General features: G+C 36.6%; 4 protein-coding genes and 1 long non-coding RNA gene across 5 annotated transcripts; 4 read left to right on the top strand and 1 right to left on the bottom strand.

Annotated features, from left to right (window-relative positions):
* Nucleotides 1–21215: 21215 nt before the first annotated feature.
* LOC112771632 (vacuolar protein sorting-associated protein 29) lies at nucleotides 21216–24556 on the top strand. The gene is made up of 5 exons (XM_025816416.3): nucleotides 21216–21719; nucleotides 22131–22228; nucleotides 22325–22525; nucleotides 23544–23681; nucleotides 24039–24556. Exons 3-5 carry the CDS (start codon nucleotides 22394–22396, stop codon nucleotides 24339–24341), a joined length of 573 nt encoding a protein of 190 aa, XP_025672201.1. The 5' UTR covers nucleotides 21216–21719; nucleotides 22131–22228; nucleotides 22325–22393; the 3' UTR covers nucleotides 24342–24556.
* A 5318-nt stretch (nucleotides 24557–29874) lies between these two features.
* Nucleotides 29875–35235, bottom strand: LOC112769316 (proteasome subunit alpha type-3). The gene is made up of 10 exons (XM_025813793.2): nucleotides 34826–35235; nucleotides 34470–34509; nucleotides 34294–34377; nucleotides 33617–33690; nucleotides 32784–32870; nucleotides 32612–32696; nucleotides 32439–32485; nucleotides 31307–31372; nucleotides 30592–30682; nucleotides 29875–30129 (listed from the first exon to the last, which is right to left on the bottom strand). Exons 1-10 carry the CDS (start codon nucleotides 34927–34929, stop codon nucleotides 30058–30060), a joined length of 750 nt encoding a protein of 249 aa, XP_025669578.1. The 5' UTR covers nucleotides 34930–35235; the 3' UTR covers nucleotides 29875–30057.
* A 1823-nt stretch (nucleotides 35236–37058) lies between these two features.
* LOC140181425 (uncharacterized) lies at nucleotides 37059–38297 on the top strand. The gene is made up of 2 exons (XM_072224985.1): nucleotides 37059–37560; nucleotides 37657–38297. Exons 1-2 carry the CDS (start codon nucleotides 37059–37061, stop codon nucleotides 38295–38297), a joined length of 1143 nt encoding a protein of 380 aa, XP_072081086.1.
* A 1405-nt stretch (nucleotides 38298–39702) lies between these two features.
* Nucleotides 39703–43572, top strand: LOC112769315 (uncharacterized). The gene is made up of 3 exons (XR_003186452.3): nucleotides 39703–40491; nucleotides 40563–40869; nucleotides 43372–43572. It is a non-coding gene; the product is annotated as an uncharacterized lncRNA (long non-coding RNA).
* Nucleotides 43573–43899: 327 nt separating this feature from the next.
* Nucleotides 43900–44304, top strand: LOC140181424 (uncharacterized). Its single transcript, XM_072224984.1, has one exon. The coding sequence runs from the start codon at nucleotides 43900–43902 to the stop codon at nucleotides 44302–44304; it is 405 nt and encodes a 134-aa protein (XP_072081085.1).
* Nucleotides 44305–72089: the final 27785 nt, after the last annotated feature.

The raw sequence follows: 72089 nt of genomic DNA, 5'->3' as shown, positions 1-72089 counted from the left end.
TGACTGTTAAAGTTTGATTGAAAAAGTTTATACCCTTCATCTGTCGGTGAGGGTAAAATTTCTTGGATTGGTCCAAAGAAGTCCCACCATTGGTAGAACCACTTTGGAAAAACATAATTGGTTTTTCTTTTAAAGTAAATTAACCATGAATGTCTGAACTGAGTATTTTGAAACCAAAATACTTTAGTCCAGGCTTCCATGTAGTCCCAATAATTAAAACCTATTGGGTCATAATTTTGAGAAAATTTTTGAATTTTGTTTAGGTTGTTCCCAAATTGCTTTGGGGACAAAATTTTGAGAATTTGGATGGTTGAATGGGTTATAAATTCAGGATTGGTTTTATCTTTGTAATGTTTAATAGATACTGAGTCAGTATCTATTAAGATGAATTCGTAAAATTGGCGAGTTTTGTTAGCTGCTAAGGGTCTGAAGTGGAATCCAGTAGGGAAAATTTTTTGGATGACTTTGTTTGGGGAGCTATCCCAGAATTCAGGCTCTATGTGGATAATATTTGCGGTTTTGTTTGTAAATACGTAATTGGTTTGGGTTTTTTGAATTTTGGTAGTGGTTGAGGATGTTGGGGGTGTCGAGACGACAGACTTTTCTTTTCCTGTTTGGATGACTGTTTTACGATTGGCTACTTGAGATATCAATTGAGATAGGTCAATTTCTTCATCTGACTCACTGCAAAGGTCAGCCCAAGATTTTTTGTTGAGTTTAGTGAGACCTTGGTCCTGTAAGGCCAGGAGGGTTTCGATTGGGATGGCATAGTCTGCTTTGGATTGTTTGGCTTGATTGTTTTTTGGTTCAAAAGATTTTTGGGTGGGTTGTTGGGTAGATGACCCAGATTGTTGAGTGAGTTGTTGGGTAGATGACTCCGTTGGGGTGCTAGACCCAGATCTTCTGGTTGACCCTGGTAGGGCTAGGCGAATGCCTCTGCCTCTTGCTGAGGCTAAGGTTGCCTTTTTAGGCATCATCTTTCTGCTTATCTCTCTGCAAATATTCACGTGTGAGAAAGTCAGGGAGAGAGTTTGAGTTGCCCTTGATGTACTCAATATCAAAATCAAAGACACTTAAAATAGCTTGCCACCTGGCAAACACTTGTTTTGATGCAAGATTTTTATCATCATTTTGTAAAACATCTTTAGCCGATTTACAATCAACTCGGACTAAAAATTTTTGATTGAGTAAGTCAGATTGAAATTTTGTGATGCATAAAACAATGGCCAAAATTTCTTTTTTGATAGTGGAATATTTTTGTTGAGTACTATTCCAATGTTTGGATGTAAATGCAATGATACATTCTTTATCATGCAATTTTTGTTTCCACTATTTTGAATGCATGAGGAACAGGTAAGTAAAGACAAGGAAGATTGCGGACTTTGGTTTTAAGGAACCTGATAATATCAGAATGTTTTTCTGTCCAAGGTGGAGGATTTTTCTTAAGCCTATCATGGAGAGGCTTAATGAGTTTATTAAGGTTTGGGATGAACTCCGAAACATAATTGAGACATCCTAGGAACCTCTGGAGCTGAGGTTTATCAAGGATATAATCTGGAAACTTTTCTGCAAACAAAATTGATCTTTCAATTGGAGTTATAGTGCCTTGGAAGATTATATGACCAAGGAATCGGATTTTTGTTTGGAAGAGAACAATTTTTGACTTAGAGACAGCAAGACCGTTTTTTTGGATGATGTACATAAAAGTTTTAACATGCTTGAAGTGTTCATGTAAAGATTGGGAAAAGATTAAAACATCATCAATGTAAACGATTGCAAAGTTTGAATATGGATTGAAAATATCGTTCATAATTTTTTGAAATTCGGATTGGGCGTTTTTCAGACCAAAGGGCATTACATTCCATTCGTATTGTCCAAATGGAACTGTAAATGCTGTTTTGTATCGGTCTGATTCGGTGATTTGGATCTGCCAAAAACCAGATTTCATATCAAATTTTGAAAAAATGTTTGCAGAGTTTAATCTATTAAGCAAATCTTTTTTGTTTGGAATAGGATAACGGATCCATTGTAAGGCTTCGTTCAAAGGTTTGTAATTGATAACAAGCCTAGGAGTTCCTCGTTCTATCTCAGCTTGCTTATTAACATAAAAAGCAGAGCAAGACCAAGGACTCTTGCTAGGACGAATTAAACCTTTATCCAAAAGATCTTTTATTTCTTTTTGACAATGCTGCAAAAGCTGCTCATTCATTTGAATGGGGCGGGCTTTTGTAGGGATTTTTGATTCTTTAAAATTTTTTTCATAGGGAAGATCAACAACGTGTTCTTTCCTATTCCAGAAAGCATGAGGCAAATCTGAACAAATAGACTTCTCAATTTGATTCAAAAGATTCTTAATTTTGTCCTGAATCTTTGGTTGGGAGAGTTGGGATTCAAGGGTTTTAAAAGAAATTTCTTCTTTTAAGAAACAAATCTGTCTTGTCTTGGATTCAATAAGGTTTAAAGATTTTTGTTTTGGTGAATCCAGAAACTCAAAGAAAGTTACTTGTCCTCCTACAAAAGAGGTAAGTCCCGGAAAGTCTGCTAGATAAGGAAACAAAAGGATTATGAAAGGTGTCCCCAAGACCACATCATTTTTGATATCTTTTGCAATAATAAATTCGGTGGGAATTCTGATATTACCCTTTTCAACAAAAGCATCTGTTAGTTTAAAATTGACACTTAGCCTTTCGCCCGTTATTGAGCTAAGGCGCTCAGTAGATTTTTCGAAATATTTTGTGGGGATCAGACCTTCCCTAATACAGTTTGAATCTGCTCCTGAGTCAAAGAGTGCAATGGTGTCGAAAACAAAATCTTTGACGACAATACGGACATGAACACGATGTTTCATAAAAGAAAATACATTGATAATTCTCAAAATTTCTTTTCCCTCATTGTCATCAGAAATTTTATTTTCTTGTTCCTTAGAACACTCTGTTTGATTTAAAAGGAGATCAAGTTCTTCATCACCAGATTCTTCCTCTTGCATTAATTGAGAGAGAATAAGTTGATGATTGTCTTGGTTTCTCTTGATTTCCTTAATTTCTCTTTTGAGGTTGTTGACCTCAGACTGGAGATCTTGAATAGTTATGGGACGAATAACTTGTTTTTCTAATTTTTTGAAAATGGGTTTAACATCATATTTATTGCTAAGGACCAAATTTTTGGGTTTTTTCTCCTTTTGTAAAAATTTTTTTAGTTTCAAAAGGAAGTCTTTCTTTTGTTCAGGATTGTCAATAGCCTCAATAGCATCAAACAGGAGATCTTGATCTTTGGATAAAACACCAATTTGCTTGACATCTGAATCTGAGGATGATTCAATGTCATCGATTTCAATGTTATTGATATCATCCGAAGATTCTCGGTCAGAATCATTTTCTGAACTTTCTAACATCAGATTATTAATCTGTTCCTCAATCAGAGGATCAAGGTTTAGATTATTAATCTTTCTTTTTATCCGGCAGTATTTGCTAATATGTCCAGGTTTCTTACATGTATAGCAAATAATGGGGTTCTTTTGTGGGTAATTTTGGAAATTCTTTTGGAAACTCTTTTCATTTTTAGGGTTTTGAAAACCTTTTCTAGATCTTCTGAAATTCTTTTCAGGATTAGGTTTAATAAAAACTTTTCGATTGGATGGTCTTTTGGATTTCCTTGGATGACAAGCAGGAAGACCGAATTGTTCGCAGAAGGTTCCCAGATCAATACGGTTTTGGTTTTTCTCTCGAGCAAGTTGCCTTTGGATTTTGTCATCTTGACAAATCTTTAGAGCAACCTTCTGGATAAAAGAAACCAGTTGACCATAACTTAACTCGTCATAGGGTATTATCCCATCCGGGGTTAAGCTACGTATTTTGTCCCTTACTTTATCTCCTAGGGATTTTGGGAGACCAACAAGGAACTTTTCTTTCCAAAAAGGTTGTTGACTGTCTTCTCTGGTGTAAACCCTAGTAAGAAAGGTGTCTTTATACCACCGGAAATCAGACAAAGTTTTGCATCTGAGATTGGAAAGTAGTTCAGCTGAACGATCTTTCCAAAGAGATGGATCACCAATGAAATGGCTTGCTATGGTAAAGATCAGGGTATTAACAGCATCGGGGATGGGTTCTCCGTCATCACCAATGATAGGTTCATTCTGATCATTGACTTTTATGGCAGAGAAGATTGATTGTTTTTGGTTATCTGAAAGGTAGTTATCCCACCATCCTTTGAGTTGGCCACTGAAACCGGAAACAATAACATTGGCTATTGCTTCCTCAGAAGTCTCATGGGCCGCTTGATAGGCTGTGCCTACCATAGTCATATGCTGAAGCATACTCATGATGTTATATTCAGTTTTACCATCTATGTTCCATTCATAGACATTATTGGCATTGAAGCTGACAAAACCTAGTTCCCTTTCTTCGAGAGCTAGGTCGGGAGCGGATACACGATTATAACCATACGCAGAGGGTTTGGTTAAACCCTTCCACTTGGTTAGGGAGTTTGTCAGAATAGGGCTGATCTTGAGGGATGATTTGTGGGAATCATCACTTTGTTCGGAGGAGGAGTCATTGGACTCATGACAAAGGGCATTAACAGCTTTGGATGAGCGTGTTTGAATACGAGAAGTAGACTCACCAGAGTTAGGAGTTTCAGGGACAGTAGAGAAACGGTTTAAAAGTTGGTCAATTTTTTGAATAACTTCTGAATCACCAGATTGTTGTTTTAAAATGGAAGTTTTAAGACTTTGCTTTGCCTTACTACTAATTTTAAAAGGTTTAAAAAGGGGTTTCTCAATACTTTTAGAAGTAGAGGCTTCAGAAACATTTTTCAAAGAAAAAGTAGATCCCGAAGATGAAAGGTTGTCACTTAGACATTGTAAAAATCTATTGGTGTAATTTGATTGTTCAATAAGATTTTTAATATCTTTTGGGGCGACAGCTTCATCAATATTTTTTTATTTAAAAGGAGAGGCCATAACAGGGTTATGTCCTTCCGTGTTTGAAATTACAAAGGGTCCTTTTGGAGGAAACTCAGATCTAACTAAATTCCCATCTTTAACCTTCCAAGTTGAAATAACATTTGCTGAAAGCAAGTTTTCTTTGTTTTTGAAAGGATAAACAAGATTGTTTTTGATGGAATAAGCATGAAACCATTCAAAGAAGGGAATATGCATCTTAACTTCTTTTAGAAAATTGTAATATTTTTCTTTGAATGATGCAATTTGAGCAGCTGTATGCGTACGTAAATACCATTCTCTGTGGAGGTCATATTCCTCAGAATCAAGGTTTTTACGTAAAGCTTCTCTATCTATGATGAATTATGTGCTACTCATTAGGCATTATTCACAGAAGAATATTGAGCACCCTGCATAGATGAGTATGTTGGAGATTGAATGGAAGATTCTATCTCAATATCATCATCTGAATGCTTATCATCGGTTTGATAAACTGGTTGAGAAATGTTTGAATTATTTTGAAATCCCGAAATATTGATTTCAGAATGTACTGGTTTTGAGAATTTTGAAAACTGAGATTGAGAAGTTACGGAAAAAGACCTTCTTGCTGAAGCAAAATCATTAGATGTCCCTGCTTCAGACCTGGAGGAAAAAGAATTTCGTCTGTCGAAGAAAATTTCTACTTTCTCTGATTCATCCTATTTTATTTCTCGTAAGAGAGGTGCTTGTCTAGGTTGTGTAGGGATAGCTCTGTCAATAGACTATGATTGGGGGAGATCAATTTCATCCCACCTTATGAGCCTTGGAATCATGACGTTGGCTTTTGTCATGTCAGTGACAAACAAAGTAGTTTCACGATCTTGGGATTTAAGAAGGACCCTAGAATTACAAGTATTCATAACCTTGTATTGAATCCTATAGATTAAAGCGGCTGGAATGGATCCTTCCTTCATGTTAAGACCATGAATTCGGATGTTCAGGAAGAGAGAGTCAAGGATGTTGGTGTCTAATAAGCTGACCGTTTTGTTAGGAAAACAGTTAAAATAAACTGGACCATGTCCAAGACTTGTTTCAACTGTTCCGATAAGGGAGTCTTGGAAATCATTGTGTCTAATATCTCTCAGACACATGAGGATGGAAGCATTCAAGCCTTCTCGGATGAGAGACTTGACTGCAACTTGAACACACCCTATGTGAAGATATCTGTAGTGGCGGGCATGTTCTCTGACAGATTGTTTGGTTAAGAGATGGAATTCTTCACCGGAATCTGGTCCCAGAGGAATATTATTTTCAGCGGTTTTGATGATATAGTCTGATTTTCTTTTGTTGTCGTCAGGGACATAAAGCTCATCTTGGGGTATTTTGGGTATCTCCCAATTATCGATGGCTTGATTGATATCTTCGAAGCAAACTTCTTCTTCAAAGATATTGTGTTTGGGAGAAAGTTCGTCAGGTCTAGCCACTTTCTCCGTAAGAGGATTGGAGGAAGAATGGATTGGAGATGTGGAGGAGGAAGAATGAGAGGAAAAAGAAAGGCGTCTAGAAAGAGAGCGGAAGAGTTTAGACATATTTCCATAAAATCTGATATCATTGCCCTCCTTTGGTTCAGAAAGAATATAAATATTATCACTAAACTATCACTCAAATTTTTGGATCTGGGGTTTTAACTCTTTTTTTTTTTATATCCACCAGGAGTTCTTACGTTTGGATCTTATCACTTTCAAGAACATCGTCAAATTAGTCTTACTGCCCATCAACAAGGGTCTTACTGCTACAGTTCCTTTAAGTGATAAAATTAAACAGCCTGTGCTTTTCAGATTTAAAGAGCAGTTGTTCTGATATATACAGGAAAAACCATGACTAGTAAAAATAAGAACATGAACAGTAAAAAGAATTTCCAGATCCATGAACATATATATATATATATATATATATATATATATATATATATAATTCAAGCAAGTTCAGTGAAAAGTTTTCACTCAAATCAATTGGAATGTCAATGCCCTATAGATAATTTTCTTGAAAAATTTCATTATTTTGACTAAGCTTATTATGTATACATATGAAAAATTAAGAAAATGAAACTAAAAATCCAAAGAGACCTAAAAATGAAATGCACAAGTGTTGGAATTAGAAACTTGTCACCCAAAAGTGCCGATTTGGTCGGACGACCTCCCCACACTTAAAAGTTTGCACCGTACTCGGTGCATGCTAAAAATGAGTAGGGGCTACGGCGACTCTCCGAATTGCTATCTTCAGCTGGTAGGTCAACCGGTTGCTGTGTGTTCTCTCTTCTGCTTCCATTTTTACTTGTGGTGCATCATTCATGAAAAATAGAAAGTAACACCGTAAGATGAGAAAGTACAAAAGCAAGGAAGCATACATTGTTGGTATGAGGTAAATCACTAGAATTGAGTGAGTGAATTAGTGTGACATTAATGACAAATAGGTGTGTGAATTCTAAATTACGCGTGGTTTAGAACACACACTAGCATAAAAAGTGATGTCACAAAAGAAGCATGCACTTCACTCATCCTAATGTGCTTGAGATGCTCTAAACTTGTGGGTTAAAACAACCAAACAAGCAGTAAAGAAGCATGAAAGCATTCAAGCCAAAAACAACATATGGATGCATATGATTATGAACACAATGCATTAAGATAAATGCAGAACATCCATCAAGAAATTGCCTAATCAAGAAAAGGACTCAAATCACATGGTAGCCAAATCATGTGATTCAACAAGATTTAGAAGCTTGAAGGCAAAGTCATATGTGCTTGGTGTTCTCAAAGGTTGAACATGAAAAATTCAAAACCAAGTAATAAATTACAACCTCAACAAAGGATCCAACTATGACAATTAACACAAGGATGTTAAACTAACATCCCATTAAGTACTCAGTAGCAATACACAGTAAACAAGATGAATAATCCAACACTTATAAGGAAAAACAAAAATTAAAATGAAAAATAAACTAACTAAACAACTAACTAATTATCTAACTAAAAGAAATGGTTATGGATGGTGTTTGGTAGTGTTGGATGAGGGGTAAGAGAATGGAAGAAGAAAGAAGAAGGAAAGGAATGGGAAGAGGATGAGAAAAGAAGATGATAGGAGAAGGCCATCCATGCGTACGCGTCTGTGACGCGTGTGCGTGGATTGAGGTGAAATGGACTTGATGCGTACGCGTGGGTCACGTGTACGCGTGCATGGCAAACCAGAGAGACGACGCGTACGTGTAAGGCACGCGTACGCATGGGTGATTTTGTGCCTCAGGCACAATGTTCGCGCAGTGTGGGCACAACTCTCGGGAAAATGGCTTGGAGGTGAAATTTTTGCATCCACGCGTACGCGTGGGTGACGCGTGCGCGTGGATGGTCGAAAATGCTTGTCTCACGCGTACGCGTACGCGTGGGTTGATGCTCTGTTTTTCAAATTTTTTCATATTTTTGCACCAAACCAAGCATTTCAAACCTCCAAACAGCTACCAAAATACCTTAAAACCTTATTCAACATACTAAACTACCAAATAAACTCAACAAACTAATCAAACATGAAATTAAACTAATTCTACCAATATTTACAAAAGAGAAAAATGAAAAGAGTTTACCACGGTGGGGTGTCTCCCACCTAGCACTTTTGTTTATTGTCCTTAATTTGGACTTATGGGGAGCTCCTCTCAAGGTGGCTTGTGCTTAAATTCTTCTTGGAACTCCCACCAATGCTTGGTTCTCCATTATGCCCCAAGATTTCTCATGAGTTGCACCAAGTCTTGGTGGAGTTCTTCACAAGCTTGGGGCTACCAAAGTCGATCCTCTTCTTGTAATCCGGGATCCCACACTTTATTTTCACACCCGTCTTGAAGTTGGTCATTATTATTCTATCCGGGTGGCAAGCAAGATGAATTCTCAATGAAATGCCCAACAATCCTCCTAGACCCATCTAGTTGAGCACTATTCCAACCTTTATATTTCATGTTTGATGTATCAACCATAATGAGCCTTGATTTACAACGCCAATCACGAAACATCTTTCTCTTACGCTTCATCCTACAAAGCATCCTAAGTTGACCATCCGTTTCAAGCAAGCCATACTCAAGTGGGACAATAAAGCTAATAGAAATGAACGGATGTTGTTGCCATGAAGATTGATCAATGAGCAAGTGAGTGTCCAATCCATGATGTCGACAAGATTCCAACACCCTCTTAAATCGAACCCAATACTCAAAGAGTATCTCTTGGTCTTTTTGCATTATACCGGAAATTTCCTTCCGGATGTAGTCGGTCTTCTCCGGCAGAAAGAACTTATCTAAGAACTCTCGTCTCAACAAATCCCATTTGGTCACCACTTCATCCGGTTGGGAGTAGAACCACTCTTTTGCTTGCACGTCAAGAGAGAATGGGAAGGCAAAAACCATGATAACAATCTCATCGGCTCCATGCCCTCGAGCTGTAGAACAAGCACTTGAAAATCTCTCAGATGTCTAATGAGGTCTTGGCCCGGAAGTCCATGATACTTGGGAAGCAAATTAATCAAACTATTCTTCAACTCAAAGTTCGGATCAAGATTTGGATACCTAGCTTGCAATGGTTGAAGAATAAGATCCATAGCCCCTTGTTCGTGCAAGGTAATCCGTTGTAGCTCTGCCATGAAATTTTCACCTGTAGGATGCAAAGATGTATCAGTGGTGTCAACAGAAGAATAGGAAGTTGTGGACTCCAAGTCGCTCTCAGTTCCATCTAGTGGTTCGGAAGGTCCCTTAAGAGAGGCCGAAGCACTAGTCATGTAGCTCAACCACCGTCTAACTTGCTGAGTGTGTAACAAAGTTCTTTCAATCTCAAGATCAAGCTCGACTAAGCTAGAGTTCGGTTGAGACCGACTCATTAAACTTGGGAGTCATAACTCATGCATTAAAAAAAATCTAAACTACAAACAAAATAATGAAAGCAAGTGAAGTATTTACATTATTCATATATTTACATAACCAATATCAAGGCATACGTTGCAACCATTTCCCGGTAACGGTGCCAAAATTTTGATGCGAAGATTATCGTTGGTAAAGAATTTCAGAAAAATAGTTACGTTGCAAGTATAGTTCTAAACCAACAATGGATCCTCAAATCAAATTTTAATATGGTTGTCACAAAGTTCAACCCCAATAAAGTAACCAAAGTATTCAAACCTCGGGTCGTCTCACAAAGAATGGGCAAACATGTGCATCAATATTGGTTAGAATTCTGGGGTTGGGAGTCATAAACAAGAATTTAAACTACTAAACTTAACATGCAGGAAATCTTAAAGGGTAAGAAACTAAACCAAACTAAAACAAGAATTAAGCAATTGGGATTTTTGGGATTTCAAATATGTATAACAAAAGAAACTCTTGGCTAGGCATGGGAATTGGGGTCACCATCCTTGTCTAATAACCATATCTTGACAATTATGAAGAACCAAGCTCATTAAGTCCACCTCTATGCTTGAAGTACGTACAATATCTACTTCAAGATTGAAGTACGTCAAATGACTTGATCAATTTCAACTCATAAGCCTCAATCCAACTACTAATTGACTTATTAGTAGATTGGTGTCAATGGGTATCAGTTTGACCACAAAGGTTCTCAAATCACCAAATCAATTAGACCCAATGACTCAAGTTCACCCAATCCCCTTAGCATAGGCCAAGAGTACAGAAAACTACTCTATAATCAAAGAAAATATTTCATCAAACACATGGTATGCATTAATAAAAGACATATTTAAATTACAATTTAATTAGAAATCACAGATACCCTCTAACAATTATCAATAGAAAACAACTCAAATAACACTAGCAATCATAGAAAACATCAATACACTAGTAGAAATTCAAAATCCACAAAGTTCATAAAATGGGAAGAAAAGAGAAAATAATAAGAAAACATGAATTCAACATAAGATCTAAACAAAATTATAACTAGGGAACTCAAATTTAGTGATTGAAACTAGAAATTAACAAAACCAATTCAGAATTTCAACAAAGGAGGATAAAAAACAAACTAGATCTAGAGAGAAGTAAGGGTTTCTCTCTCTAGAAAACAAGAACCAAGAACTAGCTAAAATTATGTGTAAAGTGTGAATGATTGGATCCCCCCCCCCTTTTCCCCTTCAATTCCTGGGTCTTTTTCATGCAGAATCAAGTTGGATTTGGGCCTGGAACCTCTCAGAAATCGCCAGCCACGATTTCATTAATGAGGTCACGTGCTGAGCATCACGCGTGCGTGTCATCTGAGTTTCTACGATCCACACGTACGCGTCAGCCACGCGTGCACGTCGCCTCCAGTCCTCCAAAGCTCCATTCTTCATGTTCCTTCCACTTGTGTATACTTCATTTCCATCTTCTAGACCATTTTTTCCCTATAGATCCTGAATCTACTTAACAAATACATCACGGCATCGAATGGTAATGGAAGAGGATTAAAATATAGCATTTTTAAGGTAAAAAAAAGCATGTTTTAAACCATGAAGCAAAATTAGGAAGAAAACACAAAACCATGCAATTTATATAAATAAATGCAAAAAATACTGATAAAACCCCTCAATTTCTACACAAGATAAACCACAAAATTGGAGTTTATCACCTTCCTTACAAGCGAAGAACTATCTTTTGGACTGTCATATTTTGTTTTAGGCCATGTATATGTGTTTATAGAATCTCTGCATGTATATTTCTTATTTTGTCCCTCCTAGAGGTTGACTTGGAGAAACAGGTGTTTATTCTATAGTTTAAGTTATATTTTGGGTTGTATAAATATATATGTAATTATATACTCTGTCCGTCCTTTGCTTCGCATGTCAAATCTGGAGCTTGATATCTGTGTTTTAAAACTCTGATATATATATATATGTTATGTTTTCAGCCTAACATTGATCTTGTCCATTCTGGTTTATGCTTATTCGTATGAGTGTGACACGATTTTCTATTTTTGCTTTTGTTTAGCTTATTCTTCAAGACTCCTATATATGAATTTTTTTTTTCAACTATATTATGTACGTATTTTACTTTTATAGGTCGTAATACCTCACCACCTTCACTTTACAACTTAAGCATAAGGCTCTGTGCAATAGGGTGTTACAAAAATCCCGCTTGAGATTGTGATTGAGCTTCCTCTAAAGCATCAAAATCACAATTCTCTCAACAAGTTATCCTAATAATGCGAAATTGGAAAGAATAGAAAACTAGATAAGAAATTCAAAGTTTCTTACCACAAGACTTAGATATGACTGAAGAGGATTCCGAGATGAACGCGTGGCCACAAACGACCCGTCAATCGGAGCTCCGGAGAAAAAGTTATGAGTAAGAAAAGAAGAAAGTGAATCGTGCCAAAGTTCCTCTTCTCTCTTAGGACATGACCAGTGACGGACCCAGAGAAATTTTACAATAGGGACAAAAATATAATAAGGTTTAGGTATAGATATATATTTTCTTTGGCTTCCCACAATACCCAATAAGTTAAGAACTAATTCATCATAAATTTGAGTTCTATTTAAGAGTCTGCAATTGGCCAATGGGTTGTTACACATGAGATAGAATTCGAATCCTAACACTTGCTTAAGCGGACGACTAAACAGTTTATTCGACCAACCCAAATTAGTTTAGATATATTTAAAATTTTAAATTAGAACTATTTATACATGTTGATAAAAACTAAAAATATACACATAATCACTTATTATAGTATTTGAAATAATAAAAAAATAATTTCACACACAGTATAATATTTAAAATAATAAAAATAATAATTTATAATGGTATATTTTTTTATTTTTAACATAACAATATTATTTTTTTTATATGTGTTCTTAAATAATTATTTTATTTTTTATTATCTCATATTTAACTATTAAGTTTACTTATTATAGTTTTTATGGTATAAACAAAATTTTTAACCAAATAATTATTATAATCAAGACCATTTTAATGATGAATATTAATATGGTATATTAATATGTAGATAATATATTTTTTATCTTAAATAATTTTAAAAAAATTACTAATAATTTAAGCAATATTTAATTAAAAAAATAAGTTTTAATTTAATTATTAACTAATTAATTAATATAATGAAAATTATCACTATTTTTTGAGTTTATTTATTTATTATTATTATACTAACTCAAATTTAAAGATATAATTATTATTATAGTTTAAGTTTAACCAAAAAAAATTTAACAAAAAATACAAAACAAATCATTTATATTATATTTTAGGACAAATATAATAGAATAAAGGACAAATGTATATAAATATTAATATTTTTTTTAAAACTTTGTGGGAGCAAATGCCCCTTCTTTGTTGCATGGGGGTCTGTCCCTGCGCATGGTTGATGGTGTTTATGATTTACGAAGGGGTGCTGAAATTGCTTAAGTTGAAGGTTTATATATGTGGGCTTGGTTCACTTGTTTTAGTCTGTTGACCCAATTTTGGACTAAAATTTTTAAAATTAGCATTTTAATTCGTATTCTAATTATTTTTACTTTTTCAAAATATAAATTTTAATTTTTTAATCCCTTTGACTCATAATCAATTTATTAGTTAATTATTTATTAATTAACCAAAATTTACATTTTTTATATTTTTTTTCTCTTTTCTTTTGGTTTGGGGGTTAAACTCTTGATGTGTTCTAACATAAGGGTACCATTTTAGAGTTATCAGGTACCACTTGAGCGCAAGGATCTACGGACTGAATTTATCAACACTCTGGTTTTAATATGAACTGTTCAATTGATGTGGCTATTTCTCTATGATATCTCTTTGTAAATAATAATGCTATTTGTTTGTGTAGGTTGTTGTTTTATCTGATATTATTTCTTCAACATACTTTGAAACTTGTACTTTTGAAGATGGTGACTTATTTGGTGATTGTATAGTTATCAGAATCAAACCGGTAATTGACCCGATCATAGGACTGGGTTATTGGGTTACTGGTTCAACCGATGGATCACTAATCTACTCGGTTGACCCGGTCATAATTAAATAAAAATATAAAATTATAAAAAATAAAATAAAATAAAAAATTAAATGCATGTTTTCAAAATATATATTAATGATAATTAAATATCAATTCTTAGATATAATTTATGGTGCAAAAACAGATAATAAATTAGTCACTAGTACAAAATACTTTTTCAATTTATCAATATCAATATATCAATACGTTTATATATATTATGTGTTGTCACTTGTTTGGTATCCATGTCCATCCATACTTAAAAGGGTTGAAAAAATAAAAATTTATTCATGGTTTATTATATATTTAGTTTTTGTCACATATATTATTAAGAAGCAAGATGATACAGCAGCAAGCGTGAGGGGTTGCTTGTTTGCTACCCCGTGTTTGAATCTACCTGATTGCAGTTTTGAAATTATTGACCGGTCCGGTCCGGTTCTGATAACAATGGATGATTGGTCTTATCGAACAATGTCAATCCTAAGATACCACTTAAGATGATAATGTCAATCATTTTATTTTAATTATTTTTGGAATTATTGTGGACGGAGTCACGGAGCTCCTACAATAGTTCAGCAGCGCGCACCGACCGGTTTTCAATGGATTTGACCATCGTTGACCGGTTCAATTGCATGTTCGGTTTAATTCACTAACTGAACCGACCAAACTATCAGTTTACCAATTTTTCAGTCGAACCGGTCGGTCCGGTCCAGTTCTGATAACAATGGATGATTGGTCTTGTCGAACAATGTCAATCCTAAGATACCACTTAAGATGATAATGTCAATCATTTTATTTTAATTATTTTAAAGATTTTGTTTGACCTTGTTATTTGTTGTTTTTATTGGGCTCTCTCATTTTATTTTAATTATTTTAAAAATTTTGTTTGACCTTGTTATTTGCTGTTTTTATTTGGCTCTCTAGTGACCTTTTGATTTTGAATTTGCTTTTTCTTTTTTTTGTTTGTTGCTTTTAGATTTCTGAAATCAGATGCTAATCACAACTACCATAAACTTGGTTTTAGGACCCTCCAATGAATTGAGAAAGACAGTTATGGACAACGCTAATGAGCATAGATTTCGATTCAACGAACTCAACCAACCATAGTTTATTTGTTATTTGTATGCCCTAGTTTTCAGTATCTAGTTTTAATAGTTTTAAGTTAAGACAGTTAATAGTTTGTTGCAATTTATGTTATTTAATACTAGTTTTCAAATTATTTAGTTGCTTAATATTTACGAAACATCGTGGCAATTCATCAAATAACATTATTTCCAGCATGATATTTCCTTTACATTTCTTGGCATCACTCACTGCGTTTAATGAAACAAGCTAATAATTAGTACTTGTTAGCTACCAATAATTGTCTCACTGTGCAGGTTTCTCTTTTAGTTAGTACTTCTTTAATTGCGAGAAGCTCAACTAGAGATTGATTAATTGATGTAGACAGTACAATGCTAACCAATGAAAAGCTTCATAAAGTTGTGTTATTACTAGTAGGTAAAAATAATAAACCAAGTTTATCATCAGTATTATCAATGGCTGAGGATGTGAAAGAAGGCTATTTTGCTGTGATTGTTACTATTGAAGGACCAAAGAGGTTCTTGGTGCCATTGAGGTGTTTGAGAAACCCTACATTATTCTTGAGCTTGTTGGAGAGAGTAGCTGAAGAGTATGGTTTTGATCAACATGGTGCAATTATCATTCCTTGCAACTCTGGTGACATTGAGACCTTATTGGTTCATCATCAATTAGAGAAAGAGGAAGATGAAAAATAAATATTTATAAGATGATGTACATTTAAATACTATTATTTTAACACTTTTCAATTTTTGATGTGCTATTATTCACTTTTAATAAGATGGTGTACATTCAAATACTATATCTTCAATAAAGTACGTATTGCATGTGGCGTTTCGTAAAACTTGAGAATGTCTAGGAATATACTCATTTGTATCCGTTAAAAACAAAACCAGCAATAAGATCCGAGAGAAATAAACTGGAGTGAAAAATGAAAATCAACTAAGAAGGATGAGACGGAGGCTATAACAAATTATTAGAAAATATCAAAATATCTTGGTACAACATATAATATAATATAATATCATATATAGAACAAGCCGCATGCGTGATTTAGATGGGGATCATATCTAATACTTACGATACTATACCATCTTATCATGCTGGCAAAAAGCCAAGCAATTAAATCATGTTAATATAACAGTATCCTATATATTAGGAAAAAAACTCAGGTGAAATCGACTTCACGTGAAGTTGATACTTGAGAGCTGTTAGATGAAAATTTAGTTAAATTAGTCAAATCATTTAACGGCTCTCAGATATCAATTTCATGTGAAGTCGACTGCACCTGAATTTCCACCATATATTAGCCATTCTAAGAGGGTGAATAGACATCTTGGGAACAAAAAATTATTGCAAGATTTATGCACCGAATCTGTCATTGAACTTCATCATTATTCATCAGCCTTGAGTAACTTTGCAACACAAATGGCAGCACAAAATCTGAGCCAATAGCACATGCCCTAGCACCTATCCATAACTAAAAGATATCTCCTAAACAGATAAAGCAATCCAATAACTAAAAGAAAATAAAGAAAATTTAAGAAATAATAACACCAGCAGCAGTAGATCTGACTCGTATAAAATAAATTTCATTTACCCTGTTAAATATAAAGTGAATAACTCATTCACCTGTTCTAAAATTTTAAAGATTTAAAGTGATATAAACATGTTCCAAAAGCAAAATTTATAAAAACAGAAAAATACAAAAAAAAAAAAAAATTTAACTCTTTTTTTGATTAATGCAATGGATGGTTCATAACTCTACTTCATCATTATCATTTGTCCTTGAAATTTAAAAGATATATTTTTACATTTAAAAAAAATAAAATAAGTATAATAAAAAGTAAAAAATAAAATTTAAAACATTTTATACCATCAGAATCGAAATTCATTGAGGAGTCTGTCTCACCACCACTCTCTTCGTAATACATTGAAGAATCTAAATATTTTTGGATCAAAATTACAAATAGGAAGGCCAATGAACTACCATACAATATTATACGTAACAAAATATACTCAACAAATTTATTGTACTTATATCTTCATCATCAAACCATTCAGTGTGAACATACTTATCACTTTCAACATCTACGAAGGAGTAATTTTCACCCTTACTATTTTCCTCACCGTCACCATCAAATTGGGGAGTCCTTTCATCCATTTTTCTCATGGAACACATAGTTATGTTATGACCTCCCTTGTGACAGTAGCTACAACGCTTAGGCTTCCTTGTGGTCTCTGTCTCAATACTTCCGTTCTTTTCAAGGCCTTCATATATATATTTCGCATGCCCTTCCATCATGTTATCCTCCCCATTATGATCCCTAATCCATAAAAGTATATTTACCAATGCATCTCATGATTTATTAAATAGATCCCCTTTTAGGAACCCTTCATTCATAACTTGTTTACACCAATGTGCCAAATATGCACGCCAATTGATAGCTAAGGAATCTTCCATTAAGCTGCCTATGTCATCATATCCACTAATGCTTCCTTAGCTTTTCTGGTCCATCTTCACAGCACTAATAATGTTGGCAGTTCTGCAATGTCTAGAAAATCCAAAATAGCAAGTATATGACTAGATGGAATATTTATGGAGACCATTCTCATGCATGGGCTTTTAAAGTCATCTTGCTCTTAAATGAAAAGACACATGCCATATCATGTTAGGCTTATAAAATTTTGACACCTGATATATCTTGCAATAACTACTTTCCTTTTCATATATAACCTTCAATGTGCTGGCCTTATAAAGCATTGAAAGAAACAACATAAAAATTTGCTGGATATAAATGATGGCTGTTGACCTTTCTAATTGTTGAAAGTGTGTCTACATCACAAGTTGTTTAGTTGATGATTTAAAGTCTTCCAAATTCTCTCTGTGCTGCATGTAGTTCAAACAACGCTGGAAGTGTTGAACAAATTTTATCAAATTATGGCGTGATTTAATATATCTTTTGAGGACAGCATGTAAACTTTCACACCTCGAAATTGTTCTAAACCTGACAAAGAATTTTCTTTGGATATGAATGGTAGCCCACATGTTTCTTTTGCCATACATATCTATTAGCCATTCGCTATCTTCCACTCCAAAGTATCCAACCTTTTCCTCCCACTTTTGTTCAAACACACCAACTTCGTAATCACCTAGCATTAACTTTGTAAACATTTTCGTAAACTGAGGTTTGTGAATATTACTTGTTGCATTACGTATCAAGTGCCATGCATATAACCTATGATGTATATTGGGAAACAATTCTTGAATAACGATAGCCATCGATAGATGACCATCCGTAATTACTTAAGTCGGTGTATTTTCTTTCATTGTTATGAGAAGTTGTTTTAGTAACCACACATATGTACTTTTTCTCTCATTCGAAACTATCGCAGAACCAAATGCAACGGTTTGATTATGGTGGTTAACTCCCAAGAATATTACCGCCGGCAATCTATATCTATTCTTCTTATATGTGACGTCAAATGCTAGCACATCTCTGAACAGATTGTAGTCCAACTGACACTGGCCAACACACCAAAAAATTTGCTAAAACACCCTTTCTCTGCCCTTATCAACACTATAGAACAAGTTTTGATCTCTTACTGCTAGCGTTTTCAGGTAAGCCGTTGCAGAGTTTCAATCATCAGGTAATCGTCTTTTTTACTTTGCAATTTGATTGGGCATATCCTTAATTGAAAATTTAACACTCTCATACCCACCGTACTAGCTAGCTAATGACCCGAATATGTTTGGTATGCTAATTTCCACCTCTTTCATATGGTTCATTTGACTAATGTTAGCTTCAGTGATTTTCTTGTGAGATCTAACATTCTTGCTAACTTTAGAACAACAAACTCATAGTTGTGTTCATCACAAAATATTTTCACTGTCCAACTCTCAGTTATCATATCTAAGAAAACATGAAGTCTACTCATACAATTGTCTTTGGTTTTGGCTCCCTAACTCGATTTTTCAGATGATTCTATTTTTCTAATCTATAGCCTTCACAAGAACAAATATATGTTTTTCTATGACTTTCCCATCAACTTTTCTACTCCTACTCTTTCGCACATTGAAACCCCTCGTTTTAGCATATGAATTATAAAAGTCGAATGCCAAGCCAAGATCAGCAAAGTAAAATTCATAAATATTTTGTATAGATAAACCCGAAAAATCGATCTTACCAATATCTTCCCAAGAGTTTATATGATATTGATCCATATCCACCGCATCAGAAGTTGTATCTTCATCCACATGATCACAACATTATTCGTATTTTCATCCATTATATGTCTTTGACTATTTGATACTACCTGTAATTTATGGTGACTTAAGTTAATTACCCAATAAAATAGTACAAATTAGTTAGAATTTATAATTAAATAATCAAAATTAACCAATAGTGACCACTAAATTTACAAACAGAATCACAATATTAATTTCTGAATTTACAAACAGATTAAAAAAACAAACAATAGTAAAAAAAATAAAGATAGAACAAAAATAAAACTAAAACATCATGAACAGAATCATAAACACAAAAATTATAATTATAATTATAAAATTAAATTCTAAAATTTATAACCCTTATGAACAGAACCCAAAAAAATTCAAACAACCAAATAAACAGAACAAAAAAAATTAACTGAATAAAATCAATGAAATAAATTCATACAAAAAATCTTAACAAAAAATAAGCAGAACAAAAAAAATAATTGAATAAGTTCAATGAAGCAGATTCATATAACAAGAACATAAAAAAAATGAAATCAATGAAGCAAATTCATGCCGGAGGCTGAGGCTCTCTATTGGAACTCTGGAAGTGGAGGATGAAGGGAAGACGGAGCACCACGGCACCGATGATGACGTTGACTCACTGAGACCCATGCCATCGCTGCCTGCTAAGGATGATGTCGCTGAGGAGTGAGAACGACGATTCCGAGAAATGAGAACAACGACGCCCAGCGGTGATGGAACAAGGTGGGTGCCATGACAAAGGTAGAGAAGAACGAAAATGCTCTGAGGCTGAGAACGAACGATGCGAAGAGAGAAGTGAGATACTGAGAATGAATGATGGGGAGAGAGAGGCTAAGAACAACTTCGGGAGATGAGTTGAGACCGGAAAAGAGTAGAGTAGGTGGTGGTGGTTCTGTGGATAAAGAGGAGAGTAGTAGAGTACAATAAATTTAGAGGGTAAAAAAAAATTAAGATACACTAAATGAATTTTAAAAATATTTGTGACAAATATAAAAAAATATTATTTTTATTAAATTTCATATGAATCATATTTATAAATTATTTATTGTCCATATCAAAAAATCTCAAAAAACTTAAACTTACTAAAAACAGACCCTTTTTACCATTGTTTACCGTATTTGGGTTCTTTAAACTTAGAAGACCCAATCTTCTTATTTTTATTTTCATATTAGGAAACTATATTATTTTTTTATTGAAACTAAATAATAAAATTTTATCTTTAAAAAAACACTGATCATATTAAACAATTTATCTTCATCTTTTCAATAAAATATTTATGTAAATTAGTTAAAAAATGAAAGACTTGGTAATAACACTTGATGGCAAAAAAAGGAAGAACTGGCACATTAAAATACTAATGGTAGACAACAAAAAATAGTTTTTGTGTTTGAGCGTATTTTGGTACTGATACTCTAATCAATTTTTTGAATGCATTTCGAGTATTCATTATTCGTTTTGAAATCTTGCTTCGCTATCAAGACTTTTCTATATGAGGATTTGAAGTGATAGTTTTGCTTAACTGCACTTTATAGAACAGAGATAATAATTGATGGGCTGAACTGTATGAAGGATAGTATGTCACTACAAATTAAGTTGTTATCCAACTGTCGATGATTCTGAAACATGATGAAAGTTAAACAGATGTGCGCACCACCAAATTTACGCACCTCTCTAACTAATTAAAATATAATCAATAGACATTTGAAACTAAAATAATCATAATAAATAAGAACATATATTACAATATAAAATAAGGCTTATCAATATCTAAAATTCTGTTAGAAGACAACAAAAAGACTCCAAAAATATTTTGCTACAAATTACCTACAATGTATATAATGCTTTTATTGATTCGACTCCACAACTTAATACTCAACGGTTCTTCAAATGCTATAATTCTTCACAGACGAGATACAGATATAATTTAGTTACTTTTACGGTATCCGACATGTGGTACGTAAATATTTTTTATTTTATGTATTTCCGTAAATTTTAGATTTATTTAATTTAAATAAAAAAAATTCTAATTTTCGGCGCGATACCTCTCTCAGGGTCTCACCCCCACACCAGCACTCCCAGTCAACCCCGCTCGGCGACTCCCTCTTCTCTGACCACCACAGTAGACTGCTTGTCAGAGATCACTCGCCTCTCTTCCTCGCGTTCGTCCTGTCTTCATCGCGTTCCTCCACTATTCACCACCGTGGTTCCGTCGCCGTTCGCACCGCTTCGCGGTCCTTTGTTCTGGGCTTCTCACCGCGTTGCCGTCATCCGTTCTCACTGCATCGCCTTCATCAGTTCTTGCTGCCTTGCCGTCATCTGTTCTCGTCACCTTTCCGTCCTCCATTCTCGCCGCCTTACCGTCCTCCATTCCCGCCGGTTCGCCATCTGCCGTTCAGCATCTGGTTGACTGGTTTTGCCTGGAGTGTTGTTCAACGTTTTGCTTCACTTTTTGGTCTCTGCATTCTCTGTTCTTCGTGTTCTCTGTGTTGATGTGTTTTTCTTTGGTTCCTGTTAAATTTATTTTATGTAATTTTGTTGTTATTTGTGATTAATTTTCTGTTAAATTATATTATTTTTTTTTGTTAATTTTATATTTTTTTCTGTTTTTTCGGATATATCCGATATTCCATCGAATACCCTAAAAATTGCGGATACGAAATCTTATCCAATGATTAATTTTCGTCATCCAATCTGTGAACAAAATTTTGTATAATTGCATTTATATGTTTTCATACAAAATTAATGTTCTTATATTAATTAATTAGTATTTAATTGATAATGATTCTGTAAGATGAAATTTTTTTTGTTAGGAGATAGAGGGTTTTAGTCGTTTCAATTTGAACTTTTTGTTTTGATTCGTCAGTTCCTTTGTATCTGCGTGTTGATTCTGCCGCTCAGCCGCTGCTGCCACCACCCCACCCCTCAATCATGACGGCGGCGTCTGATTCCACAGCCACTCAAGTTCGTCTCTCTCTCTCTTTCACACTTTCAAATCAAATCAAATAATCTAATTTGTTTTCTTCTCGTTTGCAATTTTGATGTGATGTTTGCGTGCAGGTGGATTCCCTGGAAAATTAGGTTTTAAATCAATAATCAATAATCTGAATCTGTGATCAATCACTGAGGATGGTGTTGGTGTTGGCTCTTGGGGATTTACACATACCACATAGGGCTCCTGATCTCCCTGCTAAGTTCAAATCCATGCTTGTTCCTGGCAAGATCCAACACATTATTTGTACAGGGAACCTTTCTATCAAGGTCTCGCTCTTTCTATCCAATTCAATTGTTACTGATCTTAAGTTAATTTGTTTCAATCATTGCTGATATCCTTTATTTTACCTTGTTTGAGTTTTTTGCATGTTATTGTTTTTTGAGTGCATTTGCGTACAAAATTAGTGATTTTCATATTAATTGTAAATTTTGGAAATCAGTGACCACCTCTATGGACTGTTTTTGATTGCCACTTAGTAATGGTGAAGAGGAGTTTGCATTATTGTTCTCCACTTCCAATGACCAACTTGAGAGATTTTTTTATTCTCTGTATTCCCTTTTCCTCCTATTGTTTTTGTAACATCGGATGTGCTGTTAATGGATCTAAGGTTTGCAATTCAACCTGTCATTGATATATATTCTGTTAACCTCTGTACAAGGAGCTTGATATCAAGTAGGTTGCTAAAACTAATTAATTTTCATGGTATATCTGTGTGTGTGTGTTACACATATATCTGGATTAAATATTACTACCAAAGCTTGAGGGTAAATTTTATTGTATTGCTATTAAATTGGCAATGTTGCAGAGATGAGGATGGCTAGATGGATGAGTAGACACATTATACTATACATGATTAAAATGAATGCATTACAAAATTAAGCTGGTTTAAAGTGGTAAGGACTTGTTTGGAAAAGGTTTGTAGACACTCTAGTTTATAGAGTGGATCAAATGGAGGGTTGTCCTTTTTTTTTTTGGTTGGTAATCGGGGCCGAAGCCCAAAAACAGAAAGACTATCTACAAGGTGCTATATGGGGTGTATACATCCCCTTTACATCATCATCGAGAATTTGCACTAAATTTCCAGGAGGATTATCAAAGAACTTGAACGGAGGTAGAGGTAGACTTATGTTGCTGACCCTAGTGGGACAAGTCTTAGTTATTGTATATACACTTGTTATTGAGAAATGAAGTTTTTCATCAAGTTGCATGCCTTTTAATCCAATGACATATTTATGCCCGAGTTTCTTTGAACTTTTAAGCTAACTTTATGCAAATTATATTCAGGAAGTTCATGACTACTTAAAGACTCTTTGTCCAGACTTGCATATAACTCGTGGTGAGTATGACGAAGATACAAGATATCCAGAGACCAAAACACTGACCATTGGTCAGTTTAAGCTGGGACTATGCCATGGTCATCAGGTCTGATCTTCCTTAAACACTTTTTTACTATTCCTTCCAACTTTATTTCTAGTTTTTTTTTAGCTTTGTGACAAGTAATCAGTTTAGGATTCTCTTTTCTAGAGAAGATTATTTCACTTTGATATTCATGATCAGCTAATTCATATTAAGCCAAGAGAAAAAGGGTTTTGGGAAGTATTTTCAGTGATGTTTTTTTTCAATCTATATTGAATGGTTGTATTTCATTCTGCAAGTGTCACTTTATTGTGCAATTACATTGTCACTTTCTCATATGTTCTGGAAGGTACATCTCATTCTAAATTTGTTGCATATTATTTATAACTACATGATGATTATTTGATCTTAATGGTTATGAAGGTTATTCCCTGGGGAGACCTAGACTCACTTGCAATGCTACAGAGGCAGCTAGATGTAGACATCCTTGTCACAGGTCACACACATCAGTTTACCGCATACAAACACGAAGGCGGTGTGGTTATAAATCCTGGTTCTGCAACAGGCGCCTATAGCAGCATCACTTATGATGTGAATCCGAGTTTCGTCCTCATGGACATTGATGGCCTGCGTGTTGTGGTATACGTATATGAACTTATCGATGGAGAGGTTAAGGTTGACAAGATTGACTTTAAGAAAACAGCCTCCATCCACACTGCCCATTAGGCACTTGTATCTTGGTCTTGATCTCCCTGTATCTTTTTAAATTTGGTGTTTTTAGTGTTTTTTCTTTCATCCCTTTTTTCACTTTGTAAGGGTATTCTGCTTTAGTTTTATTCTGTTTTGGAGACTGTAAAAACCTTATCATATGTATTCTTAGAATTTGATCAACTTGTCATATGTATGATTGGATGCTATAAACATTTATGGTTGATTAGCAATTTAGCATTGTGCATTCCATTGAGAGTATAAATCACTTTTTTACTATAAACATTGTGCATAGTATAAATCACTTTTTCACTTACAGTATATTTTAAGCATTTGTCACAGTTTTATTAAATAACTAATATATCTTTGGGTAAAAGTTGTTCTTTCGATTTCTTTTCTCTTTCTGTTGTATCGTAATCATTGAGTGTGTATTTTTCTTTCAAATTATTTCTTCATAAATTAAGCACTATATTTTATCTTGATTTATTAAATGTATAGTCGATTAAAAGAAAATGAAAGAAAAACATTCATTTCATAACATGCAAAATAATTTGTATCCTTTTATATAATAAATCATTTTAATAGTTTCTGTTTGTACCTGGCCCAAGAATCTTAGTTAGGTTCAAAATGGATAAAGCTCAATTAAGAGATCTAATTCAATTCACCCTAACCCGATCTCATAAAGGTCGGACATCAGAAGAGTCCAGCTCCATTTACCTAGGTAAGTAACCGATTCTTAAAATATCTCTTATCCATTTAGAAGGAGGATTTGAACAACCTTTTTAATAAAAGGGATAATCATTTACCATTAAAGGTGGAGTTACTCTAAAAGGTGGTTATCAATTCTACTATAAGTACATTGACATCCTCAGGTATATTTAGAACCCAATCTACTAAAATCTGCTCAAAACTCTTGCTAACTTAGGCATCGGAGTCTCTTGCAGGTACCATCCCCACCTCCTCACGAGGAACTCGGACAGCGGCACCTCGACACCAACATAAGTCAGACGCTGCCCAGAAGGAGTTTGGACCTCACGTTCAGAACCAAAAGCAACCCAGTTTCAAGTAACCCTCGGAATATTGGTGCCGTTGCTAGGGACCTGGAAGTCTACACCCAACCATGGCGGATGATCAGTTCGAAGACGGACATACAGTGTCTGAATCAGAACCAGAACCTCACAATGATGATCGAGCACTCACAATATCTCCACGATATGATAGAGCAAGTGGCCCTAATGAGGAGGGGACATCGGGAAACCCTCAACCCAGGAGAATCAATTCAAAAATACTCCACCAGAGAATGAGGAACCTATGCACCCAACAAAAATTATGGGACTCGTATACGAGCATCATGGCCGATTAGAGCAACTCGAGCAGGAGATAGAGCGATAAAGAGAAGTTGAAAGAGACTTGTGAAGGGAGGTGCGATAGCAAAGAGAATTAGGAGAAAAACTGTTGAAATTAGGTTTCCTTCAAAATCGAAGCAACAATGCAGACCGAGAGGAACATCCTTTCGGAGAAAAAGATTCGTTTATAGAAGAAATCATGCGGGCTAGGGTTCCCAGGAACTTTAAAAACCCCAACATGGACCTCTATGATGGAATGACCAACCCGAGATTCCATCTTAGTAACTTTAAAAGTCGGATATATCTGGCTGATGCATTCGATGCAACCCATTGCAAAGCTTTCCCAACGACGTTAACTAAAGCGGTGATGAAGTGGTTCAATAGCTTACCACCTAGGTCAGTGACCTCTTTGACGACTTTGCAAGAAAAATTCTCAACCAATTTTCAATTTAGAAAGACAAAGTCAAGCACGCTCCTAATCTCCTAGGGGTCAGACAAGAGGTCGGAAAAACTCTCCGAGCTTATATGAAAAGATTCAACAAAGCTTGCTTGAAAATTCAAAATCTACCTATAGAAGCAGTAATAATGGGGCTAGTTAACGGCCTCAGAGAAGGCCCGTTTTTTCATTTCATATCAAAGTGACATCTGACTTCTCTGTACAAAGTATAAGAGCGGGCAAAAAAATACATCAACATGGAAGAAAATGCTCGATTTATAGAACCCGTTCCAAGACAAAATCCTCCTTATCAAGCTCGGGAGAAAGAGAATGAAGCAAAGAAAAGGGACGAATATAGCTCGGACAAACCCCGAAGATACCATAATTATATCCCTCTAAGAGTTTCTCTTATCGATATTTATAGGAAGATCTGCCATATCGAGAAACTTCCACCACCTCGTCGTATTAAGAACAAGAAAGGTGAAAGTCGGATAGAATACTGCGAGTATCACAAGCTATAGGGCATTCAACCAATGAGTGCTACAACTTGAAAATGTGATAGAAAAATTGGTCAAAGAAGGTCGGTTAGAAAGATACCTTGCAAAAAGATCGGACGATCAAGGAAAAAGGAAGAGAGGCGATGAAGACAAAGGTTGACGAGATCGGCCACCACAAACCCCTAATAGATATATCCATATGATAGCTGAAGGGTTTACAGGAGGCAAGATAACAAAGTCTTCTCGTAAAAGGCATTTAAAGAAGCCTGTCAAGTCAGTGGAGAATGTGAAGCTCCCGACTTACCCACAATTTCATTCACCAAAGTATATGCTTAAGGAGTGACCCCCCCAACCATGACGATCCCATTGTGATTACCATGATACTAGCCAATGCAAACCTCCACAGAACTCTGGTAGATCAAGAAATATCGGCCGATATATTGTTTAAACCTGCCTTCGACAAGCTTGGGTTAGAAGAGAAAGAGCTTAGAGCATATCCTGACACTCTTTTCAGGTTAGGAGATACACCCATCCGACCTCTCGACTTCATCCCGTTACATACCACTTTCGGTAAAGGTATGGAATCTAGGACTTTAAGTATAGACTACATTGTGGTTGATATAACATCAGCCTATAATGCACTAATAGGTCGGACAATCTTGAACCAACTCGCGATGATCGTTTCTACTCCTCATCTCTGCATGAAATTTTTGACTTCAGAGAGAATCGCTACCATAAGAGGAGATCAGAGATTGGCACGAAAATCTTATAATGAAAGTTTGAACCTACCTGGAGGTAATAAGGGAAAAGAAGACAACACCATTGAGTTTGGTGGTGTCCGAATACGAGAAGAACTAAAGCCACGACTTGGGAAAAGACAGAAGAAGTTCAAATTAGAGATCAGGCCGAAAAAATGACAAGCATAGGAGCCAACTTGGATAAAGAATTGAAAGCAGATCTCGTTAAGTTCTTACAAAAATTTCGATCTCTTTGCTTGGAAAGCCTCTGATATGCTTGGAATACCTGAACCTCATGAGTCACAAGTTCGCTGATTACCCGGGTTCACGACCTGTTCAACAAAAATGATGAACTCGGTCCTGAATGAGTGCAAGTCGTTGAAAAGCATATCCAAGCTTTATTAAAAGCCGGATTCATAACTCTTCGTTGTGATCCTTTAGCTCCATAGCTTGTGCTCTTCTTTGGTATTTTTCTTCTTATTGTTCATGTTTTAGGCAAAAAAATTATACGAAGACCTTTATATCCTCTTTTATAAAATTTTTCTTTATGATGTAGATAATTTAACAACTAAAAATATACATTCATCTATCAAGAAAAATTGACTAGATGTCATCATTTTATTTGAGAACAGGGGCGAAGCCACATAGAGAGAAAGGGGGATAATGGCCCCCTAATTTTAATTTTTTACATGTAAATTATATGTAAAATTTAGTTTAGCCCCTCTTAAAATTTTACTTTAGTTTTATTTTATTATGTAAATATTTTTGACTTTTCTCTAATATTTCATCTAGTTCCGTCCCTATTTAAAAATAAGATAAAATGAATGTAAGGATTGAAGAACTTGATCTAAATTTTTCCTTAGCAAAACCCAAGTTTAATTTGAAAGAAAGAACAGCTAAACTCCTAGGCAAATGCTACTTGCAAGATTGTAATTAGTATCCGAAGAACTCTTTGGATATCCATTAGTACAAGGTTTTTTGCGTTTTTCATGCATTAAAAACTTATGTTTTTTATTTGTATTTTTATTTTCAGTACTTTTTATTTTTAGAATTTTGTAAAATAAAAAATAATAGTAAAAATAATAAAATTTTATTTTCTACTCCTAACTTTTTTTTTTTATAAATTCTAAAAACAGAAAATACTAGAAATAAAAATACAAATCAAAGTCACTCTTAATTTTTTATCATTTTTTTTCATTAAAATTTTTGTATTCCTGAATTCTTAGATAGTACCCTCAAAATACTAGTTAGCTAAGCTCAATTTAAGAAAAAAAATAGTATGTGTACATTTAAAATTAGCTATTAAATCAACTATTATATATTAACTACACGAGATAAGAGACATGCACATTTGAACATATCACGGATACAAACATGATACGTGGAAGACGAAGGACTCAACGTATCTCAAATATGGTATTATATAATTAATACTTAAAGTTTCTTTCTTAACTAATATTTTGGTGTTTGTATTTCTTGTTTTGTCTTAAAAAGAATATTAGTGACATTGTTTGATAAAAAAAAATCACTTTTTGAGTCTGACCCAATTACCCTAATGGAAAAACATAATTTCCACCTTCTCATCTTTTCAAGTTGCACGCTGTCATGGTGTTGCATGTCTTCTTCTTTTTTTTTTTTTTGTCCGTTCTTCAACCTTCCCTAGAGTAGAAAGGCAGAACCAGAGAAGGAGCTCTGAACAGAGAAAGTGAGAATAGATTGAGAGAGGAATGAATGAGCAGACAGGATCAGATGGAGGAGGACGACAATGACATCAACTGGAAAGAAGACTGCTCCGATGATGACAACGGTGGAGTGCGACAAAGAATTTGAGTTGGCCGCCTAGGTGCTCTAGCGGCCTACTAATTCTTCACTATTCACGGTTTCTAGTTCGGTTCAACCATCCGATTTTGCAATTACCTCTGTTTTTTACAGGTTGATTCGATCTACAGTTCAGCCGATCAATTTGAACTGATTTTTAAAACCATGGTAAAATATTTTTTTCAAATTGACTAAACTTATTTTTAAATGTTAATCACAGCATCACTTTCTCATTGTAGTTAGTGTTATTCAAAGTTTCTCATGTTAACTAGATTGGTAAGTAGAGTGTTATTTTGAACATTGATATTAATATTTTTATCACAAACATCCTTGTTGGTACAAGGACCCTCTTTTTTTTTAGGGCCTAGTTGGTACAAGGACCTTAACAATCAAACAACCCATCACTTGGAAAAGAAAAGATAGATAAACCCGAAAATTTGACCATATTCTCGTACATGAAATTCGATTAAGTTTGTAACCCTCAAGTGTAATTTCAACACACTACACACCCATTTCTTTCCCCCTTCTTTCACCTGTATATAATAAGCTCCATCCTAGGCAAGCCAGTGTCCTGCACGGAAAACCTTTTCCAATCCAAATTTCTTCGCCCTACCCAAGAACTGTCCAGAAGAAAATGCATTCCAAGTTTCCAACATATAGAAAACAAACTTGATGGTAAGTTGAGTAAACATGGGCAAAGAAGACACAATGCAAACATAAAATCAACAACCGAAGGCCAGAATCTAAAGTACTTCCTTCAGAAGATTTATCCATAGGAACTCGGACGTTTAATAATCAAGCATAGAAAATCCAACATTACATTTCCTTTAAAAGTTCCAAATGCTGAAATGGTCAGTTATAGAAATACATCTCTAGAACTAAATAACTATTTCAATCTGACTAATCTGCATCCATTTCTTCAAGAGCAGCTTTGGCTGCTGCCTTAGCTTCTTCTAGAAGCTCATCAGGGACCTGCACATGATCAATTCAGAGGCATGTAAGCTAACAAAATAAACAAAGAAACGCTATGCTAGAGAACAGCGAATCACTAACATAAAGCTACCCTTTGGTAGTGTAGTAGGAGAGTGTTTTGCTAACAAAAAGGTTCTGTACTAATAAACTAGGTGTATCCACCTATAAACCTTTCAACAGGTTTAGACAAGAGCATATCATTAGTTAGATCACGGTAACTACATATCCTAAAAGATGGATGTGATGCAAGTGTTTGAAAGGATAGACATCAGATTCAATCCCTCAACAATAGAAAAAGAGTAAATGTAAAGTACACAATACACATGAAAAAGTATGGAGAGGTCAAAAAGTACACCCCCCCAAAGATCTTTGAGAAGAAAATGACAGATAGGAGATCAAAATATTAAACCCAAAAATTACAACCTGTTACAAAGTATATGGATACATACAGTTGGACCTTACCTTTTGATGCTGGCGATTTGATTCATCACATACCCAACTCATTTCAAGTTCAAAGTCTTTATCCTTTGCCTCATCATGAACTCCATAAATACTGTTTGGCGAAGAAAAATAACAAAGATGGTTGTAAATAACAATCCATATCAAGACATTGACTTGGAGAAAGAATAGTATGTCAAGAATAAACATCCTTCCCTTATTATGGAGTAGAAAACTGGATTATAAAGCTAACCATCCCATACAATACTGACAACTAAAACAATTCGAAGCAAAAAAGGGAACTTTTACCATCTGCAATCTCTATAGCTCAATACATGTAAAATATTCAATTTAGAAAATATTCAATTTTACTCCTTCCAATTGAGGGTTGAAAAATTCTTAATGATTCTAAAAGATGCAAGGGGTTTCCCGAACTTTTAAAAAATGACTTTAAGAGTTGTAGCTTAATTGTTCATAAAAAAACCAGCAATTATCAAGATAAATCACTGATTTGATCAGATTTCTTGATTGGGAAAATCCAACTTATCCATACTAAGTTTGGTTCTATTGCACTTCAGCTCCAACACAATGAAGAATGAAAATTATTGTCAATGCTTGACAAAAGTTGAAGGACTAAAATGTTCACATCAATGAACGCATCAGAGACAGAAGGCAATTCATCTAAATAAAAAACTAAGCACAGATTATACATACTATATCTAATAATCACGGTACTTACATCTTGGCTACTTCAATAACCCCTTGACGGCAAGTCATGTCAGTAAGCTTTAACTTCTCGATCTCTCTGCCAATAATTTAACAAGAAAATTTAATATCTTACAGAATGAGTCGGCTATCTCGAGACCAATTTGAATCAGATCAAGAAAGAAAACATGGTGAGATCTTCGAAGGTTATAACATGAACCAAATATAGCCAAGGCTGAAAAAATCAATTACAACCCATCAACAAAAATAAAAGAAATATTGCAAGAATAACAAAATTCGAGCTTCCCATGCTCCATGCAATATCTAAAGTTCCCTATTTACCTAGATATAATATATTTTACACCTTATTATACCCTCCCCAGACAGCAAGACTGCACAATGACAGAATCCTCATACACTGAGCAAGCCTTCATGGCTGATAGCAAAAAAGATAAGAAACACCCACCATATTCCAAAAGGCTGATTCAAGTTAAGCCCAAAGGCGAAATTGAATTTAAACTACAAAGGCAAAAAACACATACTGGTCATACTTCCATTGCCACTTGAACACCCTGTAATCAATCTTTTCAATACAACCTAATTAAAATTTAAATTTGATCACAAATCTACTATTTTCAGTATTCGGGATATGGGATGAAGATGCCAGAAGGAATCCTTCAAACAACAGTTGAAGAGATTTTGCATGGGGAACAATGTTCAAACCATCAAGGAGTAAGATTCTAATTCACATTAGTATTTTCTTGCATTTATGTTTATTCAACTCAAACAGTACACACCACAGTACAAAAAGAGGACGGAAAAAATTGCAGCATATCTTGATCAGTTTGAAAAATTTTACACTGGCAATAAAAATAAAGAGAAAAAAGGGAAGGTCTACCCTCCCACTTTATTACCTTCAGCAGATTACTATCAAACTTCACAAAGCAAGATTCTATATAATAGCAACTCCACATAGTAGTTATTAAACAGAACAAATGTTTTTCTATATCATTTACCCTGCAACCAAACATACCCTATGCCAAGAGAAAGCCAACAATGGAAACTGAAAGGAGGATAACCTCCATACCAAAAACAATTAAAAGGAAAAATTTAATTTTACATTTATTATTGAATATAATAATTATGATTAATGTTAATTCCCTTACGTTTTTGCAGCCTGCCTGCCTTTCCCAATTGCAGCACCAAAATATCTCTAGAACATAGCAACAAGAACAAATTAGTATAAAAGCTGTATGTGGAACTGCAAAGAAAAGGAACCTCAATAGTTCAGGCATTGCCAAAGATAATATCAGAAGTTGTCAACAAAAGGTTCACTAACATAGGAAACGCCAGAAGGTTCAACCATGTACAATTGTGGTCCATCTCTATCATAACCTCCTAGTATGACGCCACATCCAAAAGGTCTGTGAAATTGCCAACAATATGTTATTGATGTAAAAAATACGAAAAAGTACAGCTTAAAATGGTAATGCGAATCAATTTCACTAAACCTGAGCCACCAGTATAGTGTGCAAAGGTGCACATAACTAGCCACGCGTTCAGCAAGTTCCTTAACAGGAATAGGTTCTCCATACACACTGCAAAGAAAAATAAGCTAGAAGTGAATATTATGTAATGGCAAGATATTGATCTTTAACTTGGCACTATACACACAAGGAAATGGGTAAAAACACAATATTAGCATGCACATCAAACGTAGTCCGTTCAACACTACTACACTAGTTCTCTTATCCCATAGTGATTCAATCCTGACATTCAATCTAAAGCATGAAAATGCATGAGTACTGAAAACCCAAGCATGATATGGTTCATTTCAATCCAGAGCCACCAACAGCAATGTGTTAGATCATAGATGTTTGAAATGGCGAATGTTTTAGGGTATAAACCAATAATTTTAATGGTCCACTAAAAGTTTCTTTCTGAATGAGGAGTTTAGCTTTCGATTATATTCTATCACTAGAAGCCTGAGAAGTAAGAACAATAAAGTAAACTAAATCATCACTGTGTTATTTGAACAGCATCTGAAATACTTATCGATCAGTTTCAGGGAATCATACATTGTCACATTGACAATAAGTCAAGCAAAATATAGCAGAATAGAAAGATTAATAATAATTGGTTGAATCAAAACCAAAACAAGGCTTAGTCACTTTCCAGTGATTTAAATTTCCAATTAGTTCATTTGCGTTCAATAGCAATAACACATCCAATCCAATCTTAGTCAGTATAGACAATACACTTAAACGAACGCATCAGAGAAAATGAATAACAATATAAGGGCAGGGTGGACTTTGTTGGGATATTTCAGGATAATGTAATAAACCTGTCATAGTTAGTTGCTTCAGACTTGGTCCTCGCAACAATTTGCCTACCATCAGCTGCTAACCCTGCCACGGCCTAAAATTGGAAGAAGATTCATGCATACATAAGAAAAGGTTCAAAAACATCAAAGCAACAGTAATGAAGCCGCTGATATTATCCCCATAAAACAAAATAATGAAAACAAACCACACGAAGGTATCCCTATCAACGCAACAATATTATCCCCATAAAACAATAATAATAAAAGTAAATCACATGAAGGTATCCCTATCAACGCAACATTATAACCTAGTTCTATGATCTCCACAACTTTCTAATACTTCCAATTAATTGAACATATGGTCGTTTCAAATATTTTTCATATAAGATATATCATCGTTAATTTAACATTTTTCATACAGACATTACCCATACTTCTTTCATTCTTCACACTCAATTCACATGTTCTCCTTCAATAACTTCTTAAATCCTATATGCTCCACTGCACTAATCACAACACTACAATACGAGCTACCCAGCAAGTCAACAATGTGTATTTTTTGTAAACCATTTATTGTCGTTAGATTTTTTTTATTGGAAAAAAAAGGAGGGGCGGGGGGAGTAACAACAAAAAAATAGTAACCTACTAGCAAGCTGTACAAAATAGTATAAAAATTGGAATTGTAAATAACTTAGTACCATGCCAGAGTGGCGATGAACCGAGTGTATTCTCCGATTAGAACCCGGTAACATCATTTTTGAAGCAATAAGTTTCTCCACGCCCTAAAACAAAAACCAAGTTTTTTTATTAGTTTATATTTGTTAGGAAAGACAAAAACAAAAAGGAGTACAAAGATTAAATCAGAATAACCTACCAACACAATGCCATCCTTGCATTTGATCCCTATAACAGTCCTGCAACAACAATGTTGTAATTGAAAGATCGCAATACACAAAAAAAAAATATTCAAAACCGAAAATCAAAATCTACCATCATTCAATTACTCCAGAAAAAAAAAAAAAAAAAAAAAAAAAAAAACAGCTAAAACCCACTCCTAAACAAAGTAAGAAAACCAAGCTAACCAATGAACAATTGTTCACTAATTCCCTTTTCCCCAAAACCCTTACCTAAAATCGATGATTTCAGTGTAGGCAAAACCTTCAAAAGCAATTTTATGAATAAAAAATGAGAGCAAAAAAAAAAAAGGGGGGGGGGGGGAGAAGGGTTTACCCGCTATTGTCGACGGCCTTGGCGGCGTACTCGATCTGGAAAACGCGGCCATCTGGTGAGAAAGTAGTGACCGATAGGTCGTAACCTGTTCCGATGCTGCTCATCGCTTACTTGATTTTGATATTCTTCTTCTTCTCCTCCTCCTCCTTCTTCTTCTTTGAAATTTGCTTTTTGAGATGTTTTCTTTGCTTCTCGGAGTTGGCCTGCGCACAAAGCAAAATTGTGTTTTAGGCTTGAATATTTCACAGTAAATGAGTAATGCCCTGGTGCAGTTAAACACAGCCAAAACACGATGTTAAAGATGGCAAAACAATTTTAGAGTTGATTTCAAAGAATTTATATAATTTTCGAAGTTTTAATATAAATTTTCAATTAGATAAAATAGAAGATTTCAAATTGTACATATGAATGAGGATTTTAACTCTATCTCTCCTTAAAATACAATTAAAATATACAAAAAAAAACGTCTATTAAATTAATTATCAAATAAATTGTTTATATAAAATATATATTAAAATTTAAAATATACGTTAAAAATATATAAAATAATACACATGTGCCAAAATATATATAAATTTTATTAATTGCTATTTATTGTTTTTAATCCAATTGCATTTTAATATGGAGTTTCTGTTGGTCAAGATTATTCAAATATAAAAAAATCCATGACACATTCAAGTTATTATTTATCTTTTGGACAACATGTAATCAATGGAATGAAGTTATTTTTTTAAGATGAATTAGTTTCTGTTAGAGTTGATTATGATTTCAACTATGATGATATTTCTGGTGAGTTTGCTATAATAAATTATTTTTTTTTATGCTATTAGTACTGTTATCCATTCTTTTTCACCCACACTCACTCGTGTAACAGTCGATATTGTCTGTTTTGGCACACAAGATCTCACAGTTTTGTCTTTGACGATAGAGATGATAGCCGAAGCCCCCCACATTCACTCGTCAAAACGCGTCATGATAGAGAGAGGTATCCACACCCTTATAAGGCATGCTTCGTTCCCCTCCCCAACCGATGTGGGACCTTATATATTTCATTTTGGAGTTAAATTTATTTAGTTGAGAAATATTATACTTGATATGATACAGGTAATGGTCACCAAGAAAATAACTTTCAGTTCACATATGGAGGTAAAATGTTACTTTTTACCTATAAATATTCTTTTCCTTTTGTATTGTACACTCTAAAGAAAAAATTGTCATATAATGCAGATTATTTTGATTTCGGTGATTCAATTTCAATTTGTCAAGAGTGTGGTGCTTTAATGTGGTATGATGAAAGAAATCGAAAAAATAGAAATTATATCATTCTAGAGTTTAGTCTATGCTGCAGTTTAGGAAAAGTGCAATTGCCTTTTCTAACAGAGCCTCATGAAGTTCTAAAAGAGTTACTTTATGACTATGGTTTAAAGCATTACAAGAATTTTCAAAATAATATCAGAGCATATAATCAAATGTTTGCAATTTACTTCTTCTGCTGGAAAGGTGGACTCATCTATAAACAAAGGCCGTAGACGTGCTCCAACGGTCTACAAGATTAGTGGAGAAAATGTTTATTATATTGGTAGTTTAATGCCTATGCCCGGTGAAAAACCTAAATTTGCTCAGTTGTATATCTATGACACAAAAAACGAAGTAAATAATAGGATAGCACCATTTAGGTAATTTGCTTTATCTAAACTCAATTACTAATATTTTGTTTTTTTCATTTATATTTTCTGTCTATTTTCTATATCATTTTGTTTAGCTATAGAAGTTCTTATTTTTTTTACTTCTTTTTTATTGATGTTGTAGGTCAAATGATTCTAAATATGCTATTGACCCTGAAATTGTTGGCAAGTTACAAAAGATGTTAGATGAGAATAATGCTTTGGCAAAATCATTTAGAATGGCGAGAGAAAGATTCGCAGGTTCTAATACAGAACATGTAAGGTTGAAGCTTTTAAGTTCAAGGAAAAAAGATGGAAAAATTTATAATTTGCCTGATGTTTCTGAAGTGGCAGCTTTAGTTGTTGGTGATATTGATTCTCTTTCATCAATCAGAGATATAATCTTAGAAAGATAAGATGGTCGCTTAAAGCGTATAAATGAGATTCATGTTGCTTATCTTGGTTTACAATATCCACTTCTTTTTTCATATGGAGAAGATGGCTATAGAATTGATATTCAACATAAAATCATCGGGAGTTTGAAACCTAACAAGAGGAGCAAATTGACCATGCGACAATTTTTTGTATTTAGGCTTCAAACCAGGAAAACACAAGCTCCAACAATACTGGTTTCTAAAAAACTTTTTCAGCAACTTTTAGTGGATGCTTACACTATGATTGAATCAGAACGTTTGTTATATTTTAGGATTCATCAAAAGAAACTTAGAGCTGAAGATTACAAGAGTTTGAAAAATGCTAAATCTACAGGTCAAACAAGTGGCTCAAGTATAGGAAAAAGAATAGTTTTGCCATCAAGTTTTATAGGAGGTAGGCGTTATATGGATGGCTTATACCATGATTGTGTTGCAATTTGTGGTCATGTTGGTTATCCAGATTTGTTCATCACTTTCACATGTAATTCAAAACGGCCAAAGATCAAGCGACTCTTAGACCCTTTACATCTCAAACCAGTAGACCGTCATGACATTGTTTGTCGAATGTTCAAAATGAAGCTTGATATGCTAATTAAAGATTTGAAAAAAGAAAGATTCTTTGGTAAAGTTGTTGCTGGTAAGGTGTACATTAAAAAAAAAAGTATATACTATTTTAAGAACATCAAATATATCTATAGTTGCTAATATGTACTATATTATGATTTATGTGCAGATGTTCATACAATTGAATTTCAGAAACGAGGTCTACCACATGCTCATATTTTGATATTCTTGGATTCTTTAAGTGAATTCCCAGATCCAAAAAATATAGATAAAGTAATTTGTGCTAAGATTCCTAATCAATTTGAGCATCCAGATTTGTACAAGGTTGTAAAAAAATTTATGCTTCATGGTTCATGCGGTTCTGCAAATATATTTTCACCATGCATGAAAGAAGGTCGTTGTTCAAAGTTCTATCCCAAATCTTTTGCTGATTTAACAACTATTGATGCTGAAGGGTATCCAATATATAGAAGAAGAAAGACTGGTTGTTATACTGAAAAAGGAAATATGGCTCTAGATAATCGCTATGTTGTTCCTTATAATCCTTCTTTGCTAATGAAATATCAAGCACACATGAATGTTGAGTGGTGTAATCAGAGAAGAGAAATTAAGTATCTCTTCAAATATATAAACAAGGGTTACGATCGCGTCACTGCTATTTTAGATAATGCTGATGATAGTGAATGCTCAAATAAAGTTATTGATGAAATAAAAAACTATCTTGATTGTAGATATATATCCCCATGTGAAGCTGTTTGGAGAATATTTGCATACCCATTCATTCTAGAGAATCTGCTGTACAGAGATTGAGCTTTCATTTGCCTGGTCGGAATCCAATTCTATATGAAGATGGTGAAGATATTGATGATATTCTGTCAAAACCTGGGATTGATCAATCAATGTTTAGTGCATGGATGGATGCTAATAATAGTTACTCGGAGGCTAAAGAGTTGATATATTTTGAGTTTCCAAGATTCTTTTATAATAAAAAAGAAAAAATCTGGTAAAAAAGAAAGTGTGGCTATACTATTGGAAGGCTTTATTATGTATATCCAACATGTGGAGAGTTATTTTATTTATGAATGATGTTGAATTTTGTTCGAGGTCCTACCAACTATGACCAAATCAAAAGTGCAAATGGTGTTATTCACAATAGTTTTAGAGATGCTTGCTTTGCTTTGGGATTACTTAATGATGATAGAGAATATATTGAAGCTATCAAAGAAGCTTCACGTTGGGGTTTAGGTGATTATCTAAGGAAGCTTTTCACGGTGATATTGATGTCAAATAGTGTGAGCAGACCAGAACATGTTTGGGAAGAAACTTAGAGGCTTCTATCTGATGATATTTTGTATAATGAAAGAAAATTGTCTAAAAATTTAGGTTCTACTTTGATTCTAATAAAAATTTATTTTTTAATGATTCATATTGTGTTTCTTATTATAACTATTTTATTTGTTCTTATATTGTTTTTTCTTTTTGTTTGCAGATTTATCTTTGATTGATGATCAGCTGAAAACAAGATGCTTATATGAAATTGAGATGATATTGCAAGATAATAGGAAGAGCTTAAAGGAATATCCTCATATGCCTTTTTCAGAATGTTTTTTGAGGCTGAAATTTCAAAATGGTTTAATTTATAAGAAGTTAAACTATGACAAGAACAATTTGAAAAATGAATTTCAGACATTATTCTCATCCTTAATGTAAGACCCAGAATTTTTGAAAAGTCTTATTATGATCAAGTCTCAAATCATATAGTTATTTATAGCCTTAATTTCAGAGATTACTTTCTTAAGGATAATTAAGCCAAGTTGTGATTTATTGAATTTGAGATGAATTATGATTATTATCCAATTTTATAATTATTGGATTATTTTCTATATTTAAATTATAAAGTTGGTAGTTGTGAAATAATAAGGATTTTATATGATTTGGAATAAGTAATTAATATTTTAAATATTAATACTGCTATTTTGGAAACTGAAGAAACTAAGTATATTATTTCTAATTATTTGATTTGAACATTTTATTGAAAATAATTTGTGAGAGTGATGAACAAATAGCATTTTCTATATACAATTAGTGTTGGATTTAATTTGGGTTTCAATTATTATATTATTTCCGATTTTATTCGAAACTACCAAATTACCCCTAACCCTAATTTTCAAATAAGGAAAACCCTAACCCAGTAACACGTTACCCGACCCGGTTCCCTTTTGCCCACACTCAGCTCCCTAGCCCTCAGCAGCCGAAAGCCTTTTTCCCCAAAAGCAACAACACACGCAGCCCCCTTTGATTCTCTGAAAGAAAGAAACGAAGAAAGGGAGGAGGGAAACGGGAGATCAGAGAGGTGGAGAGGGGAAGAGAAAGGACGGCGCCGGTGGGCATCACTGCCGCCGCGCCGTCGTGTTGCCGTCGAACGAGAGGAAGCCGTGGACCATAGTCACGGGCGGAAGAGAAAGTGCGAGCCAGGGCACGCGAGACGGAGCTGCCACTGCTGGGTCGCCGTCCAGCCTCGCCCCACCTTCCAGCCTTCATCACCACCGCGTCCACGCCGTGCCGCCGCCTCTGTTCGTCACACCGTCACTCCTAGCTGCGCCGTCGCCAGTCGCGCGAGAGAGAGAGACGCGCCGTGAGGGGGAAGCCACCGTGCTCTGTCGCCATCACCTCCTGCCACCATCGGAGCTCGCGTCACTGTCACCCATGGCCGTCGCTCCTACTGTGCTCCATTCGGGTTCTGGGTTGAGCGTGCCGCTGTTGCCATTGGAAGCCGCTGCTGAGGCCGGGATGCTATGGTGGTTTCTAATGGAGCCGCCGTTGATAAGTGTGATGCGGCTATGCTGATTCTGAGTCACTGTGTCACTACCAAAGTAAGAAAACTCACTAGAAAAGCATCATCGGAGCTGCTGTTCAGTTGATGCCGCTTCCTGGGTCGCTGCAGTACAAGCTGCCGTTGATGGAGCTGCTATGTTCAGCGGATTCCGCGAATTTTGACTTTTCGGTAAAGGTTTTAATTGAGGTTTCTGCCTTTTTGGATTTCGAGAAGGTTTTAATGCTGCGTGGTTTTTATAGTTGATCTACCGAAGCTTCTGGCCGCCGCCGGAGCTGTTGCCGGGCCTGTTTGAAATCGCAGCTGCTTCGTGTCGCTAGTTCAATAAGTATTTATATTTCGGAAAGCCTCGCATTAGTATTCCGTTGTGTTCGGTTAATGAATATGAGTTTTGATAACGTGGGGTCGAGTCCTGATTATTGTATGTTGCGATTAGTGTTGCCATGGTTATTGCGCACGTGACTGGGAGCTGAGGTTTTGGTTGCCGTCGTTCGGATTGAGGCGGAAAGGACTCTGTGAGACGTTTGGGTTATGGAATTGCGTTTTGAGGTAGGGGCGCTTTTCGAAAACTATATTTTGTATATTGGAATTATTACATATGGGTATTGATGTGAGGATGTGTATTTGGTGATTGTATCAGTCCTATGTATCGTTTGGTTGTTTTGTATGATTATGGGTGTTTGTTTGACTCGACTGTTATGTGGCTTTGTGAAATGAAATGCTTTTGAAATTGATTCTTTTAAAGCTTTGAGATCGAGTTGGATCCGTTGGAAATTGATTTGAATTGAATGGATTTTCTTGAGAATGTGTAAAATAGAATACACTCTTGATTTCAGCCTGGCTGGCTTTAAATGATCTGGTTTTTGATAAACGATTGTTGCTGAACCGTTTCTTTGAAATTTTAGAAATAAGTTTATTCGGCTGATAAAGATTTGATTCTTGAAAAGGTTTCCTTGAAATATGGAATTGAGATGACTATTAGATTTGGCTTGCCTTGAACTGACTTTGGATTTTGGGCTGTTGAAAAGGATTTTGGATCGGTTTAGTTGGGACCTGAACCGGGTGGCAAAGTCCAAGTTTTAGGGGAGGTGCTGCCAAAATTTCTATAAAATCCAAGTCTTTATTGAAATGTTGTCTGAAAAAATGGCGAGTTAAAGATTTCTACTATTTTATTTGAAGTAACAAGAAAAGGATGATTCATGCTTTTGAAATGAATTACTAAAGAGGAAATTGTGATTTAGTCTTGCTTCTTAAGAAAGGCATTGTATCTCTTTCAGGAGAAAGCTATTTAGATGAAACTTATGTTTTAAAGCTGTTTTAAATGTGACAAGTGCAATGCCTTTGAATTTGACTTGAGGGTTTCAATTAGAGGAGTTTCAACGATTTTGAAAGAACCTGAATGTCTATTGACAAGTTTCATTTTGAAATGTTTTGGAAAGGTTTAAGTACTATTTGAATTCTGAATTTTTACAAGACTAAAACAATTTTGAACAGTTGAAACGCTTTAGAATTTATCATGGGGGTTAAAGCTGGTTTTGCCTAAGTAAAGGAAACAGCTTTGAAAGAAGTAAAGGATTACGTGACTCGGTTTGGCTTAGACCTTATTTTATTACTCAAATCGGAAAGCTAAGGTTTTGATGATTTTAAATGAATTTGGTGAAATGAGTTATGTTATTCTTCCCTAAAGACTTGGGACTCTGCCGAGAAACTTTGTTATAAAATTCCATTGATTGGATGGATGATTTTGAATGTTTCAAAATGAATCTTTAACTTTCCATGGTTACGGAAGTTTTGAAAAGAGGATGCCGAGAGTGGCATGGTTTTAAAAGGGGAATTTACCTTGAGTAAAAGTGGCTTATGAGCCTGAGATGATTTGAGGAATGAGATCTTTAAAGCCAAGGCTGAAAAGAGTTGAAACTTGATTTCAAAGTGAAATGATTTGGGAAAAAGTGATTTATGGCTTAAATGCCGATTTTATGAATTGATGATGTTGAATGTGGAAGTGTTGTTTTGTTGTGAGCCGGAATGGCTGTGTATGATTATACATATTGGTTGGTTCTGGATTGAATCGTGAGCCGGAATGACTGTGTATGATATGAATATTGGCTGGTTCTGGACTGAACCGTGAGCCGGATGGCTGAGATGGATGTTGATCCATGGATGAGATTGAATGGATGTTTATGCTGAATCATTGATAAATGAGAATGTTGCACTTCCACTATTGGAGATAAGAGTTTCCCTGGGAGAAAGCAGTGGCTAGCCACCACGTGCTCCAGGTTGAGACTCGAAGCGCTTTTGACCCTATGTCGTAAGTGTGGCCGGGCACTGTGAAAGTCCCAGATGAGCTCGCCCCCGTAAATATTCACCAGTGAAGGTGATGGATATGGATCATGATTATGATCAAGTTTATGATGAGTATAACTCGAGTTGGGGATGCGCGACAGAGGAACAGTCCAATGGTTAGCTACCAGGACTTGTCAGGTTGGCTCTATAACCGACAGATGATATCATCAGCCACTAGGGACAGGCATGCATCATATGCATCTATGTGACATTGTTTGGGTGTGCATATTATACTTGGTGTGCTTATGTGATTAATTGCTAATTGTTCTACTTGCAATAACTGTTTGTTTTTGCTTGCATCTTCCTATTTGTGTTTGCTACTGGGACTCTATTAGACTGTGGTGATTGGTTGATGGTTGGATTGTTTGGGCCTAGGGCCGTGGTTGAAATGAGATGAACTGATGGTTGATTTCGGTTTTGTGTTTCTGGTTTGGAATAAAATATGAAAGGCTGTTTTGGTTCAGCATAGATAAACCATTTTGAAAGGCTTTTGAGTTTTTGAGAATCGAAGGGTTCTTCTTTCAGAAAAGATTTTCAGACTTTACTTTTACTGTAAACCGTTGTTTTTGGAAAGGAGGCATAAGACGGTTATTAATCACTAGTACGGTTTATCTTCACGTATCCTATTACAGTAATTCCAAAAAACCCTCTACTGAGAACCCTTTCGAGGATGATGTTCTCACCCCCCCTACATTTTTCCCCTTTCAGGATATGGGCGCAGCAGTTACGAAGAGCCTATTTAATTGTTGTTGTGATGCTCTGTATTGTTTTAGTTATGGTTTACTGTACCCTCGCCTTTATCTTGATATAATCTGTAAGAGGGATATGAATTGTATTGGATTATGTTTGTAATATTATTTATATATATTTATGTATATATATGGATGTACTCTTTATGAGTTGTTGTAAGTTGATTGGTATTTATGGATGTACGTTATCGAACGAAAGTATCTTTGGGAGCGGTATTGCGGTTTAAAGTTTTAAACATGCTCATATTTTAGTATTAAATAATATAAGTGTCATCGTAATGTCCGAGCTATCAGAGTCGCGCAGCCGGAAGTGTGAGCTTTGGTAGTTAGGGTGTTACACTTAACACAAGAACAACAAAGTATTTTTGAGAAAATTGTGGAAGCAGTTTCTAAAAAAAATGGTGGAGTATTCTTTGTATATGGCCATGGAGGAACAGGTAAGACTTATCTCTGGACAGTTTTGACTTCTTTTTTAAGGTCACAAGGAATGATTGTTCTTACTGTTGCATTGAGTGGAATTGCTGCTTTGCTACTACCTGGAGGTAGAACAGCTCATTCTAGGTTTGCTATACCATTAATGGTGCATGAGGATTCTGTATGTAATATCAAACAAAATAGTGAACTAGTTGAGTTGTTAAAGCAAACAAAGCTTATCATATGGGATGAAGCGTCTATGGTTCACAGATATAGTGTTGAGGCAGTTGATAAAAGTTTAAGAGACATTATGTCATCTACAGATAATAATAATGCTAATTTGCCTTTTGGTGGGAAGGTAGTGGGTTTTGGTGGAGATTTTAGACAAATTCTTCCTGTCATTCCTGGAGGTGGCAGGACAGAAATTGTTAATGCAAGCATATGTTCCTCTTACATATGGGACTATTGTAGTATTTGAGACTTACAAAAAATATGATATTAGAGGAATCTTCACATGCTGATAATGATGAATTGACTTTGTTTTCACAATGGATCTTAAATGTTGGAGATGGCAATATAGGTGGGTCTAATGATGGCATCTCTGAGATTATGATTCATACTGAGTTGCTCATATCAAATTTTGAAGATCCTCTTAGTTCTATTATGGATTGTATATATCTAAATCTTCTTGAAAATCACTTGAATTCTAATTGGTTGCAATCATGAGCAATGCTTTGTTCTACGCTTGATGTCGTTGAGAAGGTAAATCAATATATTATCATGAAACTTTCAGGAGATGTGTAACACCCTACCATACAAAGTCTTATGCTTAAGTCATAATTTAGAGATGGCAAGGTATTACGACCTCTAAAACAAAAATTTAGTACGTATAGTAGTATGAATAATTGATTATAACTAGGAGCCTTTGTAGAAAAAGGGGGTAAACAAAAACCGTAACTCGAACGGGCAACACTCCGATCGATAACGTAACGAACCGGGATAAGCTAACGCGAGATCATATATATAAAGAGTGTCAAAAACAAGAATATCAAGACTCAAAACCCGGCTGCAAAGAGAACCGGTCCGAGCATAGCAATATATACATATGATAAAATAAGGAAACCCCAAAGGAAACCCAAAGGGACACAAATACAGAAAACCTATTCTCCAAAAATCCCCTCTAGAAGGAGTCATCACAGTTTGTATTATTTAATGGAGATAAAAGTATCTAAACAAGATATATAACCCAAAACAGAGTCCCGAGAACAAAGGATCTTCGCTAATCCAGAAGTCTCCAGCATGCCTCAACGAGAAGCCTCGCGTCCTACATCTGAAAACCACAAAATCCGCATGGGTGAGAACCAGAGGTCCCCAGCATAGTAACAGCTTCCACATATATAATACATAATAATAGAGGAAAGCCGAAGGCAATCCTAGAGCTTCCTCCAGATAATATCAAAGCTTATAAACAAGCTAAACCGTAAGTGGCAACTGACTAAAGATTCTTCAGTCTAACTAATACTTCCCTTTCCAATTCCTTCAGACCTCCCAACCACCAGCAGGAGTATAATATAGCAAACACAGTTATATCAGACAAGAGATTTACAAATAGGAACAGATAAGGCATTTAGACAATTAGCAAGTAATATGCAGTCAAATAGGCAATCTCAAACAATTCATGTAGTATGCTTATGATGCATGCCTGTCCCTAGTGGCTGATGATATCATCTGTCGGTTATAGAGCCAACCCGACAAGTCCTGGTAGCTAATCATTGGACTGTCCCTCTGTCGTGCATCCCCAACTCGAGTTATACTCATCATAAACTTGATCATAAACATGATCCATATCCATCACCCTCACTGGTGAATATTTACGGGGGCGAGCTCATCCGGGACTTTCACAGTGCCCGGCCACACTTACGACATAGGATCAACAGAGCTTCGAGTCTCAACCTGGAGCACGTGGTGGCTAGCCACTGCTACTACCCAGGAAAACCCTCATCTCCGATGGTGGAAGTGCAAACATTCACAATTCATTCAACAGCATATATGCATTTATACTTAGCCATAATCATGGCTCCGCTGTAACACGGCAATAATCTAGCCATCTGGCTCACGGTTAAATCCATAACCAGCCAATTCATTAACAATTACGGCCTTTCGGCCCATGGCATAACAAGCACTTCCACCGCCATCCTCCGCATCTCACATAATCATCTTTGATCCTCAATGATCAATCATTGTTCCCTTGCTTCACTCGCAAGTTACCATATTCACTAGCCCTTTTCCTCATGCTAGTCATATCATAATGATTCAAGACATAAGTGGTGAGATTGGAGGCTTAGAAGTATGAAATTTGGCTTTTAAAACTCAAAAATCAACTTTGGGATGAAAACAGGGCCACGCGTACGCGCACTCCACGCGCACGCGTGGATGGCCTTAAAACTCATCGACGCGCAAGCGTCATACGCGCGAACGCGCGGGTTGAAAAATATCCAAACGGCGCGCAAGCGTTAGCCACGCGTACGCGTGGGTGCTCTTGCGCCCAGGCACAAAACTGGCACAACTCTGGCACAACTCTCTGGAAAATAGCTGGGCATATGGCGCAGCGCATCGACGCGCCCGCGCACACCACGCGCACGCGTGGATGGTACTTTCTCGAAGAACGGCGCGTACGCGCCAAGTGCGCCTACGCGCGGGGGGTCATTCTGCTAAAAATTTTCTAAGTTAAAAGCTGCAGAATTCACAGACTCAACCCCCAATCTTCCGACGGACATAACTTCCTCATTTTAAATCGTTTTTCACCCGTTCTTCGAACGGCATGGACATCCCGGATCCAATTTCATTTCTAAATAGATTTGGCTCAAATCAGAGATCTGTAGTCCAAGTTATGCCCCGTCAAAGTATGCCCAAAAACCATGTTTTCATACAAAACCATAAAGTGCCATTTTCAAAACAAGCCACTTTCAACTCTTTTCAAAATCAATCAAAACATGCCAATTTCATCCCTTTTCTTTGAAATCAATCAAAATGTACCAAATCAACATCAAGACATCCTCAACTCATACATTGACATTTTACCCAAAATTCCCAAAACCACATCCAACCATTTTAACACTTCTCAATCAAATGGCTAAAGGACAAACACAATATCATGTCATACATCCTTCCTCATCCCAATTTCCAATAATACCATTTCTAATCAACCATCATTATACATGATCGACATCATACTCACCATCAACTTGGTACCACCCATCAATTCAACCTCAATCATCCATCAAGCATATATCACAACATGCATTTCTCATATATCACACAATCAAGGCATCAATATTCATAATCACATATATGAACACATCATATATCTCAACCATTCAACAACATCAACAATCCAATGCCTATCTTACGGCCTCTAGCCTAAGTATTTCCTACCACATTACATATTAGATACGAAAAACCGAAACCATACCTTAGCCGATTTCCCACGCTCAACCGGAGCACTTCCAAACCACTTGTCCACAAGCTCTCAAGGTATCAACACCTCCAAGGACAGATTTTATCACACAAAACCCTCTTCCAAGCTTTCCAAAATCACCAATCAAGCTCCAATATTCACATATACACAACCTAAGCCACAATCATCATACCCATACACAACATCTCAATACCCAAATATCATAGGACAATAAATTACACTAGGGTTGAGAATCTTACCACACCCAAGGTCCAAGGAGACAAGATTAACCTTCTCCTTCAAGAGAGTTGGGTCCTATAACATCAAAGAATCCAAAATCTCAATATTTTTGCTCATGAAACTCAAAATCAAGGGCTGGAATTTCGAGCAGTAAAACGTAGCTTACCTCAAGATTGATTGTATGGGTTTTGTAGAGCTCTCCGCGGTGAACACGTGGCCACAAACGGAGCGGCAATCGGAGCTCTAGATCAAAAGTTATGGTGGTTTGAAGATCAACCAAGGGAGAGAACTTGAGAGAGTGTTCTTCTCCTCCCTCACTCTATTTCAGCGTGTGTGTGTGTTTAATGAGGAGAGAGAATGCTGAAAACTAGGGTTTTGGTTTAGTTATGTTGGGCCAAGGGTCCACTTTGGGTCCGGTCGGCCCGGTTTGGCCCGTTCGGTCCAATCTTGGTCCGTTTTCTATAAAATTGGTACCGAAATTCTTGTCTCAATCTCCTCTATCACATTTAGCCATAAAAATAACATTTTTGGCTTTCTAGAATAAATTTTCATTTATGGGTTAATTAGCCATTAATTAACCGGGTCTTACATTCTACCCACCTAATTGGGAATTTTGCCCACAAAATTCAAATTCAATTACCTGAGAATAAGTGCGGATAATCCGTTCGCATCTCCAACTCAAGTTCCCAAGTGTGTTCCTCAACACCGCCTCGACTCCAAGCCACTTTGACTAATGAAACCTCCTTTCCACGCAACCGTTTGATACTAGTATCATCGATTCTGACTGAAGCCACTGGAAGCGTCAAATCTTTCCTTAACTGAACCGATTCAGGTTCTAACACATGACTAGCATCAGGAGTGTACTTCTGAAGCTGCGACACATGAAACACATCGTGCAGGTTCGAAAGATGAGGTGGTAGAGCCATCCGATACGCCACCGGTCCAATCCTCTCCAGGATCTGAAATGGACCAATGTATCGAGGATTCAACTTCTTTGCTTTAATCGCCCTACCTACTCCTGTGGTTAGAGCAACCTTCAGGAAAACTTGATCTCCTTCTTCAAATTCCAAGGGCTTCCGCCTCTGGTCGGCATAACTCTCCTGGCGACTCTGCGCCGTAAGCATCCTATCTCGGATTTTCTTAACTTGTTCAATGGTCTCAGCTATCATCTCCGGCCCCAACAAGCCTTTCTCTCTAGCTTCATACCAACATAGCGGAGATTGACATTTCCTCCCATACAATGCCTCATACGGAGCCATTCCGATGCTCGCATGGTAACTATTATTGTATGCAAACTCCACTAACGGCATATACCGATCCCAACTCGCCGGTTGGTCTAAAACACAAGCTCTCAACATATCCTCTAGTGTTTGGATCGTCCTCTCGGATTGACCATCTGTTTGAGGATGGTAAGCTGTACTCAAGCTTAATCGGGTTCCAAAAGCTTTCTGAAATGCACCCCAGAATCTCGAAGTGAAACGAGGATCCCTGTCAGAGATTATAGCAGCAGGTACACCATGAAGTCTCACGATCTCCTTTATGTATAACCGTGCTAGATCCTCAAGGGTGTAAGTCATCCGAATGGGCAAAAAGTGAGCTGACTTCGTCAGTCGGTCCACAATCACCCAGATAGCATCAAAACCAGTCCTAGTCCTTGGCAATCCCGACACAAAGTCTATTGCAATACTTTCCCACTTCCATTGTGGAACCTCTAAGGGTTGCAACATCCCGGAAGGTCTTTGATGTTCAATCTTTACCTTTTGACAAGTTAAGCACTTTGAAACATATTCCGCCACATCATTCTTCATACCCGGCCACCAAAACATCGCCTTTAAATCATGGTACATCTTAGTACTCCCCGGGTGAATGGAGAATCCGCTTTTGTGTGCCTCCTTTAAGATATCTTGCCTCAAAGTGCCAACATCCGGCACAATGATCCTACCCTTGAATCTCCATAACCCATCTTTTTCTTCCGACACTCTCCACTGTTTTCCTCGCTCGATAGCCGGTAACACCTTCCATAACGCTTCATCATTTTCATGAGCCTTTAGGAGTTCGGACTTAAAGTCACTCGAGATTTCTAATCGGCTCAAACACAAGGTTCCAGATACTTCTCGAGCACCAATTTTTAGACTCTCGAATCCCTTGAGCAACTTCTCCTCTTGAAGCATCATCCAAGACGCATATAACGACTTTCGACTTAACGCATCCGCCACTATATTCGCCTTTCCAGGATGGTAATTTAACTCAAAGTCATAGTCTTTCAACAATTCCATCCACCTCCTTTGCCTCATATTAAGCTCTTTCTGATCAAAGAGGTATTTCAAGCTCTTGTGATCGGAGAAGACTTGGAACTTAACCCCATAGAGATAATGCCTCCACACCTTCAAGGCAAACACAACCGCAGCGAGTTCCAAATCGTGCGTAGGATAACTAACTTCGTGAGGTCTCAACTGTCGTGAGGCATACGCCACTACATTATGATGCTACATCAACACGCACCCTAGGCCCTTTAACGATGCATCACAGTACACCTCAAAAGGCTCGTTCGGCTCAGGTAACACTAACACAGGTGCAGTGGTCAACTTTTTCTTCAATGTCTGAAAGCTCTCCTCGCACTCAGGAGTCCAAACAAACGGAGTGTCTTTGCGAGTTAACTTTGTCAACGGCAAAGCTAATTGCGAAAAGCCTTTGATGAACCTTCGGTAATAGCCAGCTAAACCCAGAAAACTCCTTATCTCAATTATTGTGGTTGGTTGCTTCCAATCCATCACAGCTTCTACCTTGGTTGGATCTACAGCTATTCCCTTCTTACTCACCACGTGACCCAAAAACTTCACCTCACTCTTCCAGAACTCACACTTAGACAGTTTCGCATAGAGTTTCTTCTCCTTTAAAATCTGCAACACAGTCCGCAAGTGTTCCGCATGCTCTTCTTCAGTCTTGGAGTAAATTAGTATATCGTCAATGAAGACAACCACGAATTTATCCAGAAACGGACGGAACACTCTATTCATGTAATCCATGAATACTGCAGGAGCGTTCGTCAACCCAAAGGACATTACAGTGTACTCGTAATGACCATAACGAGTCCTGAAAGCGGTCTTAGGGATATCCTCACCCCTCACCCTTATCTGGTGATAACCGGATCGCAAATCGATCTTAGAGAAAACCCCAGCTCCTTGTAACTGATCCATGAGATCATCAATCCTCGGCAATGGGTACTTATTCTTTATGGTGACCTTGTTCAGCTGCCTGTAATCCACACAGAGTCGCATACTTCCATCTTTCTTCTTTACCAGTAACACTGGAGCACCCCACGGGGAAACACTTGGTCGGATAAAGTTCTTACCCAACAATTCCTCTAACTGAGACTTTAGCTCGGCCATCTCTAACGGTGACATCCTATAAGGAGCACTTGAGATTGGTCCCGCCCCAGGCACCAATTCAATAGCAAACTCGACCTCTCGGTTAGGTGGAAATTCCTCAATATCATCGGGAAACACTTCCGGAAACTCACACACTACCAGAATCTGATCCAACCTTTGATCATCACCCGAAACACCCGCGGTTAACAACAGGATACCCTGACATTCGGTTCCAGAACAGTTCACCATCATTGAATTCAAGTAATAATTATTCACCACAACCGGCCCTTCTGTATCCTCCGGCATAAAGTACACCGACTTGGTAGAACAATCAAGCAGGACATGGTTTTCGGATAACTAGTCCAATCCCAAGATAAGATCACGACCGATCATCGGTAAGCAGATTAGATTATGGACAAAATCACGCTGCTTGAACCTAAACGAAACTTTCGGGCATCCTAGTCTAGTTACCATGGCTTCATGGGTAGCATTATACACTTTTAAGTCATAACCTAAGGTTACGATCTTCAACCCTAACTCATGGGCTTTCTCAAATGCAACGAATGAATGCGATGCTCCCGAATCAAATAAAGCATTTAAAGTTTGACCAGCCATTTCACAGTTACCTCGAATGAGTGTCTCGGATCCCTCTGCACCCACAGCTGAGGTGGTGAACACCCGACCAGTCTGTTGTGCTTTCCCAGCACCTTGCTTTTGCTTCTTTGGACAACTTGCGGCTTTATGCCCCGCCTTTCCACAATTGTAGCACAAACCCCATCCGGCCTTGCATGGTACTCCCGGATGGTGACTCCCACACCTAGTACAAGCTTGATCATTCTGAGGCTGCTTCCCAAACCTTTTCCCTTGGGAGTAGTTGTTGTTGGGCCTCCTAAAAGAACCTCCCCTCTTGAAAGGCGGACCTCTAGGTGCAAAGCTCTTCCCTCGGTTCTGTAAAAATGATCCTTTGTGACTTCCTTTCTCAGCGGTTGCCCTCTTCACACACTCTTCAGCAACCCTACACTTGTTCACCAACTCGGAGAAAGTCCTAATCTCCATTGGTCCCACTGAACTGAAAATATCGCTCTGGAGTCCTCCTTCGTACTTAACACACTTCCATTCCTCATATTCCACCGGAGTCCCTTGACACATACGAGAGAATCTGAACAGCTCCTCAAACATGTCAGTATACTCAGATATGGACATAGTACCCTGCTTCAGCTGCAACAATTCAAGCTCCTTGGCCGTCCTAGCAGAAGTCGGAAAGTACTTCTTATAGAACTCCTCTTGGAAGACATTCCAGGTGATATAATCATCACCCTGCTGCAGGAGGCGTCGGATTCCTTGCCACCAATGCGACGCTTCCCCAGTGAGCAAATAGGTAGTGAACTCTACACGCTGCCCTTCAGGTACCACCTGCGCTTGCAGTGCTCGTTCCATGGCTTGAAACCACGTATCGGCTTCAGTCGGGCTAGTAGTTCCCTTGAACTTCGGTGGATTAACCTTCAAAAAGTTCGCCAGTGTCATCGGACCCTGAACTCCACCTCCGTCATTACCATGGTTGTTCATCTGTTGACCAAGAGCCTCAGCAGTGGCTTGCATAGCAGCAGCCATGTTCTCCAACGTAGTCATAAAGTTCACCGGGTCATTAGGATTAGTCTCCGGCGCACGAGCATTCGTATGTCCTCTCCCACGGCCTCTACCGCATCCACGAGGTGCCATCTGGTTCCTATACACACCAAACAATCAATATTAAGTTGATCAGTCTCAATATCGGAAGTCTAGTGCTTCAAAGTCCCAAATGCATGCTCATGAACGTTTATGCCAATTATATCAAGCAGATATACTAGTAGCACATAACACACACACAGAGAATGCACAGAAGCATAGTCAGTCCATTCCTCAGGCTCTACAGGAACGAACTGCTCTGATACCATAATGTAACACCCTACCATAAAAAGTCTTATGCTTAAGTCATAATTCAAAGATGGCAAGGTATTACGACCTCTAAAACAAAAATTTAGTACGTATAGTAGTATGAATAATTGATTATAACTAGGAGCCTTTGTAGAAAAAGGCGGTAAACAAAAATCGTAACTCGAACGGGCAACACTCCGATCGATAACGTAACGAACCGGGATAAGCTAACGCGAGATCATATATATAAAGAGTGTCAAAAACAAGAATATCAAGACTCAAAACCCGGCTGCGAAGAGAACCGGTCCGAGCATAGCAATATATACATATGATAAAATAAGGAAACCCCAAAGGAAACCCAAAGGGACACAAATACAGAAAACCTATTCTCCAAAAATCCCCTCTAGAAGGAGTCATCACAGTTTGTATTATTTAATGGAGATAAAAGTATCTAAACAAGATATATAACCCAAAACAGAGTCCCGAGAACAAAGGATCTTCGCTAATCCAGAAGTCTCCAGCATGCCTCAACGAGAAGCCTTGCGTCCTGCATCTGAAAACCACAAAATCCGCATGGGTGAGAACCAGAGGTCCCCAGCACAGTAACAGCTTCCACATATATAATACATAATAATAGAGGAAAGCCGAAGGCAATCCTAGAGCTTCCTCCAGATAATATCAAAGCTTATAAACAAGCTAAACCGTAAGTGGCAACTGACTAAAGATTCTTCAGTCTAACTAATACTTCCCTTTCCAATTCCTTCAGACCTCCCAACCACCAGCAGGAGTATAATATAGCAAACACAGTTATATCAGACAAGAGATTTACAAATAGGAACAGATAAGGCATTTAGACAATTAGCAAGTAATATGCAGTCAAATAGGCAATCTCAAACAATTCATGTAGTATGCTTATGATGCATGCCTGTCCCTAGTGGCTGATGATATCATCTGTCGGTTATAGAGCCAACCCGACAAGTCCTGGTAGCTAATCATTGGACTGTCCCTCTGTCGTGCATCCCCAACTCGAGTTATACTCATCATAAACTTGATCATAAACATGATCCATATCCATCACCCTCACTGGTGAATATTTACGGGGGCGAGCTCATCCGGGACTTTCACAGTGCCCGGCCACACTTACGACATATGGTCAACAGAGCTTCGAGTCTCAACCTGGAGCACGTGGTGGCTAGCCACTGCTACTACCCAGGAAAACCCTCATCTCCGATGGTGGAAGTGCAAACATTCACAATTCATTCAACAACATATATGCATTTATACTTAGCCATAATCATGGCTCCGCCGTAACACGGCAATAATCTAGCCATCCGGCTCACGGTTAAATCCATAACCAGCCAATTCATTAACAATTACGGCCTTTCGGCCCATGGCATAACAAGCACTTCCACCGCCATCCTCCGCATCTCACATAATCATCTTTGATCCTCAATGATCAATCATTGTTCCCTTGCTTCACTCGCAAGTTACCATATTCACTAGCCCATTTCCTCATGCTAGTCATATCATAATGATTCAAGACATAAGTGGTGAGATCGGAGGCTTAGAAGTATGAAATTTGGCTTTTAAAACTCAAAAATCAACTTTGGGATGAAAACAGGGCCACGCGTACGCGCACTCCACACGCACGCGTGGATGGCCTTAAAACTCATCGACGCGCAAGCGTCATACGCGCGAACGCGCAGGTTGAAAAATATCCAAACGGCGCGCAAGCGTCAGCCACGCGTACGCGTGGGTGCTCTTGCGCCCAGGCACAAAACTGGCACAACTCTCTGGAAAATAGCTGGGCATATGGCGCAGCGCATCGACGCGCCCGCGCACACCACGCGCACGCGTGGATGGTGCTTTCTCGAAGAACGGCGCGTACGCACCAAGTGCGCCTACGCGCGGGGGGTCATTCTGCTAAAGATTTTCTAAGTTAAAAGCTGCAGAATTCACAGACTCAACCCCCAATCTTCCGACGGACATAACTTCCTCATTTTAAATCGTTTTTCACCCGTTCTTCGAACGGCATGGACATCCCGGATCCAATTTCATTTCTAAACAGATTTGGCTCAAATCAGAGATCTGTAGTCCAAGTTATGCCCCGTCAAAGTATGCCCAAAAACCATGTTTTCATACAAAACCATAAAGTGCCATTTTCAAAACAAGCCACTTTCAACTCTTTTCAAAATCAATCAAAACATGCCAATTTCATCCCTTTTCTTTGAAATCAATCAAAATGTACCAAATCAACATCAAGCCATCCTCAACTCATACATTGACATTTTACCCAAAATTCCCAAAACCACATCCAACCATTTTAACACTTCTCAATCAAATGGCTAAAGGACAAACACAATATCATGTCATACATCCTTCCTCATCCCAATTTCCAATAATACCATTTCTAATCAACCATCATTATACATGATCGACATCATACTCACCATCAACATGGTACCACCCATCAATTCAACCTCAATCATCCATCAAGCATATATCACAACATGCATTTCTCATATATCACACAATCAAGGCATCAATATTCATAATCACATATATGAACACATCATATATCTCAACCATTCAACAACATCAACAATCCAATACCTATCTTACGGCCTCTAGCCTAAGTATTTCCTACCACATTACATATTAGATACGAAAAACCGAAACCATACCTTAGCCGATTTCCCACGCTCAACCGGAGCACTTCCAAACCACTTGTCCACAAGCTCTCAAGGTATCAACACCTCCAAGGACAGATTTTATCACACAAAACCCTCTTCCAAGCTTTCCAAAATCACCAATCAAGCTCCAATATTCACATATACACAACCTAAGCCACAATCATCATACCCATACACAACATCTCAATACCCAAACATCATAGGACAATAAATTACACTAGGGTTGAGAATCTTACCACACCCAAGGTCCAAGGAGACAAGATTAACCTTCTCATTCAAGAGAGTTGGGTCCTATAACATCAAAGAATCCAAAATCTTAATATTTTTGCTCATGAAACTCAAAATCAAGGGCTGGAATTTCGAGCAGTAAAACGTGACTTACCTCAAGATTGATTGTATGGGTTTTGTAGAGCTCTCCGTGGTGAACACGTGGCCGCAAACGGAGCGGCAATCGGAGCTCTAGATCAAAAGTTATGGTGGTTTGAAGATCAACCAAGGGAGAGAACTTGAGAGAGTGTTCTTCTCCTCCCTCACTCCATTTCAGCGTGTGTGTGTGTTTAATGAGGAGAGAGAATGCTGAAAACTAGGGTTTTGGTTTAGTTATGTTGGGCCAAGGGTCCACTTTGGGTCCGGTCGGCCCGGTTTGGCCCGTTCGGTCCAATCTTGGTCCGTTTTCTATAAAATTGGTACCGAAATTCTCGTCTCAATCTCCTCTATCATATTTAGCCATAAAAATAACATTTTTGGCTTTCTAGAATAAATTTTCATTTATGGGTTAATTAGCCATTAATTAACCGGGTCTTACAAGATGAAAAAATTTACTTGAATTTAGATAGTATTGACAAATCTTATGGAAGCGGACAATATGCTACTGAAACACTTACTCCAGAGTTTTTAAATAGCCTCCAATGTTTAGGATTACCTCATCATGCTTTGAAGTTGAAGGTTGGAATTCCTATAATGCTTTTAAGAAATCTAGACCAATTTGCAGGTTTATGTAATGACACCAGGCTAATTATAACAAGGTTATCTAATCATGTTATAGAAGCAGAAGTATTAGTTGGAAGCTATCTTAGCAAAAAGGTCTTAATCCCACGCATGTTCATGTCTCCTTCTCAATCACCATGGCCTTTCAAATTGGATAGGAGACAATTTCCTATTGTTGTCTCATATGCCATGGCCATCAATAAAAGTCAAGGACAATCTCTTAGCAATGTTGGAGTGTATCTTCCTAAACCCGTGTTTAGTCACGGACAACTTTATGTTGCTATATCTCGTGTTCGAAGTAAGAAGGGGTTGAAAATCCTTATTCACAACAAAGAAGGGAATGCTTTAAGAAGCACAACAAATATTGTATTTATTTTTTTATTACTACTATTTGTTATTTTTTCTTTTATTATTTTTATTCTACATTACAATTAAATATTTTAGGTATTTTTATTATATTTTATCATAGTTAATTTTAGTTTAAATATACCCGTGATTTTTCACGGGTAAAAATACTAGTTAAAATATACAAAAAAAACCGTCTATTAAATTAATTATCAAATAAATTGTTTATATAAAATATATATAAATTTTATTAATTGCTATTTATTGTTTTTCAAATATGTACCATATTAAAAAAAAATTTATTTAAATAATATAAACAACTTAGATGAAATCTGAACTCTGGAAAGTGTTAAATAAAGAAATTAAATTTGAATAAATAAATCATCTCATAAACACTATTTTAAACAAGGTTCTGAAAACCGGATTAATCATCAAACTACTCTAGTTACTGATTCACTAGTTTACTGGTCCAATCGGTTCAACTATAATTCAACCGGAATAACCAGTTTATAATAAAATATAAAACTTAAATGAGGAGTTAACCATTTTTATTTCTCATGATAACTTTTCCCCTTTCCTTTGATCCCTTTGCTCCCTTGGACAAGTATTTCAAAAGTTTGATTAATATTTGCAATTGGGTCCCAAGCTTATCCTCTAGCACAGCTCTCTCTTTAGTCACATAATCTAGTAGGATTAATATTTGCAAAAACACATTATTTTCATCATTTATCTTTCACTGTAAAGTGTAAACCGGAGATTAATGCAAAGTATCATTACTCAACAGAAATCATCATCTTACTCAATATGATGTGTATGCCTTAGGACACATGTTCAATGAAATTCTAGAAGTTGGTTTTCAAACAACTAACTCATTGTATAATAAAATTACAAGCTTTTGACCTCTAGCCAAGTTCCATACCATAAGCCATATATAAACCAAATCAAAGGCTACTAAGGGCCAAATCTCATCAGATAACATCACCATTACTAAAATTCATCCAACCTATCTCAAACCCAAAATAAAACTTTAGTGCACAAGGACAAGTTATGCATGGTCTACCACATCACTTTAAGTAGTATAACTATATAATCAAAGCAAAACACGGAGAACGCAAAAAATTAAGCTGCATAAAGCATAAGAATGCAAAAACAACAGCACAGCAAACAAACAACACTGTAAAAAAATAGCAACAAGAACAATAAGAACAAACACAACACAGAACCATCAAGAACAAACAGCAATAATCAGCAACAACAATAAACACAATACTGAACAGTTAAATAAAAAAAAACAAGAAACCTAACAAACACAACACAGAACCATAAAAAAAGTCTTAATAATTTAACAGCAATTAACATCACCACAAAATTGGCAATCAGCGGCAATAATGTTCATTACTCATCATCAATAATAAAAATTATTATGCAATTAAATCATTGATCATGAACGAAACAAACTAAATTATATTGATTTAAGAAAGAAAACTCAAAACAGAAAAAAATGAACAAAATAGAGATTCAGGATTTCTGTGAGCAGCATGGTTCTGAAAACCGAACCGGACCGACCAGTTCAACCAGAATAATTGGAAACCGGTCACCTAGCCGGTCCAGGTAACGTCAAAAACCGACTGGCAAAAAATCGGTGGAAAAATCGGTCAAACCGGCAGTTAACCGGTAAACCGAAAGAACCGTCCAGTTTTTTAGCGGTTTTTGGTTTGAAAGCTAATATACTAAACGACGTCGTTTTGGCTTAATAAAAAAAATAAAATAAAATAAAAATAAAAGAGAAAATGTGTAAATAGAAGGAAGCCCTAATTACAATAAGTTTCCACTTTCCACTCTCCAGAGTCTAGCCACCATTCACCCAAGCTCAAAATCACCTGCCCAGCCACCCACAGCCATCAGTGAAGTCCACCGCCATCGCCATCGCCACCGCATCTCGTAGCCAGCCATCCACAGCAGCGACGATGTTGACCACCGTAACCACCACCGCATCCTGCTTCTCAGCGAGCCCGCCTCCTCTGTCGTCCTCGCCGAGCGTCGCCGAGCTCGCCTTCTCGTTGGGGCATCGCCGACACCGCGTCTCTTTCCTCGCCGTTACTCGCCGCCGATAATACTCTGTTCTTGATTTATTTGCTACCTTCTGTTTATGATTTATGAGCTCTGAGGTTCTGTGTTTGATTTTGTTTGCGATTTTGCTGCCTTTTGATTTTTTGTTTGCTGCTTCTGCTTCTGATGTGTTTGCTGCTTCTGATTTTCGCCGACACCGCGTCTCTTTTCTGATTTTTTGTTTGCTGCTTCTGATTTTTGTTTGCTGCTTCATGAATTTGATTTTCTTTGATTGTTTTTTATTTATTTGCTGAGGTTATTTGTTCATCAGTGAATTTTTTTTATTGCTTCATGATTTTTGTTTGCTGCTTCATGAATTTGATTTTCTTTGATTGTTTTTGATTTATTTGCTGAGGTTATTTGTTCATCAGTGAATTTGTTTTTGATTGCTTAATGATTTTTGTTTGCTGCTTCTGATTTTTGTTTGCTGCTTCATGAATTTAATTTTCTGATTGTTTACTGGCTTCATTATTTGTTTGTTTGCTGGCTTCATGATTCTAAGGTTATTTGTTCATGAATTTGTTTGCTGGCTTCATGAATTTGTTTGCTGCTTCATGAAATCCTCTGAGACTGCTAAGTACAAGGTGATAATACTTATTCACATTGCATTCAAATTCTCTTTTGTCTGGTTTACTAATCATTTATGATACTGTTTAAAACAGAGGGCTACTGAACTAGAAGACATCATACGTAGGAAGAATTCGACGATCTCAAAATTAAAGAAGGATTTGGTGGTTCTAGAACAAAAGTAAGAAGCTGATACAAGATATTGTCATTTTGAGATGATAATGAATAAGGACATACATAATTTTTCTAAGAAGTGGCCACATAACTGGTTTTTTTCACAATTGAGTGTAGGTTATGCAACTTACTAGAGAACACCGAGCCTCCTTCACTGCCTTTTATTTAATATTTAATTAAACTAGTTGAACCCCGGTTGAATCCTGGTCGAACCATTGAACCATTGAATCAGTGACCTCACTGGTGTATTGACCGGTCTGGTTCTCGCAACCTTGGTGAGCAGCGATTGAGGGAGAAGGAGCAAGAATGCCGACGAGCTAATCAATATAATTTGATAATTTCTGAAAGAAAAAAAACACTAACAACAGGCACTAGTAATGAGCAGAGAAGCCATTACCTTCGATATGAGCAGTCTGAGCAGAGTGTGAGGGAGAGCAGTTGATCCCGACGGACGACGGACGAGGGCAGAAGCGCGGCTAAGCAGACGAAGACAACGACGGACGCTGAGCTCGAGGAAGAAGCTGCGATTGGTGAGACCGTGAGAGTGAACAGGGGTTGGAGACTTGTAGCACCACTACAGCGCAACGGACGGCGGTCTCAGTCCCTGCGGCGGTGGTGGAGGTTAGATGGCTAGGCTTTGTTTGAGGGCAAAACCAAAAAGCTCTGAACTTCAGGATGAACGTGTGAGTCAGTGTGAGGAGAAAGGGCTGGGGCGCGCGCTGGGCAAGAGGGCAGAAAAGACTCCAGACAGCGTCATTTCATCAAAACCTGCCGGGTCCTAACTCAATCCGACCGGCCGGCTGATTTAGCGGTTTCCATTTTCCAAACAGTTTCTGATATAACGGTTATTTTGTTAGACCAAACTGCAAAAGCTTTCGGTTTGACCAAACTGCAAAAGCTTTCGGTTTTCAATTGGACCAGTTCAACAGATCAATCTAGTTCGATTTTCAAAATCATAATTTTAATGGTTGTATGCTTCAAAAGCAATGTTGTTGTCTCGTATGTCTGTTTTATATGAGAAAAAAAAAGGCTAAAGAAATGAAAAGTGCTTATCTCATTAAGCGTTTTAACCATGGTTCTGAAAATCAGATCAAATCGATCGGTCGAACCGATTTGATCGAAAACCAAAGACAATTACGGTTCAATTTCGTAACAAAACCGTTAAATAAAAAATCTTTTGAAAATCGTTGAACCAGCAGATTGAACCAAATTAGTACTCGGCCGATTTTCAAAAACGACGTCATTTAGTTACTTTTTAAAAAGAAAATTTCAAACACAGGTATGGTCGAACTCTCTCCCTTGTCATTCTCAATTTCTCAAAACTGAAGAAGATCTCCCTCAAAGGAAACCCTAGCCTCATCCACCTCCACTGTCACCACCGTTCTTCTCACTGTCACCCCCTGTTGTGCTCAAGATCTTCGTCTGTTCGTCGTGCTCTAGCCCCTCTCCTCATTGGCTAGTCGCCAGCTTCTTTGTCGTGCTCGTCAAGTCGTCGTACTCCAACCCCTCATGTTGCTCTGTCGCTCTTTGCCTGCCGTTCCTCGTCGTGCTTGTCCCTCAAAGTCTCAAACCCTTCATCATTCGTCTCATTATTCTCAAAGCCTCTTACCCCTCCCTAGATTCGCCAATCGCCAGCTTCCACGGCCCTATTCTATCGCTCTTCGCCCATGGTCTGTCGTCATGGTCATCGTTAGGTCGCCGTCGTCGTGGTCATCGCCAGGTCGCTGTCGTCCGTTGTATTCAACTGCTCTTCTTCAAACTCTACTCACTACCCTCACTTAGCAAAGGTAATGGTTGCTTTGCTCAGTGCTCAAATTCGTTCTTAGTTGATTAGCTTTGCTTTGCCATTGATTGATGATGACTCTATCTATCAATGCTCAAACTCCATTATGTATCACTCAGTTAAATGGTTATTTATAATCTGTTGTATTTCTAAAGATTTGCTATTGCTGATGTAGAACTCAGTGGTACACTTTATGCTACTGGTGGGTATAGTGGAGTTGATTATTTGAATTAAGATTTTGGGTTCACTTCTGCTTCTTTCATCATGTCAATAATAGATATTATGTTTTCTTTCAATATCAGTAGAGTGATCCTTCTTAATAATTTTAGGTCCTAGAAAACATTCATGGACCAAAATACTAGATATGAATGCAAGGCGAAGCTGCTACTCAATAGTTATGTTAAATGAGAAATTGTGGGTCAACTTTTTTATTTTCTATGAACAACCTATGTGATTGATTTTACATTGTTATAAACTTATCCACTCACCTTGTAAAAACATGTACTTGGTGACTAATTTTGCTGATATTGTTGTTAAAGAGTCTATACATGTAATTAGAGGAGTTAAGGTTGAAGAGTGTAGAAATAAGAGAAGAAGGACCTGGTCAAAGTTCAATTAATCAACAGAAAATCAAGATTAGTTAAATGTGTTAGTTCTCAATAGGTGTTAAGTTTCTGATTTTAGGAATTGATGTTTGCTAGTCTTGGTCAGTGTATATAAAGGGTGTGAGTGCAAAGTGTAAGGATATATATAAAAGTCTATTTTCACCTTGTATGGTTTTACTGTTCACTATTGAATAATTGCAGCTTATTCTCTTTTCCTATTTTTTCTCTACTACTACTTCTTATCTTTACGTTTCTTACTGGTTGTGTAACCATCCCAATATCTCTTCAGAGAGAACATTGTGGAAATTGTATATTTGTCTACTAACACTAATCTTAATTGTAATTCATTGGCACTTGTTCTATATGCTGTGTTAATTGAATGTATCTATGTATAATATTGACATTTGTTATGAACTTATCTATTAATTAGTTGTTTATTTATATTTTATTTATTATTTTATTATAAAATGGTTATTTCAATTAGACCATGGTTAAACCAGTTGAACTATAAATCAGTGAACCAATAGCTAGAACGGTTTGATGACCGGTCTGAATTTTAGAACCTTGGTTTCAACAAAATATAGATTTTGACTCGAATGATTTAAAAGAAGTTTTTATTAGTCTATTACAAAGTACAATACCAATCTACCAAAAACAAAAAAGATGTATATATAAATAGAGGAAAAATAATCATTTGTACTAATGAACTTTACGTTTATGAACGCTAACACAAGTACTTATACATCAAAGAAACTGACTTTGTACCCATGAAAGGTTGGGTCCATCTGTCGAAAATACCCAGACCTCAATAGCTCGTTTACTCCATTAACTTAGAGGCCAATGTGGCACGTTAAGTGCTTACATGGATATGTAAAGGCAATGTAACGTATCTAAGCATCTTCTCACTGTTATAATATCACTCATCTTCCAACTTTATCCTCAATTGGTTCCCGAATTTGAAATTAGAAACCCTTGAATGTCTAGGTGAAGCAGAGGTACCATGGTTCTTTAAATGAAAGCATCAAGGGAGAGGGGGCTTCGTCTTCCAAGAGGGGTGAAGACAAGACTCCATCTGGAAGATGCTTCTGTAGGCAGAATGTGGTGTTGTTGCAATCTGGAACTTTGACAAATCCTGGGAGATGGTTCGTTAGGTGTCCTCTATGAAAGGTTAGCTATTTTGTTTTTGTGCTTATATTGAGGTTAGCTTATTGTGAATGATTCTTTATTCCTATGCTTCACGGTGTAGACAAATGGATTACAAATATTTTGTGTGGGTGGATGAGATCAACGGAGGTTGGGAGGGATTGGCAAGAGTCCTTGTTGGTAAAAATTAAGATAGTTGTTGTGCTGTGCATGGGTTAATGTCATAGGACAAATAAGAGAGAATCAAGGGAATAATTCGAAGATCCTATTAAAAATGAGAAAGCTCGATAGTGAAATTAGAGCTATTAGGGCATGGCTTATAACATTTTTCTTTGGTTTGCTACTTTGTATAGGCTTTAATCTATTCCAATTAATTAATATGTAGTTATGCATATGGTGTATGTTGCTTTAGGGCTATTTTTTGTCTATTTGGTTTCAATGACGTTGAACTTAGGAACTATGGTAACATATCCACTTCCAGGGATGAAGTTAACTTAGACATTAATGCTCATGATTCTTAATATAATTGATATTTGTAACCTTGGATGTAATAAGTGTTTGACAAAATATAAGACATATGAACTTCGTAAATTGACAAATCCAACTGGAAATATGATCTTGAATACTAAATAACGAAAAGGTAACCTAGAAAAAGAACTAAATAAAACAAGTTCATACCATACAATATAATAAAACTGGAAACAATCTTAACATGAGCATTTCGCCAACAAAAGGGCTCAAAACAAGTTTATGAGTTTTGATGTCAAAGTAACAAATCCAAAAGTAAGCTGTGGTGGGACAAGCCTCAGGTGAGTTTGGTTGGGCACTATTGTCAGTCTCAAATTGTGCAAAATTATCCTCTAAGTTGCGATGGTTAAGGTGAATAGATGTTATTGAAAGTGTGGTTGGTGTAGTAGATTCTTCAGATACAGATTTTGTAGGAGGATGCACATTTGGTTTAGCGGGTTGGAAAGGTGTTTTTGGAGGTTGGGAGGTGACATTTGGTGGTTGTTGTTTGTTCATAAGGTTCTCAAAATTCTGTTTGTTAGATTCAGGTATGGTATCCAGGGCAAATGGGTTTGGGCTGGCATTTGATTGGGCCTTGTTTGTAACATGGGCCTCCTCTACACCTTAGACCTCAGTTTGTACCCCTTCCAATTGAAGAACTCTTCTAGGAACTTTTGCCTTCTTTAGAGTTGGAGTTCTCCTAGCACAAGTCTTCACCCTCACCCTTAATGGAGTAACATAAACATCAGCAGTTGCTCTTAGACCACCTTTGTCATTCACATCTATAATATATGCTTTGGTGATGGGGTGCTCTGTATATAGCTCAATCCTATGCCCATTCTCCATAGTAGCTTCATACATATTAACAATATCCATGTCAAATCTTAGAAGCCTCAACCAACATCAATTTCCATTATAGGATGTCGCCAGTAAAAATTAGAGATAACTGGATACCCAATATCTTTCAGTAGTTCACTAATGAAGAAGCCATTCAGGGCATCCGCATTAACTCTCTCCACCTCAGTTGTTTCACCTTATACATAACACAACTTTTCATCTAATCCCCTTTCAAGTCTTCCTATATGGTATATCACTAACGTAATGCGTGGAGGTGATCATTTCTGTGAAAAAAAAATATATAATCAGCTTATAACATTATCCAACACCCAAATGCTCTCAAACTTAAGAATACATGAATAAACCATGAAAAAATTCCTACCTTTTCCCAATTTTTCTAAACCAATAACACCCCTACAGTGGCAAGCTCTATGCGATCAGCTAAACAAAAAAAAACCCTAACTTCAAATAACACTTTCATGGTGTAGGTGTTCAGTTAAAGGAAAAATGCTAACTAAAGTGAGAAATCGTGCACTAGAACTATAGAAAGATCGGTTACCTCTCTCTGTGAGAGTGACGTTTGTCTTCCAATCATCGTGACACACCCAACACAATGGAAGGATCAATACCAAACCACGATTGTGGCTTTCGAAGGGGCTGTCTTCAACCTTCTGATCAATTTTGTTGGAGCCCAGTAGCTCATTCACATCTCTCTCTCTGACAGGGCATGAAGATACGTGGTGAGGAAGAATATGGAACGGTGGAATACCCTACTACACAGAGCTTTACGCTTAAGTTTATAAATCAGAAGTAGTGATGTATTACGACCTCTAAAAGTAAAAAGCGTACATAGGCATATATGGAAAGAAGTTTAACTAGGAGTCTTGAAGAAGACATTGAACAAAACAAGCAGAAAACGCGTTGCAGGTGAAATGGTTAAGCGTAAAAAGGAATAAATAACAGTGCATAAAAGGATAATTTACATATGATATAGAATACCAAAGATACAAATAGCAAGCTCCATACTCGACCTACAAAGCAAAGGCCGGCCAGAGTATAATCATATATACATATAACCCAAAATCTTTCCAAAAGACAAAATAAAATCCTGTTTCTCCAAGTCAACCTCTAGTAGAGACAAAATACAAATATACACAAGGTGGATAACCTATATACATATATACATATACAAGGTACAAAACACAAAGCCCAAAAGTAGATCTTTGCTTCATCAGAGCCTCCAGTATGCTTAGCGAGGTGCCTCGCATCCTGCATCTGAAAAAAATATATGTATGTAATGAGAACAGGGAGTTCTCAGTATGGAAAAGGTGCCCGCATACATAATAAATAATGTCTCGGAAAGCCAGAGGCATTTCAAAACTCCAACAACCCATAATTGTATCCTAAAGTTTCCATTAAACTAGAATTAAGGTGACTATGTCTAAGGGATCTAATATAATCTAACTCTTCGTTTCCTTTCTCAGCAATCCTCCAAACTCTAGGTGGAACAACCCTTAGCGCCTCCTCCACCCGCCAAAGGGATCTCTCACAAATAAACACAGGCAAAATGGACAAGGAAAGCACAGGTATAGGTAGCAGTTACAGTAGATAGATCAGATAGCAGATAATTACAGTTAAGCAACTAGGCAAGCCAAAACAAATACAAACTCAAACAAAGCATACAAATGCATATGATGCATGCCTGCACTATGGCCGATGAGTCTCATCTGTCGATTATCCAGCCAAACCCGACATGTCTGGTAGCGAACCCTGGACAGTTCTTGCATACGCGCATCCCCAAGAGTCTATGCGCGTGCGCGCGCACACACACACACACATATCATCAATCAATTATAATCTCATTGGGAGAATTCGGGAAGTTAAAATACCCAGTCACATCTTGTGCGAGGTCAACACAGTATCAAGTCTTAACTTGGAGCAAGTGCTGGCAAGCTACTGCATCTATCCAGGAAAACTCATGTCTCAGATAATTTTTAAATGTATAAGCCAGATGGATCTTTTATATCATCAATATCAATCATCAATAACATCATCACCGTTCATTAACATTATCATCACCCTTATCCATAACTCATACAATCACAATTCATCATTTTTATGCATTATTAGTTCCATTATTCACTTTCCAACTCTTCCTCAATGTCAATCTAACTCGGTCAATTGGTTCTCTCTCCTTCTTAAGCCTAACTCTAGCTATCGAATCTTAAACAGATGTTACAGGAGTTTGCAAGCTTACCGGAAAGGTCAAATAATTAAAAATAGAGTTTTAAGGCAAAAAGCAGGCCATTGTGCGTATGCATCATACTGTGCGTACGCACACACCAGAACGACTTTCCCAGCGTGTGTGTACACATCATAGGGTGATTACGCACAACGTAAACTTTCTAGGGTGTGCGTGCGTACGCACGAGTCTTAACACATGCTCTGGTCCATGTGTGATGCGTGCGCATGATAGTGTGCGTGGGCACACATACCAGAATTTCTAGTTTTCAGCAACTTCTGTAAAATTTTGTTTTTAAACCTAAACTTCAAACACGCATAACTTTTTTTTGTTAAAAATCAGTTTTCATCTGTTCTTTGAATGTTAACTTCTTGGACCCAACTTTTATTCAAAAAAAGTTTCACAAGATTTGGGAGTCTGGAAGCCAAGTTATGGCCCGCCAATGTTAGTCCAAAATTCAATTTTTACCAAAGATTCAAAACCTTAAGTTTTCCAAAATTCCAAATCCAAAACCAACCAAATCATAACCAAATCAATACCATTCATTCCTGTACAAGATCACACATTCATTTATTCATATGATCATCATTCCAACACCTGAATATATCAATTCATTCAAATCATTTCACATATAATTCTACAAATTGCATCCATATACTCATCAATCATTAAACATCATCCATATAAATATATACATTAATTCCATCAAATCCAACCATTCAAAACATTCAAGCCTATCTTATGGCAACTAGTCTAAGTTTTCACGTAACATTATAGATTAGCTACAGGAAACCAAAACCATACATTGGCCATTCTCCCCTAAGCCACATGGCACCACAAAATCTCTTCTCCACAAGCCTCAAGGTCTCTAAACCAACTTAACCAGCTTTGCTTGTTTTCGCACGTGTGGGTGTTTTCCACCCGTTTCGCACGTGTGCGTGTTTTTCACTCGTTTTTGCATGTGTGCGTGTTTTTCGCTCGTTTTTGAACATGTGTGTATTTTTCGATCATTTTCGCATGTGTGGGTGTCTTCCGCTCGTTTTCGCACATGTGCGTATTTTCCGCTCGTTTCGCACGTGTGGGTGTCTTCTGCTCGTTTTCGCACGTGTGCGTGTCTTCCGCTCATTACAAGTTTGTTCCAATTTCACCAACTTGACATCAATTTCACATATATTCAACCGAAAAATTCATATAATTTCATACACATTCACAATTTCAATACTCTAACCTCATAAAATTGGCAAATTAAAAGGGAATAAAGGCTCCTTACTTTTATCCACAGACAATTGGATGAAACCCAGGGATTACCCCAAGCTAGTTCAACCCTAAACCATCAAAACACCAAAATTCTCAATATCCTTAAACCACAAATCACGAAATTGAAGAGAGTAGGGATGGGTGAGAAATCTCAAATTTCTTACCACTTTGTTCGGATGGATTTGAAAAGCTCGGCGAGACTGTCTATGTATATTTATACTCTGGCTGGCCTATGCTTTGCAGGTCGAGTCCAGAGCTTGTTATTTATATCTTTTGAAATTCTGGTTTTATACGTTATCCTTTTCCATTCGATCTTATCTACCTTTCTGTGTTGACTCAATCTTTAGTGATGCGCTTTTCTGTTGTTGTTTCGTTTAGCTTTTTCTTTCAAGGCTCCTAGTTAAACTTCCTGTCATATATTTATCTATGTATATTTTTATTTTTAGAGGTCATAATACCTCACCACCTCTGTTTTACGACTGAAACGTAAAGCTTTGTGTGGTAGGGTGTTACAACTCATGCTACCTACTCGTCGCCATGATCCGTTGCCGTCTGTGAGGTAGGGTTCAAAGGAGAGAGAGAGACACGCAGGGGAGAGAGGGAGCTGCTCCGGCGCGGTAAAATTGCACCGCCACCGTCTGGGTTGTCACCAACGAAAGCCGCCCCTATTGGACGGAACTCGCCTAAACCACCGTTGGATCTGCGACTACTTCGTTCTTGGTTCCTTTCTGTGCAGTAAGTTGTTTTGCTCTAAAAACCCTTTTAATCACTGTTTCGTTATATGTTGCTGAGATTTTTACGGCATTATCCCCATAGGGTTGAGTTTCGATTCTTGCATGTTCGATTAAAGTTGCTATGGTTGCTGCCAAAGTGGAGTGGAGCTGAGGTTACGGTTGCCACTATTGTGGGCCGGGAGAAAGAGAGGTTTTGACGCTCTTTATAGCTTTTGGGTTTCGACTATTTGAGGTAGGGACTTTTTCTTAAAACCGTCTTATTACCAAGAATTTTTACAAGTCGATATTGATATGAAAAATATATTTTTATGATTACATGAGTCTTATGGATTGAACCGAGTTACTTTGGATGAATTTAATTGTTTGTCTAATTGATTTATTGACTGTTTGAGAAGGCTGGGTATTCTGGTTTGTTGGTTGACTTCATTGAATTGGTTTTCTTATTTATTGAAAATGATTTGATATTGAAAATGATTTGATATCAAAATAGTTTGATATTAAAAATAATTTGATATCGAAAATGATTGAGAAAGGTTTGAGGGATGTTTTGAGGGAACCTTTGAAGGGTAGTAAAGTCTTAGTTTTAGAGGAGATATTGCTGAAATTTTTATAAGTATTTAAATAAATTTAAAGTAATAAATTGGATTATTCAATTTGAGTAGATTTAAATCTTTTAAATTTAAGTAGTGAAACAAAATGATTTTTAAGTCTTTTTGAAAAAGTCTTGAACTAAAGAAATGAAGTTGAAAATATGTTTTGGGTATTTGATTAAACGAAAATGGGTTTTATTTTACTAATTTTGATTTAAGGACTATATTTTTGAAGAGTTTTAGAGGAAACTAAAGTAATAGAAGTGAATTGGATATTTAACTTATTTTGGTTTGGTTAATTATGAAAAGAAATATGTTTTGGGTACTTGATTGAATGGAAATGAGTTTTATTAAATTGATTCAAATTAAAGATGATGAGGTTTTGAGGATTTTTAATGAAAAATAAAGTAATGAAAAGGAGTTCTATGATTTTGGTTGATTTGAGAAATAGGTTTATGATTTACTCATTTAGTTTTGAGTAACAATGAAAGAGATTTATTTATTTAGTTAAAGATTAAAAAAATTAATTAATTATTAATCTAAGAGTTTTGGGAATAGACAAGTTGAGGTTGAAAATTCTCTCTCTTGTTGCAGTGGACAATCTTGAGGTTGAGGATTCCTTCTCTTATCGCATTGGGAAGTTGGATAGAAGGTTGAGGATTCCCTTTGGTTCAATTCTGTATTATTAATTCGATTTTTTGTTATGATTAAGATTATGTTTGATTGAAATGAGATTTGGATTGATGTGATGAGTACGGTGGTTTAATCTCAGTCACGAATTGGCAAGTTGAGATTGAGAATTTTCTCTCTTGCTGCGATAGACAAGTTGAGGTTGAGGATTCCTTCTCTTGTTGAGGTGGGCAAGCAGGGTTAAGGATTTCCTCTCTTGTTACACTGGGAAATTGAATGGAAAAGGTTGAGGATTCCCTTCGATTCAATTTTTGGCAGTGGTATGAATGAGTTAGGTTGAGAATTTTCTATTATATCACAGTCTCTCTCTCTGATTGGAAGGTTGAGGATTCTCTTCTGGAAGGTTGAGGATTCCCATCGTGTTGAGAGACGATATCCGGGTCAGCTATCGGATGTGTCAGGTTTTGGAAATTTAACCGACATGTGAACTCATGGCCAATAGGATAGGAGGAATGCATCATATGCATCTATGTGGCATTGTTTGGGTGTGCATATTGTATTTAGTTTGCCTATGTGAATATTTTGTTTAACTGCTAATTGCCATACTTGTTGTAATTGTTCTTGATTGTGTTTGAACTTTATTACTTGTGATTGTGACTGGGTGGTTCAGATTATGGTGGTTTGAGTGGTGATTTGATTATGCTTTGGGGTGGAGGCCGTGATTTAATTTGTGTTAGATCGGAGGCTATGATTTGGTTATGTTTGGGCCGGAGGCCGTGATTGGATGAATTAGTGGTAAGTTTGATTGGAATGTTATGGTATATTATGTTTGCTTTGGAGCTTTTACAAATAAAATATGAATTTGGACCTTGGATAGTTAACTATTGATTTTTTTTCCGAAAGAACTCATAGGAAAGCGAAGATCACTGCGGTTGAAAACACTTTCTTTTTATATATCTTCCTATGACAATTCTGAAACTTCTATGGTGAGACCGTGTGGTTAGGTTCTCACCCCCTACAGATTTCTCTTTTCAGAACAAACGAGGAGTTTAAGGAGATTCTTCTACACATATAATTGTGTTGTATATATCTTAGTTATATTTTTTCCTCGCCTTGTTATATTTCTGTAAAGAGGGATAGGAGTTGTAATAATATGTATGTTTATAATATTTGTAAGTTATTTGTGTGAGAAGTCTTGTATGATTCAGTAGCCTATGAAGAATACCCAAGTATACAATACTTAGTAAGAGTAATAAAAATAAAATGGTAGAATAAATATGACATAAATTTACTAAGGAAAGCAGCTATTGACCAATGGTTAACGACATCACAAAAGCGTCCAGCAATAACAGCTTCAAGCACTACTAATGAACAAATAGCCTATAAAAAAGAGACCCAATTCTTAGCTCAGAAGCGACAAATTATGGCAGCTCTAGCGGCAGCAACATCAAAAGAAGATATCTAGAACTCACTACAAGCCATATGGACCGTATCTCTCGGAGAAGACGAAGAAGCCCAATCCAGTCTGGCTCATTATTTTCAAGATTCTCAAGACCCTTTTGAAATGTAATATAATAACAATAAAGAACAATATATGAGGCTCAAGGTAAAAAGCCCAGCTAAAAAAGAAAATGATTTTTGTAAAAAAAAAAAGAGGCAAACAGTAAATGTCGGCAAACAGTAAATGTTGGCAAAATAGTAAATGTCGGCAAACAGTAAAAACAAACAATATTGTCGGCAAATAGTAACCAAATAATAATCATTTGAGGTCTATAAATACCAAAGGCCTTATTCATTCCAAGGCATCAAAAACTTGAAAGCTCTAAGGCTCTCTCTACTCTCATATTCTCTTACTTCAAAAACCTCTCTGAAATATTTGTAATCATCTCCAAGATTGTATCAACTTGTCAACAAATAATAGTACAAGTTCATTTCTGTAAGCTTACTATCTTATTCCTTCTTCTCTTGTAGTCATCCTTCTTTATTATTATCTTAGTTATTATTTATATTCTTATAATATGAAAGAGTTTCAAAAAAGGCTTATCTCTTTAAAGCTTGTTAGAAGAAAAATGAAAATAAGA

The sequence above is a fragment of the Arachis hypogaea genome, chromosome 18 (assembly GCF_003086295.3).
Source record: "Arachis hypogaea cultivar Tifrunner chromosome 18, arahy.Tifrunner.gnm2.J5K5, whole genome shotgun sequence".
Taxonomy (NCBI): Eukaryota; Viridiplantae; Streptophyta; class Magnoliopsida; order Fabales; family Fabaceae; genus Arachis; species Arachis hypogaea.
Note: the sequence above shows the minus strand (reverse complement) of the source record. Positions and strands in the feature narration are given on the sequence as shown.

Excerpts from the sequence above, each read along its gene's own strand:
- LOC140181425 (XM_072224985.1), top strand. The coding sequence starts at position 37,059 with ATGCGACAATTTTTTGTATTTAGGCTTCAAACCAGGAAAACACAAGCT. Across the intron at positions 37,561-37,656 it reads CTTTGGTAAAGTTGTTGCTG|ATGTTCATACAATTGAATTT; the intron begins GTAAGGTGTACA and ends ATTTATGTGCAG.
- LOC112769316 (XM_025813793.2), bottom strand. The coding sequence starts at position 34,929 with ATGAGCAGCATCGGAACAGGTTACGACCTATCGGTCACTACTTTCTCA. Across the intron at positions 32,871-33,616 it reads GAAGCAACTAACTATGACAG|TGTGTATGGAGAACCTATTC; the intron begins GTTTATTACATT and ends TTTTCTTTGCAG. Across the intron at positions 31,373-32,438 it reads GGCAGGCAGGCTGCAAAAAC|AGAGATCGAGAAGTTAAAGC; the intron begins GTAAGGGAATTA and ends AATTATTGGCAG.
- LOC140181424 (XM_072224984.1), top strand. The coding sequence starts at position 43,900 with ATGATTGTTCTTACTGTTGCATTGAGTGGAATTGCTGCTTTGCTACTA.
- LOC112771632 (XM_025816416.3), top strand. The coding sequence starts at position 22,394 with ATGGTGTTGGTGTTGGCTCTTGGGGATTTACACATACCACATAGGGCT. Across the intron at positions 22,526-23,543 it reads CAGGGAACCTTTCTATCAAG|GAAGTTCATGACTACTTAAA; the intron begins GTCTCGCTCTTT and ends AATTATATTCAG. Across the intron at positions 23,682-24,038 it reads GACTATGCCATGGTCATCAG|GTTATTCCCTGGGGAGACCT; the intron begins GTCTGATCTTCC and ends ATGGTTATGAAG.